We start from the raw sequence: 72,089 nt of genomic DNA, 5'->3' as shown, positions 1-72,089 counted from the left end.
AGAATTGAAAAAATAAGGACCCCCATCCAGAATCCTGTTGCGATCTTCCAAGCAGTTAAAAACGGCAGTAAAAAACCCCTTTGGACCTAGATGCAAAGTGATGTGTCCCTTTGGGTTCCATTTGGTATTTATCCAGCTCCTTAACGCTCTCTCAGTTGGCCATATTCCAATAAACTTGCCAATCAGCGCATGATCCCTCATAAATTGTATTCTGGCATTGATTCGGTGACTGGGAAATTCCACTTTTGGCCTGTGAGTGGCCACCGGTCTGCATGTGGAGGAACTTGCTTTATTTTTGTCTTTCTGATCTTGTTCATTGTCCTGTTGCTTGTTGTTGTTCGTATTGTCCTCATTCTGTCTGTCTTCTTTGTCAATGTCTTCGGTCTGCTGCTTTTGGCTATCCTTTTTTGGGGGAGGCGCATCGCCCTCCCCCTGAGGGGGTTGCATGTTCCTTCGCGCTTATGGCAGGACCACGAAACCTCCGATCCGCCCTGTTTCCGTCAATACTGAGCTATGTCAGTCGAGCCTGCCATAGCAGGGGCTCCAGAAACCCTAGGACGGGTTGCAAAAACCCTAGTTCGCCTCTCTCCCAGTGTCCTGTTGTAGGTCACAATAGTTAAATCACTTATCAACTCTATATTAAGAATTAAATAAATCATAAATAATTTGGTTTTAGTAACTAATTGAAATAGTTTATTTTCAAAAAAAAAAAATTAACGTATCCATTAAATTTTTTATTTTTACTTTTAAAAAGTTGATATTAAACTATATTTATTAACATAAAATTTATATTAACTATATTTATTAACATGGGAATTTAAATATTTTATTTAAATATATTATTAAAATATTAAAAAAAACAAAAAAACAATTACACATTTTTCTTATAATCATTGACATTTTTTACTTTTAATTATTTATTGATATAAAATAATTTTATTTAAAATGTATATTGCAATTTCTTTTTATACAAGACACACTGAAAAAGTTGCAAGAGAAGTATAAGGTCAGGCATGATCAGCACAGAATAAATAAATCGTTCAAGGTGGGAGACAAAGTATACCTACAGTTGAATAAGGAGAGGTTGCAAGGGCCTAGTAAGAAAATAAAGGCTCTAAGCTATGGTCCCTTTGAGATACTGGAAAAGGTGGGTGATAATTCTTATTGACTCAGTTTACCACCGTATATGTGCATTTACTCAGCTGTGAATGTAGAGAAATTGAAACTCTATTAGCCTTCCATGCTAGATCAGGGAGAGCAACAAGTCCTACATTCTGTGGAGGATTTGGCACCAGTTGATCCGGAAGAGTTGACAGAAGACAAAGTTTTGTAGAAGAGGTCCAAAACTACAATATGCGGGTAGCATGACCTTTGGAAGATTGGGTATAAGGGAAAACATCTAGGCAAAGTTAAATGGCACACTAGAGAGAAGGTGGAGGAAAATTTTCCTCACCTCATTCAGTAACATATTTTTGGGACCAAAAGCCTCCCAAAATGGGGACGTGTGATTCAGATTGGGTCATTATATTTTTTATCATCCATGTTGATGCATTTGAAGTGGAAAAAGTGGAGGAATTAGTTCATAGGACCATTTTTACTAGCGGGACCTAGTTTGGAAAAACGGGGTTTGAAACCTTCCAAGAGTGTTTTGAGGCATCAAACGAAATTTTTTGTGGGATAATACTTCTCCACCTTAGCATAACATATTTTCATGCTATTCTACATTCATAGATAGTTCCAACAACGCAAGAAGTGTGTCAATCGAAGTTTGTATGCAAAAGTTATGCCACTCATAGATTAAGCTTCCTATTTTCACACCTATAGTCCGAGAGGATGTCGGTCAACCCTCATTATTCATGGAAATGGGGCTAGCGACATGTTTTTGATGTAAAAATACTGTAGAAGAGTCTATACTGTAACTCTAGTTAAGAGTTGATGTAGTCAAACTTAACCACTAGTAGGTTATTGGGTTGTACCTGCATCCATATTTCCAGACAGAAAGAGAGTGGAGTGATCTCACCTTCCAGCTGGGTTTTCTCCCGAAAGGGTTTCCCAAAGCATATCTAGCATGTTATGTGTGTGTGAGCTTATTTTGTTGTTCTCTACTTTTATGCATAATTTTCATTCACATGCATGTACTAGTTACAGTGAAATTTACATATCTAGAAGTTTAATAAAATTGTAATAGTGTAAAAATTTTAGAATTTTAATATATTGTTATCAAATATGTTGTGACGAACCATTTAGTGGAATATCCACAGAATTTTATAGATCATTCTATTACCTCTTCTTGTGGTTTTCCCTATCAATATTTGTATATCTAACTGTAGTTTAGAAAGATCGTGGTTTTAGTTGGTGTGGAAAACTGTGTAGAGGTGAAGCATGTAGATGTTTGTTGTTTTTTTATTTCAATTTGAGGAAATCCTCTATGTCGGTGACTTCTATAGATTTATCCTTCTGCTTTGGGTGGTATTTTACCCAACGAATATGGTGTGATCAAGTGTAGCAATAGTGGAATCAATGAGCAATGTCTGGTTTTATGACCTGAATCAGAGATCACACACAATTGGAAGAAAATATTATTACATTGATATATGGATTGTTGAAAATAGATTTCGACATGTGCCAATAGGAACCCTAGAATTGTGTTTATTGAGACAATTTTTCTTCTTGTAGCAAACTATGATGCATAATTATAAATAATAAGATATAGTTCCTCAAAGGCAACTTGGATAATAATAGGATGGATGCCATGGTCCAGTGTGAAGCCATTGAACATAGAGTATCGTCTCGGTGTGTTGAATATAACAACAATTTTTTCTCTACTGCGTCTTGGAACACTTTATGGGCCTCAACGAGCATCCACTTCTTCTCATAACACATCCCCAACAAATAGAGAGCCTTAAAGTTTTGCAAATAGAACCCAACAATAGCCTCTAGGCCATGACCTCCCAATAACCACTATGCTTCCATGTCGTTTCATCTTCTCAATGTTCATGACCTCTCTTGTCCTTGCTCTATCTTGGTAATTGACTTTATAACTCACACCCATGGCCTATGATCCTCCATGATGTTTATGGTCGATTACTCAAATTTGACTCGAGAGATTTTTTTGGAGCTATCAAATATGTAACTGAGTTTAATAAAGGAACTTGTGTGCATATTTTCACTTCGAGGTCATTCTCTTCCCAAAGAATTTTATTACCCACCTTTGTAGCGTTGTTAATTGGAACTGGTTATAGAGGGTTCCCCACACTTTAAAATCTAATAGTACTTATAATTCTGGCTCTAAAATAAAAGGGGCAACAATTTTAGATATACCCCTATACCTTCATTCCAATATTTTTTTCCACCACTTGCTATGGAGGGTGTTGACTTTCACATCTGTGTAGCAAGGATTCAAGGACAACTTCATTAAAAAAATTGATGGCATAATTGAATTTGATAAGTTATAAACATTCTTATTCGTACATCCATTGAATTTCTCTCCATGAGTCTCAACCATAGCTCTTTTAGTGAATAAGAAAGTCCCCTTTCAATTTTAAAACTTGCATTTTGCACGCTCAATTTTAAGAAGTAGCTTCAATCGTAATCCATCTTTCAGTTCCAATAGTAGCAATGATATGAGTAACTTCTATAATAATTCTTCATTACTTATGAAAATTTTACAAGGAGACCAAAGTGAGCATTACCTCTTTCTCAATGTTTTCGCAATTGTGACCACTTTGTTAGTGTGTTCCTTGTGGATTTATTCCTTGGGAGATTGGAAGTTCATAAAAGAGATTGAAAAAATTGACATCATCTTTGGTTTTTGAAGGAAAGGTGCATTTTTTGTTGAAGCAAACACCTTTAATTTGTTGAGTTCGTATTGTTGAGAAAATGGGCATGATCTATGAGTTATTAGATTATTAAATATTCCAATACACTCTACTATTGAAAATACAGTCACACTTGACAAAGCCATTCTCGCAAATGTTTGAACCTATTTAAAATATTCACTTAACAAAATTGAGATTCTATACCCTGACTCTCAACTCCAACAAGATAAACTACAACAAAGGAATCAACACTCTGAACTAGTCCTTATTAAAAAAACTCTTTGTTTGAGATTGATTATTATCAGCAACCAACACACGCCAGCATGTCAAGAGCACATTCATACGAAGATGAAGAAGTTCATCTTACACTTCCCAAGCCCATCATCAAACCTTGGGAAATTCATCAACATCAACATAGAACCAGCCTTGGATACAAAAACGAAGTGACATTTAACATTCCATACTACTACAAACCCATTCAGTTTCAAAGTGTTGGATTTATTCAAGACATCTCATCTTTATATGGTCAAAATATTCTTCAGATATCAAATGTTAACATTGTGATCAAGTAGGCCATGTGAAATGTTAGTGTTTCGACCTTCACCCTTGTGAGAATTGTCGGAAAAATACTCATCACTCATACATATTTTCCAGACACAAAACTCCTGCTAGAGAAAATATTCACCTTGTATAGATCCCTTCTTAGTAATTCTATTCAACAACTAAGAAGGTATATCAGTCATACCAAATATTTCATTCTCGAGTATTGAGACATCTTGTAATGGAAAAATTATCAAATTCTCACCTTGTATCTAATAGGGGGGAATTAATGGTCAACTACTAATTTCGAAGTCATATGAAGGAATCCTAAGCCGTAACATGAACCAAATCCTTTAGCTAAAGTTAGCCAGGGCCACAATAAAAGTTGTATCCCAAGAAGACTCATGTTCCATGAGCACAATCTAGTTGGTGGATAGGACAAAAGGCTTCAAAATTTGCTACCGATTTCATCAATTTGTGGTGATCTATAAACCATCATTAGGGAGCATTTCCATTTCACAAAACACTTTAACTTCTATTAAGATTCATAATTTCTCCAGGAGTTTCTTTGAGTCAAGTTCTAGAGTTGGTGATCAACCTTAAACCACCACCAGTAGAAGATTTCACCTTCTGCTACCTCATCTAGTTTGTGGTCTTTCTTAAACCACTAGATTTAGAGAGAACATCTAGCTATTGACTATTATTCACCTTTTTATTTCAGCTCTCTTCTTGGACTCATATGCACCCCTTTGGATTAAACGAGGGGATGTTGGAAACATAATCCTTTAGGGTCATGATAAATTTGGCTTCTACACATGAGAGGAAGGTGGAAAGCCTCAAGTGAATACCAACAATCATGAGAAATATAAGAGACCTCTTGGATATAGTACCAAGGGTTTTAAAAATGTGTATTTATATGTATACCTTATTTCATTCCTTACCTAAATCTATATTTTAATTTCATGAGTCTAGCATCATCTATATAGAGAGAAAGAGCTACTTCTCAATATCAAAATAATATTAATAACAAAAATAAATTTCAATGTCACTAATGTGAGTCATAAAAAATATTCCAATGAAATCTATGTATATATTCTATGAAGCAAATGAAAATAATTTTTTTATGGTCAAAACATTTTATTAGTGTATTTCTCAAAATGAAGGAGATGTGTAATAACATGGAGTGGATGCGGAATAGCATGGAGTTATATTCACATTTTTATGTCAACATAAGTACCCCATTTGTTTTTGAAGGTGCTTTGGACTTGTTCTAGTTGGGGTAATAATATGTGATAGCACCCAAAGAAGCCATCTAGCAATGTAAACTTTTCAAAACTAAACACACATTGGAGAATTTGTTCCATGGAAGGTACATGATAAGTATCCTTATTTGAAGGTTTGTTTAGATTTCGGATGTTTATACGTATTCCAATATCTCAATTCTTCTTCCTAACTCAAACTGAATTTGAAACCCATTGAGATTGTCTAACACGAAATATTATTTTATCCTTCAACAAATTTTGTAATTCCTTTTTAATCTATGGCTCTATGTTTAGATGAATTTTCCTTACTTCTTGTTGAACGAGTTTGACATCATTTTTTGTTGGTATCACATGTTGAATTATCTTAGTATAAAACACTTTAATATCATCATATGTCCATACACAAATATCTTTATATTCTTTAAACAATGTATTGAAAGCAATATGTTCAGAAATAGAAAATTTTTTGCCAAGATTGACATTTTGAGGATTTTGTTCTATTCCAAGATTTATAAACTCGTATTTCCTTGAAGAGATATTGTCTCACTATTAGTACTGCCTTTAAACTTTTCTTTCAAATCATAAATTTTTTCTAGTCTAATCACTGACTTAGAAATCACATTTTCTATGTCATATTGGTTATCTAGAGAATACTCGTGAAGCTTTGCATTATGTGCATCTTCATCAATAATGGAACCTATCAAAGTATCTTCTTATGTAAGGAAATGTATAATATGTTTATCATCATCAAACACCCTCCAATTAGTAACATTATCAAGCACTGAGGGGTTGAAGATTAATTCAATAGAGAATTTGTCTCGAGAAAATTTCTCTAATGGAATTAACTTAGAAGCTAGATTGGTTAATATGTCAACATCTTAGTTATTAAACAATGTACTGAAATGATTTCATTTTTTTCAAAATCATGAACTAAATTCTAGACCTCATTCTAATAAATTTTCAATTAACTTGAGACACAATAAATAGAATTACAAACTTGTTTTATACAGTACTTTCAATTTTTTAACATTTAGATCATTAACCTTTTTAAGTCCCTTTAATGGGATATTCAACTATATTATTTGTACATTCAAATTTTAGTTTGTGATAGCATCAATTTATTACCATGAAGGTCTTTAAATATACATCCAACACTAGCACCCTCACTACTTTTAAAATCATTAAGAGAAAAAGAAAAACCCATAAATCATTATCTACCAAGGATAAACTCAAGATCAAAAACATTTCATGAATTATTTTCTATGCAGTTAGAACTTTCCAATTACAACCCTAAATCTAAATGGTTAACTTGTATTAATAAAATTATCAAAATAAAAATCAAATGAGTAGTGGCCAAGAACCAAATTATTGAACATGATAGGTTCATTAAGATTATTTACATTTACAGTATGTTTCATAGGTCTTTCATGTTCAATGTTAATTTTGTTGGCTACCCATTAAGTCATAACCAAAGATGTGACCATACAATAAAGAAATAATCGTTTAACTTTTTATGACAATCAACACTGAGTAGCAACCATTATGATTCTAGAATGTCAAGTATAGCCATTTCAATGGTTTAAGGAATTTTAGGATTAGAAACTAATCCAATAATTACATTTTTTTACTTCTCTCAAGAGAACTCTTACATTTGGTATGTCCAATTGAATAATTTTAGGAGCATACTTTTATGGTTTGATATTCATTTTTTTTATCAATAAAATAAAGCTATATATACATAGTTGGTATTGGAATATTTTGATCATAATTCATATTACATACATGCAATTAAAATATTTGTTTTGTTATTAATATATCTTTCTCATACACACACTATCAACTCCATATTAAAATGTAAATGAATTATAGATAGCTCTATTTTTTTCAATTGTTTTATATAATTTACACATAATTGGCATTGAAATATTTTGATTGTGATTCATGTTGCATATTAAGATATTTTTCTATTATTAATATATTTTTAATATTAGGAAAAGTTGTTCTCTATATACTCTTATATATATTTGTGTATGTGTTGTGCTATCTCTTTTTACCATTTATATTTTACTTAATGAGCATAATTTTATTATTATTATTACTTATTTTTTAGATGTCACTTATCAATTCTATATTAAGAATTAAATAAATTATAAATAGTTTGTTTTTAGTAACTAATAGAAATAGTTTAATTAGAAAAAAAATTAAGATATCCTTTAAATTTTTTATATTTACTTTTTAAAAGTTGATCTTAAACTATATTTATTAACATAAAGTTGATATTAACTATATTTATTAACATGGACATTTTAAATATTTTATTTAAATATTTTTAAAAATAAAAAAGTTACACATTTTTCTCTTATAATCATTAACATTTATACTTTTAATTATTTATTGATATAAAATTATTTTATTTAAAATGTATATTAAAATATTTTTTATACACATTTTAATATTATTTTCTTAATTTTATATATAAATAAAATTGATATTAAACTCTATTAATTAACATAAACATTTAAATATAAAATTACACATTTTTCTCTTATAATCATTGACATTTTTTACTTTTAATTATTTATTGATATAAAATTATTTTATTTAGAATATAATTTAAAAAAAAAAAATTATACACATTTTAATATTATTTTTTAATTTTATATATAAATAAAATTGATATTAAACTCTATTAATTAACATAAACATTCAACTATTTTATTTAAAAGATGTAATTACATATTTTATTTAAAATATTAATTTTAGAATGGCATGAGTTTACATTATTCCCTGCCAATCTAATTAGGAATGTAATTAGTTTATTATTAACTAATAGGTATTTCTCATGGTTTTCCATAATGATTCCTCATGAATGACATGATCCAAAGGTGTTTACTTATTATTGATAAGCCATTGTGTGGCCCATATTTACTGTAGAAAAACATAATTTAATTATGTGCAAACACATTGAGAGTTGACAAAATGATTTTAATGGCTAGACAACCTCTCCAATGATTTTAATATATTTATGCTATATTAAGTTTATTCTGTTAAGTTTATTATGTGCTAGGAATGTTAAGGCTATGGACTGTTGAAAGTGAGATACGTTTAGTGGTTTGGAATAGGAATTAGAATTAGAGTTATTACCTATGGCTTCAATGGAAGCTCTGAGATTCTCTGCAATGTCCTCCTCCTTCTGTGCAAATTCAATTTCTAAGGAATCTCCCAAACTGTTAAGCGTTCCATTAATGTCATTATGTTATTCCCGAGCTGCTAAATATAATTTTTATCATGCAGCCTTTCATGTTGGCAAGCAGAGCCTGCTACATTACAGTTGCTTTATGAATGCTCCTCTGCTGAAATCTTCAATGGTTGCAGAATCTATAAGGGTGGATTCTGCGACATCGAGCTAAGAGGGAGTGATAATGGAGTTGGAAGAAGAAGAAGCTTAGGAGATTGCAGAATGGACTGGATGTGTGAAGGATCGCACTGGAGGGCGAACTAGGTCAGGAAATTAATCTCACTCCCACTGCAATTTACTGCATTGCCGAGGCCTTTGGAGAAAGGGTGGGCAGCAGGTTGGGGAAGAAGGCCCAGGAGGGGTCCAAGGTTCGAATCTCGTTGGGTCGAGATCCTCGTATCACTGGGCCTTTGTTGGTGGTGGCGGCAGTGGAGGGGCTTATGAATGCCGGGTGTTGTGTGTATGATATGGGACTCGCCACTACTATCGCCTGCTTCATGAGCACTATTCTCCCCGGATTAGGTTATGATGCTTCCATTATGGTATAAGAAAAACTAAGAAACATGAACAAAAATTGGAGTTGTTACAGAAATACAAGGATGTTTCCAAGAGCTTAAAGGGTTACCACTTAAGAGAGAAGTGGAGCATGAGATCCAACTATTACTAGACTCTCCATTGCCAAATATAGAGTTGTACAGGCAATTTGTTATAGAAGCAAGTGAGGTGAAGAAATAGTTGCAGCTGTTGTTGGAGCACGGGGTTGTGCCCTTTTATATATTCATTTTTTATTGTTTATTTGGATGATATAATGGTATATAATGCTACCTAGGAGGAGCATATTTCACATTTGACGTAGGTGCTAGAAACAATGAAGAAGCACCTGCTACTAGCAAATCTCGGGAAGTGTGATTTTTCACAGCAGTCCTTGGTGTATTTTGAGTATGTGATCGGTGGAGGAGAACTAAAGATAGATCCTTCCAAGATGGAGGCCATCATGAAATGGTTGGTTCCTACTAATGTTTCTGAGGTTAGGAGTTTCATTGGGGCAACACGGTACTTGAGGAAATTCATAGCCTCATTTTCAATGATAGTAGCACCACATCCACGCCATAACATCAAGTGGTAAGAGTTCCCAGTGGGGAAAAGGTCAGCAGAAGGCTTTCAAGGAGCTAAATAAGAATATCATTCAAGCACCAGTTATGGCATTACTAGTGTTGCAACAACCCTTTGAAGTGGAGATATATGAGAGTGGGTATGCTATGGGTGTTGTCATGGTGCAAGGATGAAGGCTTGTATTCTACCATTTTGAAGTATTTCAAGGGGAATTTCTCAACTAACCTACCTGTGACACGAAGCTCTATTCCATGGTGTAAGCTATGAAGAATTTGAAGCACTATATGAGGGGAAAGGAGACAATAAGCTACAATAGATGAAGCATTACAAGTGGATGGGGTTTTTACAGCAGTTTCATTTGGTGATGAAGTATACGAAGGGTAACACAAACAAGTTGTCTGGCATGCGTTCAATGCCACCCACATCAAAGATCACATATTTGGGGACTCTCATTCACATAGAGCCATTCACCCATAATGCATACAAAGAGGCACATTCAGAAGATGAGGACTTCAAGGAGGTGTATTAGCAGTTGCAAAGTTAGATTCATGTGCACGATGGTGATAGAACCATTGACTACCATCTCTAGGATGGGTTATTCTATAGGCTGGATGAGTTATGTGTTCCGAAAGGTGAGCGACTGCAGCTACTTAGAGAGGCTCACACCTCCAAGGTTGTAGGGAACTTTAGTATAGGGAAGATTGTGGCTAACTTGCCAAGGTATGTGTATTGGCCCAAGATGCAAGAGCATGTAGCTAGGTTCATAAGAGGATTCATGCCTTGTCTGTACCAGTAAGCCTAACAATAGGAAATAGGGTCTATATCATCCCTTACTTGTACCTACTCATCACCGGGAAAGAATTTGCATGGACTTTATGGGAGGTTTACTAACAACCAAGAAGGAGCATGGCTACCTTTTCATGGTAGTTGACAAGTTAACCAAGATGTGTGTTCCAGTGCCTTGTAAAAATACCATCAGTAGGCAAGAAGTAGCAAAGGTGTTCTTTGGACAAGTATGGGTGCACTTTAATATACCAAGGAGTGTCATTTCAGCTAGGGATAAAATATTTCTCAGTGCATTCTAGACTACATTGTGGGAGAAGATGGACACAAAGTTGAAGAGATCTACAACATTCCATCCATAGAGATATGGGCTCACAGAAGTAGTCAACAAGACTTTGCTGCAACTTCCAATGGGATACAACTAGAAGCATGTGAAGACCTGGGATGAAAATCAGGTATATATATAACATTATTACAATAAAGCACTCCACACTTCTATAAGAAAGTCCCCATTTGAGACTTGTTTTGGTTATTTTCCACCTTCACCTTAGGATATTGCACATTGGAAACAACGAGGAGTGAGGGAAGATCTTACAAGAGATGATTTGAGGGCTAAAAAATTTATAGATAAGACCAGGCATATCCACCTATAGGTACAAGACACACTGCAAAAGTTGCAAGAGAAGTATAAGGTCAGGCATGATTAGCACAGAATAGAGAAATCGCTCAAGGTGGGAGACATAGTATGGCTACAATTGAATAAGGAGAGGTTCCAGGGGCCTAGTAAGAAAATAAAGGCTCTAAGGTATGGTCCCTCTGAGATACTGGAAAAGGTGGGTGATAATTCTATCAACTCAGTTTACCATCGTATATGCACATTTACTCAGTTATGAATGTAGAGAAATTGAAACTCTATGAGCCTTCCATGCTAGATTAGGAAGAGGAACAAATCCTACATCCTGTGTTGGATTTGGCACTAGATGATCAAGAAGACTTGACAGAAGAAAAAATTTTGTAGAAGGGGTACAAAAATACAAGATAGGGGTAGCATGACCTTTATAAGATTGAGTTTAAGGGACAACTTTCAGGCAAAGTTAAATGGTACATTAGAGAGAAGGTGGAGGAAAAATTTCCTCACCTCATTCAGTAAAATATTTTTGGGACCAAAAGCCTTCCAAAATGGGGAGGCATGATTCATATTGGATCATTATATTTTTTATCATCCATCTTGATGCATTCGAAGTGGAAAAAGTGGAGGAATTAGTTCATACGACCATTTTTACTAGCAGGACCTAGTTTGGAAAAACGAGGTTCAAAACCTTCCAGGAGTGTTTTGAGGCATCAAACGAAATTTTTTGTGGGATAATACTTTTCCACTTTATCGTAGCATATTTTCATGTTATTCTACATTCATCTCTATTTCCAACGATGCAAGAAGTGTGTCAATCGGAGTTTGTATGCAAAAGTTATGCCACTCATAAATTAAGCTTCCTTTTTTCGCACCTATAGTTCGAGAGGATGTCGCGTCAACCCCCATTATTCATGGAAATGGGGCTAGCGACATGTTTTTGATGTAAAAATACTCTAGAAGAGTCTATATTGTAACTCTAGTTAAGAGTTGATGTAGTCAAACTTAACCACTGGTAGGTTATTGAGTTATACATGCATCCATATTTCCAGATAGAAAGAGAGTGAAGTGGCCTCACCTTCCAGCCGGGTTTTATCCCGAAAGGGTTTCCCATAGCATATGTGGTGTCGTTCTCTACTTTTATGCATAATTTCCATTCACATGCATGTACTAATTACAGTTAAATTTACAGATCTAGAAGTTTAATAAAATTGTAATAGTGTAAAATTTTCAGAATTTTAATATATTATTATCAAATCTGTTGTGACGAACTATTTGGTGGAATATCCACATTATTTTACAGATCATTCTCTTACCTCTGCTTGTGGTTTTCCCTATCAGTACTTGTATATCTATCTATAGTTTAGAAATATCATGCTTTTAGTTGGTGTGGAAAATTGTGTAGAGGTGAAGCATGTAGATGTTTGTTGTTTTTTTATTTCAATTTGAGGAAATCCTCTATGTTGATGACTTCTAGGTATTTATCCTTCTGCTTTGGGTGGTATTTTACCCAACGCATATGGCGTGATCAAGTGTAGAAATAGTGGAATCAATGAGAAATGTCTAGTTTTATGACCTGAATCAGAGATCACACACAATTGGAAGAAAATATTATTACATTGATATATGGTTTTTTGAAAACAGATTTCGACATTGTGCCAGTAGGAACCCTAGCATTGTGTTTGTTGAGACAATTATGCTTCTTGTAGCGAACTATGATGCATAATTATAAATAATAAGATATAGTTCCTCAAAGGCAACTTGGATAATAGTAGGATGGATGTCATGGTTCAGTGTGAAGCCATTGAACATAGAGTATCATCTTGGTGGGTTGAATAGAACAACAAATTTTGCTCTAGTACATCTTGGAACACTTGATGGGCCTCAACGAGCATCCACTTCTTCTCATAACACATCCCCAATAAATAGAGAGCCTTAAAATTTTGCAAATAGAAATAGCCTCTAGGCCACGAACTCCCGATAACCACTATGCTTCCATGTCATTTCATCTTCTCAACATTCATGACCTCTCTTGTCCTTGCTCTATCTTGGTAATTGAATTTATAACTCACACCCATGGCTTATGATCCTCAATGACGTTTATGGTCAATTGCTCAAATTTTACTCGAGAGATCTTTTTGGAGCTATCAAATATGCAATTGAGTTTAATAAAGGAACTTGTGTGGATATTTTCACTTCGAGGTCATTCTCTTCCCAAAGAATTTTATTACCCACCTTTGTAGCATTGTTAATTGGAATTGGTTATAGAGGGTTCCCCACACTTTAAAATTTGATAGTACTTATATTTTTGGCTCTAAAATAAAAGGGGCAACAATTTTGGAGCTACCCCTATACCTTTGTTCCAATATTTTTGTCCACCACTTGCTACGGAGGGTGTTGAATTTCACATTCATGTAGCAAGGAGTCAAGGACAACTTCATTAAAAAAAATCGATGGCATAATTGAATTTGATGAGTTATAAAAATTCTTATCCATACATCCATTGAATTTTTCTCCATGAGTCTCAACCATAGCTCTTTTAGTGAATAAGAAAGGCCCCTTTCAATTTTAAAACTTGCATTTTGCACGCTCAATTTTAAGAAGTAGCTTCAATCGTAATCCATCTTTCAGTGCCAATAGTAGCAATGATATGAGTAACTTCTATAATAATTCTTCATTACTTATGAAAATTTTACAAGGAGACCAAAGTGGGCATTACCTCTTTCTCAATGTTTTCGTAGTTGTGACCACTTTGTTAGTGTGTTCCTTGTGGGTTTATTCCTTAGGAGATTGAAAGTTCATAAAAGAGAATGAAAGAATTGACATCATCTTTGGTTTTTGAAGGAAAGGTGAATTTTTTGTTGAGGCAAACACCTTTAATTTGTTGAGTTTGTATTGTTGAGAAAATGCGCATGATCTATGAGTTATTAGATTATTAAATATTACAGTAGACTTTACTGTTGAAAATACAGTCACACTTGACAAAGCCATTCTCACAAATGTTTGAACCTATTTAAAATATTCACCTAACAAAATTGAGTTTCTATACCCTGACTCTCAACTCCAACAAGATGAACTACAACAAAGGAATCAGCGCTATGAACTAGTCCTTATTAAAAAAACTCTTTGTTTGAGATTGATTATTATCAGCAACCAACACATGCCAACATGTCAAGAGCACATTCATATGAAGATGAAGAAGTTCATCTTGCACTTCCCAAGCCCAGCATCAAACCTTGGGAATAATTCATCAACATCAACATCAACATAGAACCAACCTTCGATACAAAAACGAAGTGACCAACATTCCATACTACTCCAAACCCATTTAGTTTCAAAGTGTTGAATTTCTTCAAGACGTCTCATCTTTATATGGTCAAAATATTCTTCAAATATCAAATGTTAACATTGTGATCAAGTAGGCCATGTGAAATGTTAGTGTTTTGACCTTCACCCTTGTGAGAATTGTCAGAAAAATACTCGTCACTCATACATATTTTCCAGACACAAAACTCCTGCTAGAGAAAATATTCACCTTGGATAGATCCCTTCTTATTAATTCTATTCAACAACTAAGAAGGTATATCAGTCATACCAAATATTTCATTCTCGAGTATTGAGACATCTTGTAATGGAAAAATTATGAAATTCTCACCTTGTATCTAATAGGGGGGAATTAATGGTCAACTACTAGTTTCGAAGTCATATGAAGGAATCCTAAGCCATAATTTGAGCCAAATCCTTTAGCTAAAGTTAGCCAGGGCCACAATCAAAGTTGTATCCCAAGAAGACTCATGTTCCATGAGCACAATTTGGTTGGTGGCTAGGCTTAAACCACCACTGACAGAAGGCTTCAAAGTTTGCTACCGATTTCATCAATTTGTGGTGATCTATAAACCATCATCAGGGATCACTTCCATTTCAAAAAACACTTCAACTTCTATCAAGATTCATAATTTCTCCAGGAGTTTCTTTGAGTCAAGTTCCAAAGTTGGTGGTCAACCTTAAACCACCACCAATAGACCTTTTGCTATCTCATCTAGTTTGTGGTCTTTCTTAAACCACTAGATTCAGAGAGAACATCTAACCATTGACTATTATGCACCTTTTTATTTTAGCTCTCTTCTTGGACTCATATACACCCCTTTGGATTAAACGGGGGGATGTTGGAAACATAATCCTTTATTGTTATGGTAAATTTGGCTTATACATATGAGAGGAAGGTGAAAAACCTCAAGTGAATGCCAACAATCATGAGAAATATAAGAGACCTCTTGGATACAAAACCAAGGGTTCTAAGAATGTGTATTTATATGTATATCTTGTTAATAATATGTATTTGATTCCTTACCTAAACCCATATTTTAATTTCATGAGTCTAGAATCAATTATATAGAGAGAAAGAGCTACTTCTCAATATCAAAATAATTTAAACAAAAAAAATAAATTTCAATGTCTCTAATGTGAGTCATAAAAAAAATATTCCAATGAAATCTATCTATATATTCTATGAAGCAAATGAAAATAAAAGTTTTATGGTCAAAACATTTTATTAGTGTATTTCTCAAAATGAAGGAGATGTGTAATAACACGGAGTGGATGTGGAATATCATGGAGTTATAATCACATTTTTTTGTCAGCATAAGTACCCCATTTGTTTTCAAAGGTGGTTTGGACTTGGTCTAGTTGGGGTAATAATATTTGATATCCCCCAAAGAAGTCATCTAGCAATGTAAACTTTTCAAAACTAAACACACATTGGACAATTTGTTCCATGGAAGGTACATGATAAGTATCCTTATTTGAAGGTTTGTTTAGATTTCAGAAGCTTATACATATGTCAATATCTCAATTTTTTTTCCTAACTCAAACTAAATTTGAAACCCATTGTGAGTGTCTAACATGAAATATTATTTTATCCTTCAACAATTTTTTTAATTCCTTTTTAATCTAAGGCTCTATGTTTAGATGAATTTTCCTTAGTTCTTGTTGAACGAGTTTGACATCATTTTTAGTTGGTATCACATGTTGAATTATCTTAGTATCAAACACTTTAATATCATCATATGTCCATAGACAAATATCTTTATATTCTTTAAACAATCGTATGAAAGCAATATGTTCAGAAATAGAACAATTTTTGCCAATATTGACATTTTGACAATTTTTTTCTATTCCCGGATTTATAAACTCATATTTCCATTAAGAGCTATTGTATCACTATTAGTACTGCCTTTAAACTTGTCTTTCAAATCGTAAATTGTTTCTAGTCTAATCACTGACTTAGGAATTACATTTTCTATGGCATATTGGTTATCTAGATAATACTCTTGAAGCTTTACATTATGCTCAAGTTCATCAATAATGGAACCTATCAAAGTATCTTCTTATGTAAGGAAATATTTAATATGTTTATCATCATCAAACACCCTCCACTTCGTAACATTCTCAAGCACTGAGCGATTGAAGATTAATTCAATAGAGAATTTATCTCGAGAGAATTTCTCTACTGGAATTAACTTAGAAGCTAGATTGGTAAATATGTCAACATCTTAGTTTTGAAAACAAGGTACTGAAATGATTTCAATTTTTTCAAAATCATGAACTAAATTCTAGACCTCATTCTAATAACTTTTCAATTAACTTGAGACACAATAAATAGAATTACAAACTTGTTTTGCAATAATTTTGGAATCAACAAGTACTTTCAATTTTTTAACATTTAGATCAATATCCTTTTTAAGTCCCTTTAATGGGATATTCAACTATATTATTCCTATGTTCAAATTCTAGTTTGTGATAGCATCAATTTGTTACCATGAAGATCTTTAAATATACATCTAACACTAGCACCTTCACTGTGTTTAAAATCATTAAGAGAAAAAGAAAAAGAAAAAAACCATAAATCATTATGTACCAAGAATAAATTCAAGATAAAAAAATGTTTAATGAACTATTTTCTATGCAGTTAGAATTTTCCAATTACAACCCTGAATCTATAAATTGTGAACTTGTATTAATAAAATTATCAAAATAAAAAATCAAATGAGTAGTGTCCGAGAATCAAATTATTGAACATGATAGGTTCATTAGGATTATTTAAGTTTACAGTATGTTTCATAGGTCTTTCATGTTCAATATTAATTTTTTTGGCTACACAGTAACCAAAGATGTGACCATACAATAGAGAAATAACCGTTTAACTTTTTATGACAATCTCTACTCAGTAGCAATCCATATGATTCTAGAATGTCAAGTATAGCAATTTCAATGGTTTAAGGAATTTTAGGATTAGAGACTAATCCAATAATTACATTTTTTACTTCTCTCAAAAGAACTCTTACATTTGATATGTCCAATTGAACAATTTGAGGAGCATACTTTTATGGTTAGATATTCATTTTTTATCAATAAAATAAAATAAAATAATATATATATATATATATATCAAATTAATTTATATTAATATATATATATATTAATATATACTATTAAACTATATTTATTAACATAAAGTTAATATTAATTATATTTATTAACATGGACATTTAAATATTTTATTAAAATATATTATTAAAATATCTTTAAAAATAAAAAAAATACACATTTTTCTCTTATAACCATTGAAATTTCTTTTACTTTTAATTATTTATTGATATAAAATTATTTTATTTGAAATATATATTAAAATATTTTTTTATACACATTTTAATATTATTTTCTTAATTTTATATATAAATAAAATTGATATTCAACTCTATTAATTAACATAAACATTCAAATATTTTATTTAAAACATGTAATTACATATTTTATTTAAAATATTAATTTTAGAATGGCATGAGTTTACATCTAATTAGGAATATAATTAGTTTATTATTAAGTAATCAGAATTCGATATCACCATCGTCATAGTTGTTGTTTTTCATAAGGTATTTCTCATGGTTTTCCTTAATGATTCCTCATGAATCGCGTGATCGAGAGGTGTTTACTTATTATTGATAAGCCATTGTGTGACCCATATTTACTATACAAAAACATAATTTAATTCTGTGCAAACACCTTCAGAGTTGACAAAATGATTTTAATGGCTAGACAACCTCTCCCTCCTCAGCTATATATATTCATGTAATGTTAAGTTTATTCTGTTAAGTTTAATATCTGCTAGGAACGCTGAGGCTGTAGACTGTTGAAAGTGAGATACGTTTAATGGTTGGGAATAGGAATTAGAATTAGAGTTATTAACTATGGCTTCAATGGAAGCTCTGAGATTCTCTGCAATGTCCTCCTCCTTCTGCGCAAATTCAATTTCTAAGGAATCTTCCAAACTGTTAAGCGTTCCATTAATGTCATTATGTTATTCTCGAGCTGTTAAACATAATATTCATCACGCAGCCTTTCATGTTGAGAAGCAGAGACTGCAGCATTACAGTGGCCTTATGTATGCTCCTCTGCTGAAATCTTCAATGGTTGCAGAATCTGCAAGGGTGGATTCTGCGACATCGAGCGAAGAGGGAGTGATAACGGAGTTGGAAGAAGAAGAAGCTGCTGGGAAGATTAGGAGATTGCAGAACGGGCCGGACGTGCGAGGGATCGCGCTGGAGGGCGAACCAGGCCGGGAAATTAATCTCACTCCCGCTGCAGTTTACTGCATTGCCGAGGCCTTTGGAGAATGGGTGGGCAGCAGGTTGGGGAAGAAGGCCCAGGAGGGGTCCAGGGTTCGAATCTCCTTGGGTCGAGATCCTCGTATCACTGGGCCTTCGTTGGCGGCGGCGGCGGCGGCTGGGCTTATGAATGCCGGGTGTTGTGTGTACGACATGGGACTCGCCACTACTCCCGCCTGCTTCATGAGCACCATTCTCCCTGGATTCGGTTATGATGCTTCCATTATGGTATAAAAAAAAACTACTCTTTTTTTCCTTTTCACTCCTCTTGTTTTTTTTTTTTAAATTCAGAATTGTTTCAGGTATTGGGGTTGGTCTTTATCTAGATTTGGTTTGGTTTCCAGAAAGAAAGAAAAAGGAAAATAGAAAATCAAATAGATAGGCATATGGCACAGTGAAAGTTTTCTTTAATGAGAATTTCCAGATCGTATGGTTTTTTTGAATAATAGTGGTCATGTCAGTTTATATTTTGGAATAATAGCTAGTGATGATTGTCCTGCAGCTGGTTTGATAATTGAGTTAGGACAAATTTTTAGAAGTTTTAAGAAAATTTTAACATGATTATAGACAAAATATTTTTTTAATTTCTCATAATAATTGAGTTAGGACAAATTTTTAGAAGTTTTAAGAAAATTTTAACATGATTATAGACAAAATATTTTTTTAATTTCTCATAAAATTTTACTAATCATTCAAATTTTGAGAAAACAAATCTTTAAATTTTTATAGCATTGAATTTCAAGGAGTGAAAATGACTTTGATGAAATTCTTCGGAATCATACTCAATAATTTTAGGTCAACCTTTAGAAGGGACTAGTTTGGTTCATCATCAAGACGATGAATTACACTAGATAGTTCGAAACATCCCCAAAATTGTTCAATAGGATTAATTTATCCATAAAAATTTCTTCAAAATTTATAAATCACTCCCAGCAGTAGCGAAAAAAACATTTGCCAAAACAAATTCTGAACATTTTCTCGAAAAATATATCAAATTTCTGAAACTCTACACAGTTTATATGCAGCAGAATTGCATAACAACCAGAACTGACAATTGTGTAACTGTTTTCTTTCTGTTTGGCGCAGTTGACAGCATCCCACTTGCCTTACACAAGGAACGGGATGAAGTTTATGACAAAAGACGGAGGTCTCGACTCAGTGGACGTGGAGAGCATATGCAACGTGGCCGCCTCTAAGTTCGTTAAGAAACAAAGCAATTTTATGTTCGATTGTCTAGGCACAGAGAAAGTGGATTTCATGCCAGTTTACGCAGAGCACCTGCGAAACATCATCAAGACGCAGGTCAACCATCCCTCTAATTATGAGAAGCCTCTGCAAGGATTCAAGGTCGGTGGATTTTTCATTTTTTTTATCTAAAATTTTCTGGTTGCTTAATAGATATTCCACGGAAGTTTTAGTATTTTTTCTTAATTTTATTTTTCACTCAGTTTTAAATTTTGTTATCTTTTAAAAGTAAATATTTTAATAGGAACTAGCAATTTCCTCATATATATTTAGAATTGATAGTTTAATTTAGAACAGAAACATCCAGAGACCATGGTACTGAAGTTATGATTTTAAACTCCAAAGATCCAGATCATGGCACTGAAGCTGTGATCTTAAACTCCAACAGAGAATCTTATTCCTCCAACTTTACTATGAGCCTGGATCTCAGCCTCTAACAAAACCCTATCCTTCCAGCCTTACTATGATATTTTTATATATCACGCTATCCTTCAGCCTTACTGATATCTCTATATCACGCTATCCCTCCAGACGACCTTATATCACACCAGAACAAACCCATTCAATTGCTAATTCCATCCCCCATCTATACATACATATATATATATATTCCAAAAATAAACGGATACGAGAGACTGATAATTCTGCTCCTGAAATATAGAAAATGTGAGGTTGACCATTAAAATGGGGAGATAAACGTTTTATTTGGTTGGCCTGGATTCGAGGTTGCGCTTTTGTTTGTTTGGGTAGGAATATCCATGAATATCCCTCACATGATAATATAAATGTTTTGACTTAACCACAATTCAGGTTCCCTGACTACACCGAATAATAATTTAAATATTTGACTTAACCACAATTCAGGGCATTTTTTTTTGGTTTCCTAATATTTCCCAAGTTAGGAGGGTGGGAAAAGTCATGGGTGCAAAGGACATTTTATCATGCCATTACAGAGATATTAAATAGGTTATATTGTATTAAATATTATGGAAAAAATATGATTTATTAAAAATTGATATATAAGAATCGGATGGTGGGAAAAGTCATGGTACAAAATCATATTTAAAAGACATTTTATTAGGTCATTATCGAGATATTAAATATTAAATAGGTTATATTGTATTAAATATTATGGAAAAAAAAAATGACTTATCAAAATTTAATGTTTAAGAATAGGAGGGTGGAAAAAGTTATGGGTGCAAAATCATATTTAAAAGACATTTTATTATGTTATCAAGATACAAAATATTAAATAAGTTATATTGTATTAAATACTATAAAAAAATATGGCTTATTAATAATAAATTTAATGTTGAATTTTTAAATGGTTAATGGTAAATTTATTAATTTTTATATCAAAATGGTTTTGGAGTTAAATTTAATATAAGATATCTCCTTTAAATTTTATTTGGAGTTTTACTTGACTAAATTTTGGGTAGTAAACAACTTTAATTTGGCTAAAATTCTCATTCTAACTTATGTAGTTATTATTTTCATGCTAGAGCTTTTACTTTTTCATGTGCATGGTAAATTCTCATTCCAGTGCCTATACCAACTAACTCTTCATCTTTCTTCATCTTCTTCTACAGTACCAATAGAAATAAAATGCTAGACAAAATAATGCCAATACCAACTGAATTTTCATCTTTCTTCATCTTCTTCTACAATACCAATAGAAATAAAATGCCAGAGAAAATAATCAATAATCGACCATAATAAAACATAGAGTAACAAAACACCATGATTATCCTAAAATATGTCAAAAAGTATCTTAGAATTGAGTTATCAAGACATTACATAGGGTATATTACATAAATACTAGCACAACCACATTAATAAAGAGGTTGATGTACTCCAATCAACTTCATTTTCCACTTTTCATAAGCCAATTGGCAACTTTAATTTCAAAATGTGGAAAAATGACACCAATCAACTTATATCAACCACTTTATTAATATGGTTGCTTGTTGAGGGTTGTTGATGATTTATTATGTTTTACTAGTTTGACCATGGTTGACCTTTGTTCACAAGGTTGACTATGGTTGAAGAGGGTTGACCATGTTTAATTAAGGTTGGCCATGTTTGACCATTAATTCAACAATGTATATATGTTACATTAACATTGAGAACTATTACATTAATGTTTGTCAACCATGGTTAATGTTACATTAGTGTTAATGTTATTGTTACATTAATGGTTGAAGACTATTGACAATGTTGACTATGATTGACCAGAGTCAACCATTAATATAATAATGTATTTATGTTACATTGTTGAAACAAGGTTGACTATGATTAAATTCGGCAACCATGTTTGATTATGAGAAAAACCATGAGTTACCAAAACCTTGGGTTTATAGATGGCTAACTTCATGTCGGAAGTCTTAGATTGACCAAACAAGTTGACCATCCATAACCCACCTTAAAGAGCACATAGTGAATACCAAGCATCACCAAGTGTGGAGGTCTACCATCATCATGCACTCCTTCAATACCAAGCACCTTATTTGCTTTGACTAGTCTAAAATCCTAGCTTATGTCTCATTTTATAATTCTTGAATGATTAGGGAAGCTCTCCAGATCAAAAAGCACCCCAATAACTTCAAGAGGGAAAATGGTTGTAAACTTAGCTCATCCTAGAAACCAATAATCCATCAACTTACTCTATATTTCCCCCTCTTAAACCTCCCCTCACACTCATTTCCTTTATTTCCTTCCTCGTTGCATTTGTCATTTCAATTTCTCCTCTCCATCCTCCTCCTTCTCCTCTCTATCCCCCTCCTTGTTGGGTCCCTTTCTAATACATTGTATTAATCTTTAACTTTATTCTCTCTTTACTAATTATTCAAAAAAAATCTTAGCTTCTTTTTCATGGTGTGTATATATATATATATATATATATATATATATAGTCCCCCCTCTCTTTCTATTTAAACCCCTTCATTCCCCCCTCCTCCCCCCACCTTTATTGTCTCCCTCCCTTTTTTTTTCATGATTACTTTTTTTTCCCACTTATTAACTTATTTAATAACTTATTTTTTGACCATTAATCTAATTTTTTTGCTAATTATTGATTTCCTTTAACATTACCTAGTAACTCTTCTCTATTAAAGGACCTATAAGCATTCATTCTTAACATCTTTTAGTTTTCTGATCCATGATTATAGGTGGAGTGTCTACCGAAAACATCCAATAGGCTTAATCCTCTAAGCAATTTGCTTCCCGAAATTTTAAAAATAAGAAAAAACAATTACAATTGTACCTCTAGTAATTTTAATAGTTATATTAGGAAAAAATCAATAAGAAAAAAAATATAATTTTAATAAAGATTAAAATTAAAAGGGAGCTTATAGTTAAATGTATCCAATATTTTTAAGTATAGAATATATTATTGATATAATTACAATTACACAATAATATGAAGACACTAATCAATTATTAAAATATGGAACAATAACAAAGAAAAATTTTATTTTAATAAATAATAGACATAAAAGGGAACTTATAATTAAATGTTTCCAATATTTTTAAGTATAAAATATATTATTAATATAATTACAATTACACAATGGTATGAAGACATACTAATCAATTATTAAAATATGAAGCAATAAGAAAGAAAGATTATAATTTTAATAAAGGGAACTTATAATTAAATTTATTGAATATTTTTAAGTACAATTACAATTACAAAATGGTATAATTATTAAAATATGGAGCAATAAGAAAGAAAAATTACAATTTTAATAAAGAATAAACATAAAAGAGAATTTATAATTAAATGTATCGAATATTTTTAAGTATAAAATATAATATTGATATAATTTACACAATAATAATAAAACACTCTAATCAATTATTAAAATATGTAGCAATAAGAAAGAAATAAAAAATATACATAAAAAGAGCTTATAAGTAAAGATATCGAATATTTTTAAATATAAAATATATTATTAATGTAATTACAATTACACAACAATAGTATGAAGACACTCTAATCAATTATTAAAATATGTCATTAACACCGCCCCACATGTACCTATGTGACCCTTTCCACTCAATTTCCCCTCCTTAAAGCATGAGACCTTGATTTCTTATGTTCTCCTATACTTTAGCTCATGTGGCACCTTGGGAATTCCAATAAGATGAATTCAACATGTTATTTTTTTGTTCTCAACTATTCAAATGGGTCACATCGAAATTGTTCCCCAAAAGAAAACATTTTCAAATTTATATGATATTCTTTAATAGTTTCAACCTTTTTCATATTCAATATTGATATTAAAATTGATAAATTCCTTATCCTAGATAATTGTGAATCCCATATTTTCATGTATAGTTCTTCCTATCATATTTTGGGTAATTTGTCTTCACTCTTTCATTAGGATGGATCTCATTTTTCCCATAAATTTTATTTCATTTTTTTCATCATATTCCATATACAATACAAATGATTATCCATATTTAATAAGTGTATTCCTTTGAGCTTTCTCAATAATCATTTATCTAGTTATTCAAAGGCATTCTCCTGACTTGGTCTTGGATCATTATCCCTTTAGATAGAGTTATTAGAAGAATGGACTAAACCTATTTATTAAATGACAATTAAGAAAACATGCTTAAAATTCTTCTCATCCACTAAATCATCCACTAAATAAGCTTATGATGTGAGGAATCTTTAAAATTAAAAATGACAATTTTCATAATCTCCTAAATGAATGAATTCTGTTATATATATACCCAACCTTAATAATATAATTTCTTTATTTAATAATCTCTAATATCAATTGACTAAGTATCATCATGTCGCCAGGCCCTTCTACGTAAAACTCTGTAGTTTTATATAGATAAGTAAAATGCAAAGCCTCATCTTGTGCACAACCAAAATAATAATTATGGAATATGAATTGTTTCGAATAACACCTGTGGATTTAGAGAAGATTCCCCTCCATGAATTTGTTTATAAGTGTTATATTTCTTCATGTGTAATCTTTAGCTTATTTTTAGATAGATTTTGCTCTACATTTTTGGATAATTTTTTTTAGATATGATACTTAAGAAACATTGGGTTTTCTATTTAATATGAATATGCTACTTACTAGAAAGTTAGAAAGTTAAATGTAGGCTAAATGTGTTTCGGAGCGCGTGAGAATTAAATTATAAATTTATATAATACACCAAATTATTAGCAATGTTTTGACAATAATGACACTAATCAATTGAGTTAATTTTTAAGGTTTATTTTTGAACATCTTGTTTTATCATTATGCATTTTAATGTGAGTGAAATTGTTAGTGCCTTGCCAAGCTCAATCAATCCACAAGGAGAAAGCATGTCATGAAAGAGATTTGAACTTAGTTGAGGAGAATAACAACTTCTCTTGTTAATCACTTAAGGTGAACACAATTAACTACTCTTGGAAGAGAAATTGTCTTAAGACTCATTTTAGCTCTTTGTGAAGTGTATAATTAAAAATAAAGTTACTAACTTAACAAGAGCTATGACCTCAAAATGAGAACTCTAGCCCTAGAAACCCATATTTTTGTGTAAAAAACATGAAAGAAGTCCCCTAAATCAAAAAGTTACCACTCATTTATTTGGGGTTAAAATTACCACAATTTTCAACCATAACATTAAAAACCAATAGAAGACCAATATCATTATTACAAAAAACCTTAAAAATCAACACCTAAATTAGATAATGGTTATGCTAAGAGTAGTTTTTCTTTCTTTCTTTCTAATAGCTCATTTTAAATTTTAACCTAAAACAACTGGTACCATTGTAACCAATACTTAAAACCCAACCATCAAATTGAAATGCATTATTAATAGTATAAAATCAATAACATCACCTTTTCTTTTCTTTTTGTATGTTAGGTAATGTGAGCCCTCACATGATTGGCATGCTTAAACTGTGGCTTGAGTAATCGCAACATAGGGGCATCTAAGCCATCAAAATCACTAGGGGATTGCACCTAGCCTAGGCCACACTAACCCTTAGCATGACTGTCACCATCTATCCTACACCTCATGGACAATAGCATCCCCTTTTTAATAAGACATTAAGATTGTAATATTTTTTAATTGTTATTTAGAAAATTATCACTAATTTAAACAAATTCATAGAAAACATAGGAAACTCTAGTAGTGAAGTATTCATGGGGCTAGGGCACATGAAAAATAACCAAGAAAAAGAATACACACTTCTTCAAGGCATCTAGATGACGTGAGAAAACTAAGCATCCTTGTTAACTATTTCGGGAGACTCTTTACTCCATATCCAACATTTAGTACAAGGCTATCTCCAAAGGAAGCATCTTGAGAAGAATAAGGAAGATTGAAAAGGCATCCCATTCATAGAATATTATCAAGTCCTCAGGGACCTTAACATAAAAGTGAATAGTTGCACCAATAAAGGTTGCAAGCTAAGCCTCGGGAATTTAAGCGTACATGGTCTTCATGGACCTTTTAGCATTCCGTACTCATGATGAGTATTGGTGGTTTTGTTCTTTCTAAGATTTTGTAAATAATCTGTAAACTCTGATGTGTAAATTTTTCCTTTTGGAAGGCCAGTATGGTACGCTTTGTATATCTAAAATATCCCAAATTTTGTTTTAAAATATAATCTCTATCGAAAACCTCAAAGCCTTCACAAGTAAAAAAGTTCATAAAAAAAATATGGAAAACACACTTATGTAATTCTTGATATATCTAGTATAATCCAAACTTACAACCATACAAAATTCTTATTTACATTTTAAAAACAATATAATACAAATATTTAAATTTTTTAAATTAAAAAAAAAAAATTTAATAAAAAAAAATAATAATAATAATTATATTTTTTTTAATAAAATATAAATTAAAACCAATTAAATAATATAAATGTATAATTCAATAGTAAAAAAAATTCTAAATAAATAAATAAAATTTAATTAAAAAAAAAATAAATAAAAATAAAATTACTTCTGCGACTTACACGCTGATGACCTCAGCCAAGTTCCATATAAAATCAAACTCCCGATTCTTACAAGAGAATATTTAAGCTTCGCCAGAGAATCTGTAATCGATGGACGAGTCCTCATTCCAATTGGGTGGGCCTCTGGAAAAATCCGATAGGCGTGACGTACATGCTTATGGATAAATTCGATATGGGCTGATGTACCTGCTTTGTTTTTAAGTTATTTTTATTTATTTTATTTTTATTTTTTTAATAAAAAGATAAAGGTTTTTCATTAATTAAGATTAAAGAATTTTAATTAATAAACAAATAGTTGAATTGAAGTTTTTGTGAATTATAATAGTTGAAAGAATAATTTCGGCGTAAATCACATGTAGATAAACATTTGTTGACGGTTTCGAATCAATTAGTGTGGTTCATCGTCAAGACAAGTTGAAGAAACAGATCCATGTTAAATAGTATGAACAGAGTCTCCAATGGCTGAATTGACTAACGACGAATCAATTAGTGTGGTTCATCGTCAAGACAAATTGAAGAAACAGATCCAGCTTAGCATGTTAAATAGTATGAGCAGAGTCTCCAATGGCTGAATTGACTAACGACTAATTTTGACCTTAGGACCCAGATCAAATTACGGATAAATTGACTAACGGCTAATTTTGACCTTAACACCCAGATCAAATTATTATTTATTAATTTGATATTATTATTATTTTTATTATTATTATTTATGGAAATAAGTTAAATTAGGTAAAAATACATAAATAAATAAAATAATTTTAATGGTTGGTTTAAAAAAAGATTTATTTATTTATTTAAATTAATTAATCATATATATAGATAGATTAATTAAAGTTATAATATTAGGTATTAAGATAAAAGTTAGGATTAATAAATAAAATAATTTCAATGGTTAGTTTAAAAAGATAATTTATTTATTTAAATTATTTAATAATTATTATTATATTATATATATATATATATATATATAACTTTCTGCCCTTTGGATCAGAGCAACGTTATTCCTTAGGATCTCTCCTCCTACTAAAACCCAAAGACAAGTAGAGAGAGGAAGAGATCCCAAGGGCGTTGAAATGACTTGAAACATTGAGCACATGTGGGGTTTATGTGGTTGTTGGCCGATCTTGACGAATTATCTTATAATGCAAATAAATTCATAACTCCATGAATACTTATCGGAATTGGATGATATTTAGATCAATCGTACACCTCTCGATGAGAGGGATCCAAGAAAAATATAAGCTGCCATAAATAAGATGACCCACATGGAGTTTGGCCCTAGTTGCCAACTTTAACACATTGATTAGAATGGCTTGGGATCCTGGTATCGAGGGATTCCTTCATGTCGGGATGAGATTGGGGACGAATCAATGGTATATTTGGGACTTTGGTATTACTGGTGGTTATAGTGGTGATCAACAGTCAGAGAGGGCAGGGAGGACTGTAATGTCCCCAATTAATAAATTTTCTAAGGGAAATTCTCAATTTTTCCATTTTGGAAAATAATAAATATTTTTAGATAAATAAAATTAGGAGAAATAAGTTGTGGAGGTTACCAAAAATATACTTGGAAAATGATAAAAATGTGAAGTAATTGGTTGGGAAGATAACAAACATTTTACCCAACTACCTGAGATAACCTCAATTGACAAAGATGTCAATTTTCCTTTTTTTCCCTATTTAAAAAATAAATAAAAGTCAAATCCTTTTTATTTATGAACATAGGTTGATCTTAAGTCTGGATCAATTATGTTAAATTATTAGGATTTCTTTTTTTTTGGGCTTGACCCATGGGAGATTTGAACATTGATTCTCATGATTTAGATAATGCTTCAAAACATGTCAATTGCCAATTAATATATATGTATAAATTGACTTTTTTTATTATTAATATATATTTTTTTAAATGTTACATGTCAACTCCATAGTTACACATCTCTGTGCTACTACCAAGTTCAATTAATGAATTACACACTTCACTTGTAATAAAAAGCGGAAAACACTTATGGAAGAAACTATAAATTTTTGGAGTTGTCTATGTGGACTTTTTGGAGTTTCGGTGGTGGAAAAATTTGAGGTGAAATCTTGATTTGTGTTATTTAAACTAGTTTATTCACTATATATATGGATTCAGCGCCATGAAAAACCCCTAGGGCACTTCTATTGTGCAGGGTTTACCCATCAATCTTGTAATTTCAAAGAATTCATACTGGATTTTAGAGAAATTAGACAGGAAAAATCCACCAGAAAAGCTTCCAAAAAAATCTTTAATATCAGGTACTTTATTTCTCTATTTATAAAACTAATATAAAGTTATGTTATTTAAGATGTGCATTAAAGTAATTACACATCTAACTCATACTAAAGCTATGTATACCCTTTAAATATAAAGTTAGGAGTAAATTTCATCTTATTAAGCTGTCCGGTATCACTCTTCCTAAGTCGATGGGCCGTTGGGGTTTAACCAATTTGAGAATCTTTGGTAGAGCTCTCCTGTGCAAGTCTTTTTGGAGAGCAATTCAAGGTGTAGGCCCATGGAGTCATATGATACGATCGAAGTATCTTGCTAAGAAGAATTTCCTTTTCTGGTACCGTAGAGGCTCTATTGGTGCAGCATATGGATCCCCCATATGGCTTAGTTTTCGAAGGATTGAGGCGCTCTGCTTGAAGCATTTGATCTGGCGCTTTCAATCGGGGAATAACATCATTATTGGCAGTGACCGTTTCAAATGCGGGGCTGATGAAATTGATATTCCAGATTCCCTTCTTCATCATTTCCACAGAAGCGGATACTTTTATTGGGATAAATTGATTGCAGAATGGAATGGCCCCATTCCACGGTGGAAAGATGCAGTCGAATTGAACATTCCCCATGAGATTGCGCAGCAGTGGAATAGCATAAGGTTGAGGCTACAGAATGGAGGTTTTTTCAGAACAAGAGATTCGGATTTCCTATCTTGGAACATCCCGAATGAGGCGGAGGATATATCAGTTAAGGGAATTTATCAGCAGTTGATCGGAGAGCAATCTATTGGATCCCCTATTTTCCCACAAATCTTCTGGAAAGATGGTTGCCCTATGAAGATGATTCTCTTTTCATGGCTTGCATTTCAAAATCGAAATCTCACCTGGGAGAACTTAATGAATAGGGGATGGAATGGACCTAACATCTATTCTTTATGCAGAGAGGACGAGGAGTCAAACTTGCATATATTTCTTAAATGCAAGCAGTCTTATCTTATTTGGCAGGAATTAGATAGAGTTTATGGCTTTAAGCTGGAAATGCAGGATTCGATCCAGAAATGGTTCATAAAATGCAGTGAGCGTCGTATCCTATGGTGTAGAATTTTTATTTTAACCATGTGGTATATTTGGAAATGGCGCAACCATTGCGTCTTCGAGAGCTCGAAAATTTCATTTGCTAAAACTTTGGATTCTATCTCTGTTTGTTTGGAATCTCTTCCTCAGAAGAAAATCAAGTACCAGAACAATTGCCCAGACAGGTCATCTTCTGTACAGCTTTCTCAGCCGACCGCATACTTCGACGGGGCCGCACAAAAGGGACAATGTGGTTGTGGTTTCCACATCAAGATAAATGAATCTTCTCAATTTTCTTCATTCTGGCACGGAGGTCATGGCTCCAACAATTTGGCTGAAGCCTTAGCTCTCTCAGGGCTTTTAAAATTTTGTATTTTGCTAGACATACAGCAGGTGGCTATCTATGGAGATTCGAAGTTATTGGTTGATTCGGTAAACAGGAGAAATACCATTTTGGCGTAGCCCCTGACCGGTTGGAGAGACAGGATCAACTACTACTGGAGCCGCATGGTGAATAGCACTATTTAGCACATCAGCGGGGACAAAAATTCTACAATCGATGCACTTTCGAAAATGGGTCTTTCCTCCTCACCTGGATTCTGGCATCTTGAGATAGTTTCGGATGGATCCACTTTTCAGATCCAAGATTTTGTTTTACCAGACTTTTAGTGCTCTGTTTTGGAATTTAGCCACACCAGATGATATGTTCTCTCTATAATCATGTTTCTCTCTGTACTTTTACATAGATTTGATAGCAGATAGTTTTTATGGCTACTTAGATATTATGTTTTCTCTATAGAACATAGGAATTTTTGAGTCTACGCGGCAAACAGATCAGATTTAGAACTATTGGATGTATTTCAGCAAATTTTGGACTTTTATATTCCTCATATAATATATTAAGCTTTTTTTCTCTCCCAAAAAAATATATATATAAAGTTTTTCCAATACAAATTTAAATGTTAAGAACATGATTTTTTTCCCAATATAATTTATTAAATTTAATTAATTACAAATAAATATAATAAAATCAAAAAAATTTGGTTAGACGTATCCCACATATTACATAATGCTATTTTTGGTATGTTGAAATTAATTTTGATTTACCATTTTAAAATCTTTTATATTTTGGTATCCTGAAATTAATTTTGAACTGATGGTCTCAATCTTCTATGTTTGGTGTTTTTTTGGCAGATTGTAGTGAATGCAGGCAATGGGTCTGGTGGGTTTTTCGCATGGGATGTACTGGAAAAGCTTGGAGCAGATGTAAGTGGCAGCCTCCACCTCGAACCAGACGGCATGTTTCCAAACCACATTTCCAAACCCTGAAGACAAAGTGGCCATGGCTGTTTCATCTGCTGCTGTGTTGAAACACAAAGCACAACTGGGTATTGTATTTGACACAGATGTTGATAGAAGTGGGGTGGTCGACCAAAATGGAAAGCCCATCAATGGCGACAGGCTGATTGCACTCATGGCTGCAATCATTCTGAAGGAGCATCCGGGATCAGCAATTGTAACAGACGCGAGGACAAGTGAAGGCCTCACTCAATTCATCACTCGCAGGGGTGGGCAGCATTGCCTGTACAGAGTGGGATACAGGAATGTGATCCAGAAAGGAATTAATCTCAATCAACAAGGCGTTGAAACACATCTCATGATGGAGACCACTGGACATGGAGCTGTACAGGAGAACCATTTTCTGGATGATGGTCAGGCCTCCTCCTCACTTTTGCTTTCACTGTTGTGTTTCATGAATTCTTTTTAGTAAATCGTGTTCAATTCAGAACACACAGCACTAAATTATTTTTTTTGGTTAAGTAAATCATGTTCAATTCAGAATATAGAGCATTCACTTTTATTGAAAAATTATCATCTAATAAAATTAGCTCCTATAAATTACTTTTAGTTTGGGACATTAAAATATTATTTTATTTCTTTTTTTATTTAGAAGAATTAGACTCAATTGGTCGCTCATTCTCTCTTCTTTAACATTATTCCTTAAATTATATTCTTTATTTAATTTAATTATTATTTTCAATTAATAGATATTATTTATTATTAATTTTTATTTTTATTTTGAATGCCTTTTCAATTAATCACATCATTAAATTGAAGTCGAGTTCTGAAACTATTTAATATGGTTCATGTTAAAGATTTAAAAAAAACAAATATTAACCAAATTACCATTTCATTTTTTTATTCTGTTTTATACTTTTAATTATTTAATTTTTAATTAATTCTTATTTTAAATCATTAATTTTCAAATTTAATCTATTTACTAATTTTCAAATTTAATCTATTTGCTAATTTTTATATTATTTTGTTAATTAAATTATTAAAAATAAATAAATGAAATTTCAATTAATTCTTATTTTATTTTATTTTTAATTTTAATAATTAATTATTATTAAATTTCTTTTTTCAATTCTTAATTCTTATTTTATTTTAATTTATTATTACTTGAATTAATTTTGTTTTTATTGTTGATTTTCATTCATTTTTATTTTCCATTAATATATATAATTATTAATATTTTTTAGTTTGGACTAATTCATTTTTAATTAATTATTATTTTATGTTTATTATTCAATTTTTAATTGGGAATTTGATCCAATACAAATTATTATTATTATTATTATTTTATTTTTAATTAATTTAATTTGACTTAAATTCCTTAAATATCAATTTAGTCAAATCTAGGGTTTCACTTACCAATAAATTTAATAATTTGACCTTGACCAAATTTATTCTCTGTAAGTTAACCTAACACATATTTTTGTTCCTTTTATCCTATAAAAAAGTTCCTTAATACTAATTTATTCACAAAAACTCTTTTGAATGGATAAAAAGCATTACATAGTTCACTTCCAAAAATCTCCAACAACAAACACTGTAATAACTACAAAAATATCTGATCACTTACTCATGGGATTTTTGAGTTAGACTCTGAAGCTTTGACTCTAGATTTACAAATCTTGTGAGTGAACCAAATTTTAACCTATCTAACCAAATGAAAAATCTAACACAAAATATAAACCATATACTCAACCCATTACACATTCAGAAGAGTCTAGACTATAGTCTACTACAAAAATAATATGAATTTAAAAACTTTAAAGTTTAAACTTTAGTTCACAAACCTACCAACTTAATCGTGCTCAATCATTATGGCATTTGGTTTCTAAGTCCTTTCTCAACATATTCTCCGGTAAATCATCACTTTCGAGCTTTGTTGAAGCTTGTATGTAATTAGAGGTAGATTAGTAAAGCCATCTCGTTATTATTATAATAAAAAAGCATTGTTATGGTTAATATTTAATTTTTTTTTCCTGATTACTTATATTACAAAATTTATTTTGAATAAAAATAATATTTTCTAATTAATTTTTTTTTTAATAAAAGAATAAAAAATATCAAAGTACTTGTGATTCAATAAATAAATAAAAAATATTTAAAAAAGAACTTTTCTTACATTTTTATGAGAAATAAAAAATATTTTTAAAGACTTTTTTTTATATCTATAACTATTGCGATGTCTCGTATCTCAAGAATTGTACCCAACCTCCATAAATATGCATCCTTGCTACCATGCAAAGTATTTAACACAAATATATATTTAAAAATAAAAGTAAAAAATATTTACAAAAACTTTTCTCATACCTACGACTATTGAGAGATGTCCTATATCCAAAGAGCTGTACCCAACCTCCATTACTGCTATGCAAAATACTTGACACAAATATATATTTAAAAAAAATGGGAACTTTCAAATAAAATGCTAATACAGCTTATTTATTAATTGATTTCGGTATTCACATTAATATATCAACGTAAGAAAAGTTTTTAGTCTTCAAAATATATACATCTAATTATGACCATGTTGTTCTACTGAGCAGGGGCATATTCGGCTGTGAAAATCGTCATAGAGATGGTTCGCATGACACTGAGAGGATCAAGTGGAGACATTGGTTCACTAATAAAGATCTGGAGGAACCTAAGGAAAACATTGAGATGAGAGTGAACATTCTCTCAAAACCAAAAGATGCAAAGCAACGTGGTTTAGAGACCGTAGAAGCTTTTAGAAAGTCTATATTGGTAAGTTGAAATTTAGATTATCCATAATAATTAGACATTTGGAATATATATCTTATTGCTTGAAAATGAACACAAGTTGTATTTTGCTAACAACTTACTTTGTGTGTAGGATGGCCACATTCCGGGATGGAAATTGGACTCATGTGGAGAAAATTGTTGGATCACCGATGGTTGTCTTGTGGATTTTGATGACACATCAGCTCTAGGATGGAGCCAAAATGAGATATATGGGGCCCCACCCGAAATTGATGCTCATATGTATAGGTAATTATCATCATCTTTACCTTATTTTACTAATAAGATGGAAAAAATGAATGCTAAGAAGATTGTGACGCATTAAAATATTCCATATCAAAATAATAATTCACAAAAGCATGTTAAAAAAGTTAATAATTAATAAAATTATATTGATGATTCAATAAATAAATGATTTGAAAACTTTAAAATTAGTTAGTATGTTATATATTAAAAGTTATTTTATATAACACTTTCTCTTTTTTTTTTTTGGTATTATTTTGCATTGGAAGGTGTTATTTATTGTTTTAATCCAATTTTTAAGGTCTATTATCAAGATGGGGTTACAATTTTTTTTTTCCAATTTTATCGAAACTCAAAACAAATACTACTATTGTGTTCAAATCGTCGATACTTTTTTAGGAATATAAATTTTGTTTCAATCCGACTCTCATATTGAAATGTATGTCCATTAGAAGTTTGACTAATTATATTACGCCACATTAGCAAAGGACCTTCATGTGTGTCTACGTGGCTCTACCACATCAACCCAAATAGTCCCACATGATTTGTTGACCCAACATGGCATCCACATTGCCAAAGTCATGTCTTTATCGTGCTTTCCACCTCAACCCAAACTTGCAGGTCCCACCAGGCCCAATACCTTCGTGTTATGTGGCAACTCCACATTATGTCTAGCTCAAAGGAGATTTGGGGCACATCTTACTACCATTGTTGACATGCCCAACTCTCTCGAATACATTGATCCAGGTGGATGTTGGTGGCCACCCACTTATCCCACTTGGACCCCCACAATTGTCTCTTTCAATTTTTCAGTTTCCATAATTGTAGCAAAATTTACTATTTTTAGCAATTTTTCGGGTCCTAAACTTCTAGAGCCATTTTGAGGCCCTAAACGACATTTTTTTGGAAAACTAAGAGCCATTTGAAGGCCCCAATGTTATAGTCCTCGGATAGATCTTTCTAACGAGCTACTGTAAGCGCCAAAAAAAGATCGGGTGCCAAATTTACGACCCCGGGAAGTTGATGTACCAACTTACCCAAAACGGGGCTCACAATTTGGCGTTTCATCTTCTAGGGTTAGGTTTTGGGATGTTAAGGGTTTTCCATTGTTTCTCAACAATAAATAGGCCTTCGAGCCTCATTGCAACACAGTTCAGAGACATGTAGCCACCACATCTCTTCTCAGAGATAAGCTACCATCGCCCTAGTTGTTTATTTCCATTTTTTGTTTGTAAGCATATCTCATTATTTTACATTAATGAAATGAAGTATTATTTCCGCTGCATCTTTGTGTTTGTGGTTATCTATATAATTTGTTGTGTTCCTGTTTAAATTCGGATCATACTTGAATCACTTGTCTACCTCGTGGAAAATTTGTCTCAGCAAACATCCATGGCCCCACAAGGGTGTGCATCACTTGCCACCCCTAGACCTTGGATTCCCTAGATCACACTCAAGCTTAATGGAAAATTCGGTTTTGGCCCCATCCAAGACATTTCTTGTGTTCACAACTCCACTGCCATCAGATGCTTCAAATTCCATATGTAGCTTCTACTTACAGTGAAATTTTGCCTTGTACAAGTGTTCCACCCATGTTGGGCCCACACTGAATCTCCAACTCCTCCAAAACTTAATCTGGCCCTGGATGCATCTGGGCCTTCCCATTTACTCTTTCCTTGCTAACCTCTAAACCTCCCATATCCTAGATTAAAACAAACGTAAAGTAGTGTGCATCCCACATGAGGTGGTCCCCATGCAAAAATGAAAAGGGAAGTTATCTGGCCAAAAGGATATACATGTTTCCTAGGGATTGGACAACCCTTGCCACCCCCGGATGTCTTGACCCCAAAATTCCAGGCAAAATATTTTTCAAGAGACTTTGAACCACTTGCAAGAGATTATTGTCTTGACCACTCGAATACCCAAATATGGTTCATGCTTTGAGAAAGGTATCTAGCACAGATACAAACTACGCTTGAGAAGGAAATCCTCTCGGATATGAAGGCAATTGAGAAGTAAATCTGGTCCCGAATGTGATATGTTAGAAAAGGCCAATATGGTCTAGAAGAGACCTGGATTTATGTTGAAGCTTTGCAAGAAAGGAAATTTAATGGAAGCCTAGGGAATTACAGGAGTCCCATTATACTAAGGGAAACTGCCCAAAACTCCATATTTTTAAAGGAGATGGCCAAGTCCTGAGAAACAAGCCATCAAAGATACTAGACTGTGCCCAGAAGAGCTCAAGGTACCAACAGATCTTATCTTCCATAGATTCTAAGAAAAATGAAGGAAATTCCTCCAAAGGCCAAATTGCATAAGAAAGCTACCAATTATGCTTTGGTTAGTGAATGTCAAGATATCACAACAATGTATGAGTGTGCATAAACCATAGAATCATTACATCCCTCTTTAACCAAGTAATCATCAGCAATAGTTGAATCCTCACTTATCATACAACACATAGTTACCTTCTTATCATGTGAGATAGGATTCCTTCGTTCATTAGCAAGAAGACATATATGTTTATATGATTACTCAAGAGCACTATAGGCCATGTTTGTAATAGCATGAATCTCATGCCATGAGGATGATTATAATTATTAGTTACATCAATATATATAAGTATGCATAAACTCATAGAATTCATCACAAAATTCATAAACTAAGTGACCCTAAACTCTAGCCAGACATTCATCTAACACACAACATATAACTTGAACTCCTAATAAGTAACATAACTTGCAATCATGGTTATGCTAGTGAGCTACCTAGACTTATAAACATATTATATAAATAATAACTTATGAGATAACAAGTTAGTCCTAAGTGATTTTCGAACCACCACTCATAAGCATATTAGACATCCTGCAATTCACTAAGAAGGAAGTAACCACATAACTCAAGTAACTCATTATCACCATAGATATACAAGCTATCTAGTCAACCATGAATAGATAGTGAAGAAAGCATTCTTTCATAGATGATACAAGATTAATGATTAATCATAAGCATAATAAGGGATATCATAGGCTATAGTCGAACATGCATAACCAAGTATACTTATTTTTGTGTGTTAACTTGACCAACAACTAAAGGATGGACTTCCACTCTCCTCTTAACCATAGGTCAACTACATTACAACTAACCACAACCGAACTAGATCTAGGGTCTAAGGAAATGCTTACACAAGGGGTATTTTCACACCAATGGTTTGGGAATGTTCTCAGGAGATGGATTCCATTGTTTCAGTGATTCACTAGCTCAATAGAAAACACTTAGTAGTTCATTCATTGACTGAGTTTCACCCTAGCCATCCAAGCTTAGACAAGGAATTTAGTAGTTATAAACAAAGCCACATAGATTATCACCTAAGGTCACAAAGTGCAAGTGATCAATTTAATGGAAAATATCAAAATACAAAGGAATACGAGTCAACCATGGACGACCACTTGAATCTCAGAGCATCGAGTGCACTGCTTCCTCCTTCTCCCCCATTATGTGTGTAAACCTATCATTCTCTACATCCGCTCATGTATTTTGGAGAGTTTGAATTGGATCTTTAGTGTATTGTATCCTCCATCATTGAGAGGGAGAGGGAAATGGGCATTTACCACCCTTCCATTGCCCCAATCCAATCTCATCAAGATTGTCAGTGAAACTCTACCAACTTCATTAAGTCCCGATCATATCACATTAAACCTGTTAGGAAAAATGACTCCCCGAGTATGCAAGCAACATCATAATTTAATTTGACTGGGTATGGGTTGTGACTTTTCAAGCTAGGCAGGAAAGAAAGTGACTTCAAGCATTAAAGGAGCTTTAGGAAAAATAGGTGAACAAGCAAGATTCCCATAGAACAAGGATTCATAAGGTTGTCCTTCCTTCAGTTGTTTAAATTAATTAATTTTAATAATAATTATCAAATATTTAATCAAATCTTTGGCTAGTCATGGATTTCCCCCACATTGGTATGAAAATCACATTTATTATTACAAAGAGTAGGGGTAAAAATAGGTGATGTTACAAACCATACCCCCTTGAAGGAGCATCTTCCTCCATGTTCTATAATAGAGAATAGAAATAAAAATTGAGCTTTATATCCATAGCGTTCATATCAGTGACATTTTCCATGTCCTAAACTATCATATCTGACCATGTTGTCCATTATCTTTAATGCTTTCTCAGGGAATATATTTAGCTCATTTATTCCTGGCACACACCCAATGCATTTCTAACCCCAATTAGTATGCACATGACTCATTGAAAACCAATTTACTTAGGTTTCCTCTACCTTGCAATCACACACCTTCCAAGTTTAGGTATCCCTTTCTCTGCCTCCCCAATCCCTCGGGAAGCCCATTCCTTAGCAAGGCTTCCTCCCACAAGAAGAGTCTTGATGGAGTCCCATAGCCAAGGCGTCCCTCTCGCTTTCTCTAATACACAACACATTTATTATATAATATATCATGGGAATCAATGTGTATCATAATGTTCCAGTGTCACCATAATGGCCTTGTTCCTAAGGTCTTCAGTTCCATTATGCTTTCGCTACATCACTTTGATATTACCTCGTTGATATTGTTATGATATTGCTTGTGATCAACATCATATATCTATGTTGGATAATTCAACAACTCACCTATATCATAAGCATGCAATTCTTATGAGATTAAGCATAAAAAAATTAAATCAAATTAAACCACAATTTGCAATAACAAGTTCTTTAAATTGGTACTTATATTTATGGTTATTCTTCTCGTTCTTATCTTCATAAGTAATAAGTCCATCTTTGTATTCAATAAACAATTCCATATTCACTCCAACTCCATATTTATCGAATAATCACCCCAATGCTCACATCCCAGTGACTGTGGGGAATATTTCTTCTCCCACCAGTTACTCACCCCTCCAAGCCTAGGCAACCCCCATTCTAGGCAATCTACCTGTCCAGGGGTTTTCCTTGCATGGAATCCCATCAGCTCCTCACCTTTACAAGCCTAGGAAACTCCCATTTCAGGCAATCTACATGTCCAAAATTTTTCCTGCATGGCCCCCCATCAGCTACTCACCTTTAGGGGCTCAAGAAACCCCCATTATAGGTAGTCTACCTATCCATAGGTGTTCTTTCATGGGTCCCCATCATCTATTCACCCTTACGGGCCCAGGAAACCCCCCATTTTGGGTAGTCTACCTATACAATTTATTGCGTGGGGTAATCATTAGAGTCTTACAGCCAAGTGTCAGCCTGACATGCTCTAATGTAATGTACATGGAGCCTTATGGTCAAGTAACGGTATGGTGTGCTCCACTACACTACTCATAAAGTTTTATAGTCAAGGTATTGGTTATGAATTTCTCCCATGAGATAAACAAAGTGACACATGGCTACAATTCCATCATGAAAATATTCTTCCTAAACTCCATGCTCCATCATTTCACCTGTGTCACAACATTTAGTTTTCCATGAGATATACTAAAAAAAAATCAAATTAGAAATTTCAATTTCCTAACTTTGCTTCATTCAGAAGAAAAATATCATAATTATGAGACTTCTAGTCATGCTATTGGTTTCCTTGCAGACAGTGTTATTCTATCATGATGGATTTTATATCACACCCTATTCCATAATTTTTTCTGAAATTCAGTCTTTTAATTAGCCAAAAAATTGTTAGTACTCATGCATACGATCTTTTTATTGTAAGATTTACATCACTTTGATGTGATCTTAGAATTATTTCATCTATAAAAATTCTATTAGTCAATCCAATTTCAATTAGATTGAAATGAATCTATCACATCATCATATGTGTGCATCACACATTAATTCCAAGCATTTCATAATGTAGTCAAACACTTATTCCAACAAACCAATGAGTCAAAAATGAGAAGCGAATATCTTAAATTAATGACTAATTTAGTTATCCATTTCATTTAGCATTCATTACAAAATTCATTGCAATATTTTCACGGTGAAGGCTTCCTGCCTTAACTAGACCCCTTCTTGGGCGTCCATGCAATACATGCATTAAATTTGAAAGAAAAGATATAAATCTCTACAGAAAGGAACTCTTATCCAACTCCTTTCCTTTACTTTTTTACCTTGGCTTACTACTTGCCTCACTCACTTGATTACCATTACAAACACTTTAAGCTAAAGCCTTTTTAAGGAGTGTAGTTGGGTTGTAGCATTCTTGTTGTTGCAATATTCAACAACCCCGGAAATGTCATTAGCCTCAAATTTTAGCCATAAGTCTATCCATTCAACTAATTTCAAGTTTCAATGATATTCCATAAAGTCTTTGCATTACATATCCAATTCATGTCTTCATCCATGCACCAAAATCTGTGCATATTCATTTTGAAAAGCATGTGTCATACATGCACACATTCCATGCTATTCAGATGTTATTATTTTTAGAGTCAACTTTCAATATCTATTATTTTCAAATATTCATTTACCTGACCAAGCTCATAAGACCAAGCATATCATATACATTCTACTAGTGGTAGTTAACAAGAAGAGACCATTTTTGCACCCTTATTCAATGGATATTCCAAATGATATGACATCCATTAATTAACTTCACTATGTTACCCAAAACATGACAAGTATAATTTTTTGTTTTCATACCATTTACACAATAATAATATTTTAAGAGTTAAATAAATTATCTTCCTACTATGATAGTTCTCAACAAATGACCTTTCAAATGTAATGGCATCGCAACACCTTTATCTCATTTTCTGATTTTTCACATTCTCATAAATATAAAATATATTTTAGCTAAGAACAATTTTAGTTAAGGGAACTTCCTTCTTATAACATTTTTACAACTATGGAATTTCTTTCCAATCCGTCCATGTGAACCCAGTGATGCCTTCTTGATTGATCCTTTATCCTCTTCTTCCCTCTAATGTAGATTATCACATGCAGAAAATATAATCAAGAGTATTGAACTTCTAGTTGGGTTTTATTCAACTCTTCTACATGAGCTTCTTTCCTTCCCTTTCCCACACTTAACAAACAAAACCAAGACCAAATGAAGAAGGAAAGAAAAATGAAAAACAAAGAAAAACAACGGCAACACATGATAGGCAACAAAAAGGTCCATGGCCATGTTCAAAGTCAACAAAACAAAAATAGTAGCCAATTACACATGAGGAATTGCAAAACATCTCAATTCACAACACATCTAACATTCTATATTTACTTCAACAAGAACACTTAGTACATGCACAAAATTTTAATCAAAGTCTTCCCAAACAACTTCAAGATCCCAACAATGTTATAAACAATTCAAGAGGACTTTTCAATATTTCACAGAGCTTGAGGGGATGCCCCTTCATCTATCTTCCTCTTTGAGTTACTTCCTTCAATATTGTTCGTTGTTTGTTCATGTCTCTAGAGATTACATGGGTTATCCTTCTTTTGTTCTTTGTAAGGGCATGCATAGATTATATGTTCTCCTCCATAACCCCAACATGTCAATTTCCATATTTTCTCCCCAACCTCAAGAGGTTTCTTTCTATTCTTATCAATATGGCACTCTTCTACATATCAAGAGGTTGATCCATGTTGCAACGAACCTTGCATGTATGGTAGATGTTCTAGTAGCATTTTGTTTAGATTTTCTTGTTCTTCTTTTTTTCTAATGAGTATTTTATTCTCTACTTTGCAACTCTTCAATTTAGTTCTCAAGCTCCTAAGGATATTGTATGCATTAGGGTAACCTTCCTCTTCTTTCTCGGGGTGGATTTTCCCCATACCGTGCTACACCATACTATTTTCCATTCCTATATTTCTTGTTGCAAGTTGCATCTTTATATGTGTTGTCACTCACACACAATTGTTATTTATGTTAAGCATAATCATATTAATTCATTACCTTTTTATGCTAACACTAAACATGATGATCTAAAGTATGTTGACCTGATGTTGTTCACACATATAAAACACATGTCAACCACATATTCCAAGAAGCCAAATGACATATTAGCATGCTAGTAACCATGTCAATATCAAGTTTAAAATCATATTTTCATCAATGTTATCAATCACATTAGTTGTAAATCAAAAGAAAATTAATACATGAATTCATAAAATTGTATTAAATTTTGCCCATGAGCCTTCTCAGATCTAGTGTTGAACCTTTGCTCAATATAGTGTATTTTTGGCCCTCCAAGCCTAGCATTTGAACCTACACTCTAATACCACATTATAACACTCCATCCCACCCCCTTGTAGTATCTAAGGTTGCAAGAGGTGTTACTTAATTCTCTAATCCAACCTCCAAGGTTGTTTATGAAGATGGGTTTACAAGAATCATGTTTCTCCAACTTCATCAAAACTCATAGAAAATACTATCATCATGTTAAGCTAGTTGAGAGATTTCTGGAAACATAAATTTTGTCTCAATTTGACTCTCGGATTGAAAGTTATGCCAATTCGAAGTTTGACTAATTATATTGTGCCACATTAGCAAGGGGCCTTCACGTGTGTCCCATGTGGCTCTGCCATATCACCCTGAATAGTCCACATCACTTGTGGACCCTACGTGGCATCCATATGGTCCATGTAGTGTCTCTTTGATGCTTTCCACCTCAACCCAAACTCACAAGTCCCACCAGGTCCAACCCCTTCATATTATGTGACAACTCTATGTTATATCTAGCTCCAAGGAGATCCAAGGTGCATGTTCTACTACCATCATCAACATGCCTTAGTTTCCCTGATACTTGGATCTCTTTTCTACTTGATGCAATATCCAACCCAATGAACATTTGGGCCTCCACAAGGGTGTGCATCACTTGCCATCCTTGGATCCTGAATTCCTTGGACCATATTCAAGCACAATGGAAAATATGTTTCTATCCCCATCCACCATCATCAGATGCTCCAAATTCCAGATGCAACTTCTACTGACAGAAAAATATGGCCTCATGCAAGTGTTCCACCCATGCATGACCCCCAATGGATTTCCATCACCTCCAAAATTCAATCTAACCCCAAATTCATTTGGGCTTTCTCGTTTACTCTTTCCTCGTTCAACCTTGAATCTTTGGGATGCAAATTAAAATGAATGTAAATCATTGTGGGTCCCACGTGAGGTGGTCCCCACAAGATAGGGAAAAAGGAATTTATCTGGTCATAAGGATATCTAGGTTTCTTGGGGGTTCGACAACCCTTACCGCACTCGAATGTCCTGAGCCTTAGATTCCACACAAAATCCAATCCAAGAGATTTTGGACCACTTGTAAGAGATTATTTTTTTGACCGCTTGGTTTCCTGGATACAATTCTCTCTTTGAGAAAGGTATCTAGCTCAGATACAAATTGCACTTGAGAAGGCAATATGCCTAAATATGAAGATAATTGAGAAGGAAATTCGGTCCCAGATGTGATCTGCTAAAAAAATTCAATCCAGTCCGAAAGAGACTTATATTTCTGATAAATCTTTGTAAAACAAGAAATTCAATTGTAGTCTGTGGAATTATAGGAGTCCCATAATACTAAGAGAAACTTCCCAGAACTCCAGATTTGCAAATCCAATTTCCAATTCCTAAGAAAAAAACCATCATAGATATTATACTATGCCTAGAAGAGGTCAAAGGTACTAATAGAGCTTATTTTCCATAGATTCTAAGCAAAGGAAAGTAAATGGATCCAAAGGTGAGATTGCACAAGAAATCTACAGACTACCCTTTGGTCAGTGAATATCAAGATATTACAACAACGTACAAGTGTGCACAAACAATAGAATCATTACATCCCTCTTTAACCAAGTAGCCATCAACAATAGTTGAATCCTCACTTATCATGCACCATGTTGTTACCTTCTTATCATGTGAGATAAGATTCATTCATTCATTAGCAATAAGACATACATGTTTATATGATTACTCAGGAGGACTAGAGGCCATGTTTGTAATAGCATGTATCTCATACCATTAGGCTTATTACAATTCTTAGTTACATCAATATATTTATAAGTATGCATAAACTCATAGAATTGATCACAACATTCATAAACCAATTTATCCTCAACTCTAACTAGAAATTCATCTAACACACAACATATAACTTGAACTCCTAATAAGTAAGATAAATCACAAACATGGTTATGGAAGTGAACTACCCAGACTCATAAACATATATGATAACTAAGAACATATGAGATAACAGGTTAGTCCTGAGTGATTTTCAGACCACCAATCATAAGCATATCAACAACTTGCATTTCACTAAGAATGAAGTAACCACATTACTCAAGCAGCTCATTATCACCATAGATATACAAGCTAGCTGGTCAAACACGAATATATATTGAATCATGCATTCTTTCGTAGATGATATAGGATTAATCATTAGCACAATAGGGGATATCATAGCCTACAGTCCAATATGCATAACCAAGTATACTTATATGTTTGTATTAATTTTACCAACAACTAAAGGAAGGTCTTTCACTTTCCACCCAACCAGAGGATAGTTACGTTACAACCTTTCTTGTAGCTAACCTCCCTTTAGTTGGATCTAGGGTTTTAGTAAATTCTGCATAGGGGGGAGCTTCACACCAATGGATTGGATATGTTCTCAGGATATTAGCGGTCCATTCATTCACTGAGTTTCACCTAGGCCCCCAAGCCTAGACAAGGAATTCATTGGTTATAAACACAACCACACATATTATCACCCAGGGTCACATAGTGTAAGCAATAAGTTCAATGGAAAATATCATAAAACAGAGGAATATGTGCCATCCAAGATCAACTGCTCAAAATCTTATTGAAACTAACGCGTCGCTTCCTCCTTCTCCCCCACTGAGCGTGTATACCTATCATGCTCTATGTCTATTCATGTAGCTAGGAGAGCTTGACTTGGGTCTTCAATGCATTTCCTTCTTGATCAATGAGATCAAGAGAGAAATACGCATCACCTACCCTTCCACCTCCCTAGTATAATATCATCAAGTATTTTAGTGAAAATCTGCCAGAATTATTTAGTCCTAAGCGCATCATATTAAATATGTCAGAAAAATGACTCCCTGAGTATACAAGCAACCTCATCATTTAGTTTGGCTAGGTATGGGTCATGGATTTTCAATGTAGGAGAGAAAAAATGCGGCTTCATGCATTAAAGTGCTTCAAGAAAAACAAGTGAGCAAGCAAGCTTCCCTTAGACCAAGGATTCATAAGGTTGTCCTTTCTTTAGTTGATGGACCATAGAAGCCTCAGTAATTAATTTTAATTAACAAATATTAGATATTTAATCAGAGGTTCGATGAGTCATGGTTTTCTCCGGTATAGCAGTAATAATTATTATTACAAATAAAATGGGTAGAACAAGCTATGTTACATTTTTAAGGGATTTTATAGTTTAGAATCACTACATTGAAATTCAAAAAAATTGACTTGAAATCTATGATTTGTTAAGAATTCATTTTTTATACTGATTAAAATTCAATAATTATAAAATTGACATGAGTGTAGAGACATAAAATCATGCATATATCATCATAGAATTAATTGTGTAGTATCACTAAGGTCTATAACACTCGTCATGCCCTTCAAGGGTCTCTCCCATAATGATTTTCCATCACCATCGATGGATCATGAGGTCGATGGTTAATGGATAGTGCCCATAATCACCTTCCATCACCATTGATGTGTATGATAAAGGGTGAATTTCCTTATCAACCTACCCTAATTGTTATTGGGCAAGTTTGAGGGGAAACATAGTGAAATATCTAAACATTTGGTGCAAAAAATACTATGCACACCTATCTCCTAGTGTCATGTACTGAATTCTAAATTCATATGCAACCGTTGCAACATTGTTTGCACTTGAATAGAACTAGGAATGTTAATTATTTCCTAAACCTATTATGTAAACCTATACATGTTTGTAATAAAGTTTTGGCACAATGCTTGGAAAAATGCTAATTGTTTCCTATACTATTATGGAAAAGAAAATTACCATATGATTTATTCTTGGCACATTTGTATAAATATTTGTACATTTGTTAGGTTAGATTTTTTATATCTTTAGTTACTTGCAAATAATCTTATGCCCCATAGTCCTTAAAAGTATGGCATGATGAATTTCTCCATATCCCCATCCTTGTTGGTTGTACTATCATGTATTTTCCTTATTTTGATGATAAATGGAAAAGCTTCAATGCTATGTCTCTAATGGGCCTTGGAATAGCAACAATTATATTATTTTTCTTAGCTCAATACTTTAAATGTCAAACTTTGGTTCATACAAACTTGACAGGTACTAGGCACTATATATGTACATCCCACACATCCATATATCTACAAGTAGAGGCTCTTTTATCCAATGACCACTTTAAATTCTTAAACAGTAAGGGACAGTGAAAGCTAACAACTACTAAATCAATCACAAAAACAAAACATGAGATTCGAGTGCAAGAAAAGTTGTGAAAGGAAAGGACTACAACACAAATTCAAAGGACCAAGAAACTCAGTGACCAATCCATGTGCATCCTATTAGTGTAAAACTACAATACAAGAAGCAGAATGCAAAGCTACAAAACTAGGTGAGTTTAAATGAGTCATTGGGTCAAAATCAAGAGATAATCATGCTAAAAGGTAAAGTTGCAATTACCTATGAGAACTAAAGGAAAACAAGCAAATCATACTTGTAATATATTATATTGCAAAAGTTGAAATGAAGTGTAGGGAAGTAAGTTAATCCCTTATGAAATGAAAATGAAGTCATTTGTTGTCCAATACACTCCTTTAATGCTTATAAAAGGTTACAAATTAAGTAAGGTAAATTTGGAAACAATGCCACAAGAAACTATGTGTTGTTGTAGGAAATTATATAGGCATGCAAAAATTGCTACATGAAACTTATAGAAATTATGGCATAGATTTGCAACTGCTCATGAAGTTTTAATAAAAATCACAAGACACAAACCTACTCTACTGCTCTGGGGAAGTTAATTCACAATTTAGAATAAAAGGCTCAGACATACAATAAGAAATAACACACAAGCACACAATAGTTTTCCTAGGGAAAGCAATCTGCTAAAAAAATCCCAATGCCTGCTTTCATTAATATGATGAATAGAGATGTATTACAATTGCTTTGCTCAATTGAGCACAACCTACAAGTGAATAACCTATCTCTCTACTCACTGAGAAGCTCTAACCCAAACTTAGTCAATTTTTACCTATGCTTGAGCCCTTATTTCCTTGCGCAATTCTTGAAAAATTAGGCCCCTATTATTCAGGAATTTCTCCAAAATGGATTGTGTAATTCCCAAAGTTTATTATCTAACTACATGCAACACTTTTACACTCAAGACTAGTCTACAAATGATCTTACACTACCTTGGAATCTCCACCACAACTGGGGAAATTTAATTCTGTGCATACACTATTTATTTTGGGTTGATTGATTAGTTAACTGGATGATCACTGACATTGACTAAAGTCCCACTGCACAACTAACCTTCCACTAGTTCCTCCAACAATTCGAACTTGTTTAACCAAAAACAACTTGCGATAACCGACTTTGATTGCTAAAAATTATCAATCACACATGATTAACTGAACTCTAACTCCTCCAACTCGAATTTACTAAGTAAACTAGGTGACACAAGCCATGTCACATAAGTTAACTACATCCAATTTGTCTGTTGATGTGGAAATTCGAATTTTCTTAATTTAATCAAGGAAAAATCAAATTGAGAATTTCTTTCTGCATTTTCTAGCACTCCCTCTCAACAAGAAAGGGATTATAAACCACCCCTATCCTTCACATGTGGAACTCAAACTTCCCTCTTGAAAAATCATTTGTCAAAATATCAACATCTTGTTCCTTTGTCGGAATGTACATAAGTAACATTATTCACCTCTGCACATAATCCCATAAATGATGATGCCAAATATCTATATGTTTGGATTGATAGTGAAAAACATGATTCTCAAAGAGCTTGATGCAAGTCTGATTATCACAATAGATCACAGTTGGATCCATCATCTGACCATATAGTCCAACAAGTATCTTTCTCATCTAGATCACCTCACATGTTGCTTGACTTGCAGCCATGTATTCTTCTTATGTCAAGCTAAGTGCCACAAATCTTTACTTCTTTCTGTACTAGGAAATAGATATGGACCCAACACTGAAAATTCCACCTGATGTACTCTTTTAGTTTGATGAACTCCCCACCCAATCTACATCTGTGAAGCCACACAAATTCTCTCCCTTTGTCTGTCTATACCATAGCCCAAACTGAGTAGTGCCTCTAAGGTGCCATAAAACATGCTTTGTTTCCTTCCAAAATAATTTGGTTGGCCTACCCATAGCTTGGCTCAGCTGGTTGACTGCATAGCACATATATGGTCATGCATTCACAAGATACATGAGTGAACCCACTAGCTGTCGATAAATGGTAGCATCCACTTCTTCAACTGAAGTGGCATCCTCATTCCTCCAGTTGGTTGCTAGAGGTGTCTCCATGGGCTTGCAACTACCATGTGGAATCTATGAAGTATCTCGTTGGCATGCTTACCTTGAGAGACAAACAGTTCCCCATCGCCTTTCCATACTTCCACCCTGAGGAAGTAGTGCATGTGACCCATGTATTTCATTTCAAACTCCCTTGCAAGGTCCTCCTTGTAAGATCTTATCAGTTGCTCATCACTAGTTAAAATTAAAGCATCAACATATAATACAATAATAATAAATTTACCTTCTACCAAGATGTGATAAAGGGTTGCATCCACTGCACTTTTGATGAAGCCTAAACCAGTGAGATAGTTATGATCTTGGTGTACCAAGCATGTCGTGCTTGTTTGAGACATATAACATTCACTTTAGTCTGCACACATGTGACTCCCGATAAAATGTCTCAAAGCCTTATGGTTGCTTGATTTACACCTCCTCCTCAATAACCCCATTGATAAATGTTGTTTTACATCTATCTGGTGGATCTTCCTCCCCATCTACACAACCAAAGAAAGAATTCATCTAATGGATGAGTACCTTGCTATAGTAGAGAAGGTCTCTCATAGTCAATTCTCTCAACTTGAGAGTACCCCTTGGCCACAAATTTGGGCTTATGCTTCTCTATGCTTTTGTCTACTGCCTGCTTCACCTTAAATATTCATCTCGAACCCACAACCAATTTATTTGCTGGTCTTGGGACCACTTTCCAAAGACTATTATTTACAATGGATGTGTATTCCTCCACCATTGCATCAATCCATACAATTTTCTCTATTGCTTCCTCGAAAGAGGATGGACCAATCTCTACAAACTCAGTCATTAGATGCATGTAGCCAATGTACCGATTATGTGACCTTCTCTACCTGCGCTGATTTGAAGTAGCACCCACATTCTCCCTTGCATCCTGCACATGTCTCACAGCTTCCCTGGTCCTTTTAATACCTTCTCTATACTTTTTTCTTGAGTTGTTGTCTCCACTCTCTGCTCCTTAATTCGTGGCTGCTCCACAACTTCTTGAGGCTCCTCCTTTGGATCTAAAAGCTCCTCTTTTGGTAGGATCTGAAGTTCCCTCTCAAGAGAGCACCGCATCGCTTTCTCCTCATCAAACTTTACATCCCTTCACACAATTGTCATTATGAGGGATGACAAGTACACACGGTAGTTTTGGGGAGTTTCTATGTAACCCATAAATACCTCCAATTATGTTGTCGACTCAAGCTTCTTCCTTGATTCTTTAGATACATGGCAATAAACAAAGGCTCCAAAAATCCTGAAGTGCGACATATTCGAATTTCTCCCCAAGAAATCCTCCTTCGGTGTAATCATGCCAAGAATATGATGAGGACTCTAGTTATGCAAATAAACTATTTTGTTGCATGCCTCAACCCAAAAATTTATAGGTAGGCCCTGGTCATGCAACATCGCCCTCACTTCTCCCACAATGCTACGGTTCTTTATCTCATCCACCCCATTCTGTTGTGGGTTGTTGGGTGTTTTCAAATCTCGTTGAATGCCTTGCTTTGCACTAAAGTTTTTAAATTCATTCGACACATACTAACCTCAATTATCGCTCCAGATATCCTTCACCTTCTTGTTGGTTTCTTTCTCAACCAATGCCTTCAATTCTATGAACTTGGAGAGTGTCTCGTATTTCTTCTACATGAAGAAGATCGAACACTTCCGTGAGAAGTCATCAATAAAAATGACAAAATATTTGTGGTTGTAAGTAGCGGCTGTCGAAAGCTCCATAGACATCAGAGTGGATCCTTTCTAGGATTGCATGTGCTTAGTTGCCCCAATCATGGAATGTAGATTTTGTGTGCTTCCCCAAGGTACATCCTTTGCAGACATCTTGCTACTTAAGTGCTCATTTGGGGAGGCCTATGGTTATTTTTTTCATAATCTTCAAGGCGCCACGATGCAAATGGCCAAGTCTTATGTGACAAAGCTCACTGACATCGCAACCCTACACTTTCTATACCTTAGTGCTTAATGCAACACAATCTTCCACATCTATATTATATAGGTTTGTCACCCGACCCTCGATCTGCTTTAACTATCCTATGTCTATGTGTCTCAAGAATGTCTTTCCTTTACTGAAGATTGCATCATAACCACGGTCTTCCAAAACTGCAAGAGAGATGAGATTTTTCTTTAGGTCTGGAACAAACATGACATCCTTGAGGTTATGATGGGAGCTTGACTCCCTCTGAAAGGTGACTATACCAATCCCGGTCACAATGTACCTTCCATCATACCATAGCTCGATGTGCATCTGGAGATATTTCTCCTTTAGGTCACTGAAAAGGTCTCTACACCTTGTCATGTGGAGCGATGCACCTAAGTCCAAGTACCACATGTTCCCCATTATTACGGTTGTCATGCATGTGATAAGAGTAAATTCAAGCTTGAACTATGAAGCCAAGGCTTCACCAATTCCTCCTCCAAGGTCTTCTTGCTTTCCTTTTTATGTGAACACTTCATGGCATAGTGCCCGAATTCATGACAATGGAAGCATTTAATTTTGGACAAATCTTTCTTTTTACCCCCTTAGCTGGATTCTGGTTTGGATTGATATTTCTTCCCTTTTCCCTTCTTTCCTCTTCCAACCAATGAAAATTTTTCTTCATCCTTGCCCTTCAATGAAGTCCCATATCTGGTATTCCACCTTATTTCCTCCTATACCAAATCAGGCCATAAGCTTTCCCAATTTGGTAATTTCTCCCTCTCATTCACTGAATCTTGATAATTATGCTAGCTCTTGGTAAGGCTTAGAAGGGCTAGGCTTACCAAGTCCTCTTCAACAACATTTACACTAACCCCACCAAGTTCATCACGACATTGTGTGAACCTTATCAGATACTATGAAATAGTATCATTCTTATGCATCTTGATACTTCAAAGTTTATCCTTGAGTGCCAGCTTCTTGTGGTCACTACTACTCTCGAAAAATTTGTCAATGCTTTCCACATTGTGAATGGAGTTTCTTTCCCATGGAGCTTTGAGACAATGCGATCTGGTACTCCCTCCAAGATTATTCTCCTCATCTTGGTTGCATCTTTCTTCCATTCAGCAAGGTTTTGGGCATCAGATGCTTATGATTTTGCAACATTTGTCTTGATGTATTCTAGAAATCCATTGTCATCCAATACCACAATCCTTCCATGCGATGAAATTAGAGGTTCCTTCCAAGGCATACTTTAGCCTCAACCCATTGAAGGTCATCTTCTTAGCTCTGAAGAGATCCTGCTGCACTGAACTTAAAATTCGATCCTCTTGAGAAACAAATTCGAAATTCCTACTCTAATGTGAATCTTGCTCTGATACCATTTAGAAATTATGGTGTATATTTGCAACTACTCATGAAATTTTAATCAAAATCACAAGACACAAGCCTAGTCTACCACTCTGCACAAGTAAATTGACAATTCAGAACAAAAGTATCATACATGCAATAAGAAATAACACACATGCACATAGTAGTTTTCCTGGAGAAAGAAATCTGCTAAAAACCCCAATTCCTGCTTGCATTAATATGGTGAATAGAAATGTATTACAATTGCTTTGCTCAATTGAGCACAACTTGCAAGTGAATAACCTATCTCTCTTCTCACTGAGAAGCATTGACCCAGACTTAATCAATTTCTACCTCTACTTGAGCCCTTATTTCCATGCACAATTCTTAATAAATTAAGCCCCTATTATTTAGTAATTTCTCCAAAATGAATTGTGTAATTCCCAAGTTTGATCATCTGACTACGTGCAACACCTGTACACTCAAGACTAATCTACAACTGATGATACACTGCCATGGAATCTCCACCACAATTGGGGAACTCGAATTCAATGCATGCACTATATATTTTGGGATGATTGATCAATTGACTAGATGATCACTGAGTTTGACTGAAGTCTCACTGCACAACTGACCTTCCACTAGTTCCTCCAACAGTTGAAACTAGTTTAACTGAAAACAACATGAGATAACTGACTTTGATTGCTACAAATTAGCAATCACAAATGCTTAACTGAACTCTAACTCCTCCAACTCAAATTTAATGTGTAAACTAGTTGACATAAGCCATGTCGCACAAGTTCACTGCATCCAAGTTGTTTGTTGATGTGGAATTTCGAATTTTCTCAATTTAATCAAGGCAAAATCAAATTGAGAATTTATTGCTGCATTTTTCAACAAAACTATATAGGAATTTAAAAATTATTACAAAATATGTATAGTGCCATAGTAAGCATCTGTTGTAAGTAAAATTTACTAAATGATGCTAAATATATAGAGTTCATAACATAAGAGGAAACAAACACGCCATGAAATACTACTTGTAGGTGTTATAAGTAATAGATTGTTGGTAAACTATCCATGCATCGACTATTGTATAAGAAAGGAAATTGAAAATTATAGCAAGAAATTACATAAAGTTACAAAAGGACCTCGTAGAAATATTTAGTAAGCCCTACCCAAGGTGCCCACAAGGAACCTAAAAGAAACTAACATAGTTGGAAGATGAAAACTTGTTATTATCATATCATCTAAAAGAAATAATTACAAAATGAAAATATTCGAGTCTTTGAGCACTCCTATAATAACCTATGAATGCATAACAAGATTAATTGAACCGGCTCAAGCTTGATCCTTGAGCTCTTCTTATACTAGGAGTTGTATCATATTAGCCCTTATATCACTCCTTGATTTAAGGGATATGAACGAGTATCTACACTTGAAATTTGACAAAATCTGTAAGGAGATAAGCCAAAAATACAGTTAAAAAAATAGTTTTTATTCTTTTCCCTCCAAAATATTTATATGTACCTATTTTTAAAATTAAAAGATTTTAATTGGTTTACATATTATGACATGGAAATTACGTGAAAATTTCATGGGCACTTTTAGGCTAAAATTTCCTCTAATGAATGACTTTGAAAAAACTTAATTTTTAATTGACAAGACCCACATTGATCAAGAATGCAGATACATTAAAAAAGTGTGGTGAACACACTTTTTTAATGTATATGCAATTTTTAACAATGTGGGTCTTGCTCAAAAGTATGCATAATGGGTACCTCCATGATTTTTATTCATTATTTGAAAAATTGTAGTTTTGATAATGAAAGCAATTATTGGTAGCATTTTCAATATTGTTAAGAGTAAGATCTTATCCAAGGTATCATTAGAAAATCTTAGAAATATAGGCATCAAATCCAAAGAAAAAATACATAAACAGAAATGCATTCATGATATTAGATAACAAAAAGTAAATATTCATGTATTACAACATAAAATTAAGAAGGGAGCAATACAACTTATATTTCTATCAACACTCTTAAGCATCATTAATAATATATTAATACAAATAAGTACATAAATGATAGATTTACATATTGGTTCTTGCCCAATCACCCCCAGTCAATGCACCTACTAACTAGAAATCAATTTATACACTTGTGTGTGTGTGTTAATGCCAATTTAATTTGTGTACTACTATTGCAAAATACTAAACGGCCCCAAAATAGTCTAACATTCAAGGGAAAATGAGAATACCACTATAGTAAGATCGTATGGACATGCACACATCTAAATCTACAAAACGGAGCATTTACATAGTGAAATAATTTTAATTTATTTATATCTATTTAGGGTCATAACTTCGTCAAATTTTATCATCCCATGTTGATCATCATTGTATCCTGATTATTTAGAAAGTTATCATATTTAGTTGTCTCAAAATGTTAGGCCATAAGCTAGTGTCCAAGGCATGTGAATTTGTCTATATGTATGCAATGCTTCCTTTATTTTTTAGTTAGAAATGTAGTTTAAAAATTGAATTCTTATAAAAACATATAAACTACTAACAATCCTTAAAAAATATGAAATTAAATTAAATATATATAAAACAATTCTTCAAATATAAATTAAAAGGACTGAGCAAAAATTAATAAAAATGAAAAAATACTATCTAAAATATTTTAAGACTTGTTCAAAATACTGTGATAAAAAATTGGTATTGAGATTTAATTTATTACTGGCCTTAGTGCTTTTCAAATGAAACCAAGTAAGGTTTACAATAAACCCAAATATTTGAAAAATTAAAAGTAAAATTAACATAATAAACACTTTCATGTATTAATTTAATATTGTTGTTATTTATTATTTTAATTGCAGATATTTATATTTATACATATAATTTAGTTTGATGAATTCATTATCTCTATACAAAGTACTGATTACTCAAATCTTAAATTTAGCAAATTCTTTTAAAGAAATGTAAATATATAATCAATATTGTGATATCTTATCATTTAAAATTTGGTTTTATTGGAATTTTATAGATTAATTTGTTACTCAAGTTGTGAAAACACTTTATTTTATATGTAACTAAATTGTCTAAATAATTTATAACTTAATTTCTTTCCCTGGATAATTAAATTAATGAATCTTTTGAAGTAATTCATTTTTCCTATTTAAATTATGTATCAGGAAAATTTGATGGACTGTTTTTCCATATATAGTTTTTATATTATTTTTTTAACCATAAACCAATATTGATATCATTATCTTTCACAATGTTAGTATAGTAATTTATGCTGATATAAATTATTGTCGTTAATAATCTAGATATATAATTTAATACTTAATCTTTTCTAAATTATTTTAATATTTTTTAATTATACATTGCACAGGGTCAATTATTATTTTTATTTGTATAATTTTTTATTACAGTTTTTAACAATAAACCGATGCTGATATAACCATATTTGAAAACTTATTTTAGTAACTTGTATGGCTATAAATTATTGTCATTAGTAGAATGGAAATAAGTTTCTCTACTTATTACGTTTTTAAGATAACAATGGAGTTTGATTAGATCATAACATTGGAGTTTCCTAAATAGCATGATGTCATGTTCTCACTTTTGGCTTAAATTATTTATGTAGGGCCAAGTTGGTGGATGAGAAAAGTGGTGCAAGTGGTTGGGTGCATATGAGGCAAAGTGTTCACAATCCAAACGTTGCCATAAACATGCAATCTTCAGTGGTGGGAGGATGTCGTTCCATGGCAGAAGCTCTTCTTCAGAGGTATGTTTTGAAATATAATATTAGGTTTTATATTTTTCATCATTCCAATATAATATTAAGTTTTATATTTGGCAGCATTCCCTTAATACTCTTTGTCCTTCTATGTTTTAGGTTTTTTCAAAAGGGAAGGCATGCTCATGAATTAGACATCACCGAAGTGGAGAGACTAGCAAGTGAAGGAATAAAATAATAAACAATGTTTTTTGGGTACCATTCAAAAGCCTTTATGTGCCCAACTCAAGAGTAAAGGCCCACTTTACAACATTCAAAGCCTATATATCATCCATATGGATGTGGATTTTGACTAATAAAATGGAGGATTATTGTTAATAATAAATTTATAATTATTTTGTAAAGTTTTATTTTCAAGTAATTTTATTGTTATTAAAATTATTTATATATATGAATTGAATTTCAAAATATCAAATATTAAATTGCATAGAATATTTATTTTTCAATTAATTTTTTCATTTAAAAAAGTATATATTTATATTATATTGAAGTTTTATTTTTTTCTAAAATTATATTCAAGATTCAATAGAGTGAGACTATTAAGTAGGGGTATAATGAATAATTTTAAATTTCTAGAAATGCAAAGTGATTAATAAATAAATTAGCATAATAATTTATTTTTCAATTCTTAGAATTCATATTGGTGAGTAATAGGTGCTCATAGTATTTGAAACCAAGTATTTTCATGATAAACATTTTTAACATATCAATTAACCAATATTCATTGGATTGATAAAATCAAGGCTAAGAAAAGGTGGAATTTTATTTTTTAATAACTTCTTTCTATTTCTAGTAAATGTATACAATGACCTTAGTTATACCCATAAGACGAGAGTATTTTGTAAGAAGGGTTCTTTGGTCCTATACTTTTTGGTTTTGTATAAGGACCTTTGGATACAAAGTTCCAAAAACTTTATTTATGCTTTGTTATTTTTCTTTAAATACTAAATTATTCTATTTGACTATTTATGTAACACCCCTTGTGTTAGTCTTTGACTTTGTAATTATACAATAAAATAAAGTCTTAATCGATTTCCTTGAGGTGTGGGACCTACGGCTCCACGATTTGAGGGAGAATTGTGACTGGTGTTGGTTGGCGTAGCTAAAATTACCCCACCAAATAGATGGAAAGTAATGATGAGGAAGAGGATATGCCCATGTTCTTCCTTGCTTCCACGACGTGAAGGTGAGGGAAAGAAAACAGTCACATGGGGGTACCATGAAGATCCGAGAGGAAAAAGAAAGAAAGACAAGAAAAATAGCATAATGTTGGATAGACAAAGTGAGAAAACTCTGGTGAAAATACAAGGCCAAGTGCAAAAGAAAGGAGTTGTGTGCTTCAGAAATTATGCTCATGCTGATGGGATGTGATTTCGAGTTTCAATGCATGGAAATTGTTGGACTATGGTTTCCAAGCATGAAATTTCAGTGGGAGGCTCAGAGGAGAAATTTAGTGATGAGTGCTTGTTGAAAATGGCTGATAAACCACTAAGTTCTTACTAAGAAGGCTAATAAACCACTTATTGCTTACCAAGAAGGTTGATAAACCACTAAGTGCTTGCTGAGAAGGCTGATAAACCACTTAGTGCTTGCCAAGAAGGCTTATAAACCACTAATTTCTTTTTGAGGAGGCTAATAAGCCACTGAACGCTTGCCAAGTAAGTTGATAAATCACCCAGATAATGAGCTACAGGTTCCTACAATGCTTGCCTTGAAGAAATAATTTATAAGCCATCTATAAAGTAAACCCATAGCTCTGAAGCTAAGAATTTCCCCAGTTGAGCTTGATTGAAATCCTTGAGAAAGAAATCCCTCAGATCGTGGATCCAGATTAGGGGTGGAAAACTTCAAGAAAGACTGTGGTGCAGTTGGCCTATGGTTGGGTCGAGAGTTGAAGTCTCACCTTCAGTTTCTAATGATCTCTTGTCATTCAGATAAGTTCCATTCAGATAGATCTTATTGGAGGACCCCTAATGTGCATCCTTTGTGTTTAGATGTGACTGATAGAGGGCATGACATTGAGTTTGGTGTCCATGGATGGATAATTTTCCATCTGCACCTTCTATTTAGAATCGAGTTCTTTAGCAACACTCTGAGATATGGGAGTGGACTAACGGAGGCACCAGACTGGGAAATCCCTTGGCAATTAACATGAAATTAATCATCGTGTCATAAATGCTTGAACTGGAACATTCTTAGAAGTGTGGCAGGAAGGTGTGATGGTGCAATGACATAGTGGGTGTCACGTTGGACAACGAGTGTTGTGGTAGCACCATGTAGACCACTCAGGTTACCACACGACAGATCCTTGTTGATGTGGAAAGAGTTATGGTGCCCAAATTTCAAATGGGTATAAGCTTCAATTTAGAGGTTAGATTAAGATTAAAATTATATCACTGAAAAAAACTCGATGAGCCAAACATGACGGTGGCATTCTTTAACTTGGAAAATAGGATTTTTGTGATCTTGTCTTCATACTAAACCTTGAAGATCAGATAAATTTTGATGCAACAACTTTTGCATCCCAAGAAATACCCAAGGGGGTGGGAGAATGTGTTCCAAAGTTCCTTCAAAGCATGGTTCAACACTTGGATTGGATGGGTGCAAGAACAAATGAAATGAAAAACAAAGGTTCTCCACTAGACCTTTGGAGATAAAATTTGGCACTCTGTTATAAAGTGTGGTATTTAAAGGATGATTGTTTGTTGTGTGCAAATGTGTGCTAACTGTAGAATTGGCTGGTGATTGTATGATGTATGAATGTGTTGATATCATATTTGTGAAAGGATAGGAATGGCAGATTATGATATCTTAGTTGTTCTCTAATTGGCATACTAAATTGTAGGTGTCATGGTTGTTAGCCTTGGTAAAAGGTTGATTTCAAACTTAGTTATGATATGGTTGTCAACATTCCGATATGCAATTTTTTATTGTTGGGATATGTGACTAACATGAGTTATATTAGATATGTGAACAACAAGAAGTTAGCATGCTTCAAATCAACATGTTTGGTGTTGGCATGGGAAGATAACAAGTCAATTTTTTTCATGTTGATATAACTAAAAGTTATGTGTGTGGGAGCACATAAGAAGGTCCATTTTCAACAAGAAATAAAAGGATGGACAATAGTATGGTACAACATAGCATGACCGAGTCCATCATGAGTGATAAAGGGAAATTTCCCCTAAGAGAGAAAAAATATTTAGGAGCTTGAAAGTTGAGCTGAAGAGTTGCAAGGAAGAAAATAAAAGGCTCATTAGAAAGAAAAAATAGCAGACAATGTTGTTATAGAGTTTGTCATACATGCAAGGATTGTTGCAATATGCATCAAGCTCTCAAGATATATAAGAATTTCATGTTAAAAAGGCTAGATAGAAACATTTAAAGGTTGTAGAGAAACTTGAATTACCAAAGAAAACTCATGAAATTTTTTGGCCAGTTCAATTGGCCACAGGGACGAAGAGGCGGGTGATAAACATAGTGGAGTCATGCCCTGTGGAGATTAGTTTATAACCACCACAATTTCTCTCAATTTATTACCATTGTCATCATATGATGTTTTAATCAGAGTGGACTGGTTAGTAGCCCAAAAAACCAAGATTGATTGTTATAGCAAAGTGTTGGAATGCCTTAGCGATGCTAGTGATAATTTAATGTTGCAGGGGATAAAGAAATCGATCACGCTCAGGAAAATAATCGTGCTTCAAGTAAAGCAATGCATTATAAATGGTTGTGTGTTTTATGCTATCCACATGACTAAGGAGTTAGAAGGAAACACGTACTAATTGGAAATTCACCTAGTGTTAAATAAATTTAGTGATGTATTCCCAGAAGAAATCTTAGGATTACCACCCTGAAGAGATATAGACTTGACCATTGAGTTAATTCTAGGAACAGTTCCAAAAACAAAAGCTCCATATCGCATAAGTATGCCCGAACTTGTGTAATTGAGGATATAACTAAAAGAGATGTTGGAAAAAATGTACATTTGACCCATCGTATCACCCTAGGGAGCCCCAACACTATTTGTCAGAAAGAAGGATGACTTGTTGTAGTTGTGTAGAGGCTATCATCAGATAGACAAAGCTACAATGAATAACAAGCACCCACCACCATAATTATTGACTTATTTGACCAACTAAGAGGGGTTGCAGTGTTTTCCAAAATAGAATTGAGGTATGGATACCATCAGGTCAGTATTAAAGATGAAGATATCCATAAAACATTTTTTAGGACAAGATATGGGCACTACAAATTTGTTCGGACAAATTTGTATTGATCCTTTTAGATGATATCCTAGTATATTAAAAAATAAAAGAATAATATGAAGACCACTTGGGAGAAATATTACAATTACTGAGGGAGCATAAGTTGTAAGAAAAATTATACAAGTGTAAAATTTTCCAAACCCAGGTTCATTACTTGGGGCATGTCATTTCAAAACAAGTAGTTGTAGATCCAAAAAGTATCAAGGCTATAATGGAGTAGCCCACTCCCCGAAATGTCATAGAGGTTAGATCTTTCATTGGGTTAGCTGGATATTACCAAAGGTTCATTTGGGACTTCTCAAAGATCGAGCATCCAACCACTGCGTTTCAAAGGAAAGGAGTAAAATTTCATTGGACACCAGATTGTGTAGCTAGTTTTGAGCAGCTTAAGAAATTACTCACATGTGCACATATCTTAAGAATATAAGTTCTAGAGAAGGAATTTGTCGTTTTCACAGATGCTTGCAAGGAAGGACATGGTGGAGTATTGATGCAAGGACATGCAGTTTGATATGAATTAAGGAAATTAAATGAACATGAGAATAATTATGTTATCCACAATTTAGAGCTAGCGACAATAATGCACACTTTTAAAATGTGGCAGCATTATGTATTGGGGAGAAGGTTTTTATTTATGACATACCATGGGGGACTAAGATATTTATTAGACCAGCCTCAATTAAAATCTAGAAAAATAATATGGTTAGCTTTGATTAGTGAAATTGATTTTGAGATAAATCATGTCAAGGGAAATAAAATAAGGTAGAAAATGCACTTAGTAGGAGTCTACAAGAGGCTCATTTGGAATTCTTGAGTACTTGCATAGTTGACATCAAGGAAAGGATTAAAGAGGCATTTTCTCATGATGAACACTACTAGTATGTAAAGAAATATTGGAATAAGGAACCAGAGAGACCTATGAGCAAGAACTACAAGCTCACTGATGATGGTATGTTATTGTTCAAAAATAGAAAATATGTGCATGATGTAGTTGATCTAAGAAGGCTTGTCATGGATGAATTCCATAAAATACCTTACTCAAGTCATAATTTTTATCAAAGATGGTAATGAACATAAAGAAAATATATTATTGGCCAAGATTGAAGAAGGAAGTTGTTGAATATATTTCCAAGTGTCTCGGGTGATAACAAGTAAAAGTAGAATGTAGGAACCAAGCAATATTGTTGCAACAAATCCCAATTCTTGAGTGAAAGTGGAAGTCATATCCATGGAATTCATTATGGGATTACCAAGAATTTCCAAACAACGTGATGCCATTATGGTGGTGACAGAAAATTTGAGTAAGGAATCTCACTTCATTAGTGTCAAGTCCACTCATAAAGCTATTGATGTAGCAGAAATATTCATGAAGGAAATATTCATTCTGCATAATGTTCCTAAGAAGAATATATTAGATGGGGATGCTAAGTTCACTTCCAATATTTGGAAGGTGTTGTTTTTTGGTTTTGGAACATAGCTGGATTTTAGTACTGCTTATCATCCCCATAAATATGGCTGCACAGAAAGAGTGAATATAATTTTGAAAGACATGCTGAGAATGTATGCAATACATCAACCAAAGAATTGGAAGATTTATTACCATTGGTGGAGTTTGCATGCAATAATGGATATCAAGAGTCATTAGGAATGAGTCCTTTTGAGGCATTGTATGGCCATAAATGAAACACTCCTATTAGTTGGGATTACGTAGTAAACATTGTATATCTTTGACCTGATATGCCACCTAGGATATGGTAGAGAAGCACTTTGGACCCATTGAACCCACCTAGGATATGGTAGAGAAAATTAGGGCGCTATATGTTGGAGAATCTAGTAGGGAAACTATTTAAACCAATTCTCCTTAACCTTAATAATTTCTTGTGAACTATAGTTATCTTCTTATGTTTCTTTATTATATATTTTCATCAAACAATTATCAAGAGAAAAAACAATAAAGACAATAGACACAAGAATTAGGCTCCACACCAGGGGAAAACCCAGAAACAATCTCTTTTCTTCTTATAGAATCCGCTTCAAATGAGAAAAACAAGACCCAAACTACTATAGCAAGTCCTTCTCCAAGCACCAAGTCATCCCTCCAAGAACCTCTTTCAAACAAGTCAACATTAGACCAAGTCAACAAAATTCAAACTTCTTCCAATCTCCTCCAATTCAGAACTTCAACCATCTACTTTAGATGTGAAACTTCAACCTTCAGTAACAATAGAATCCCTAGCCTTCTTACATGTGTCATCCTTCCAAGAGATCTTCCTTCAAACAAATCAAGGTATCCAAATTCTACGAGAGTCAAACTCGATCAAATTAGAGTCTCGACACATTACCCAATTCTTCAAGCCAACCTACAACTTTTTGATATTTCAACTTGCCCAAAAAACCTTAATTTTCGCACATGTGAGCAGATATAGTCCCAATTTGAGGTATTCCAACCTCACTCTATACTTGTCCTTCTTCCCTTGTCTTTCGCTCTAGAAATTCTTCTTGTTCCACTGCATATCAAACTTGTTATGATTGCAGATTGAATGTGCCTCAAATGAGGTTGAAATTGCTTGTATATATATGCCTTTCATGATATCGAATAGCCTCTTCTAAGATGACTTCTTGTTGGTAGGGAAAACTTGTGCTTGGAGGCTCATATTGAATTTCTAGACTCAAAACAATATATTTAACATGTTACAACTTGCCCAATAGGGTCTTATACAAATGATAAAGACTCTTTTGACTCAAGAAAATATTCTTTTGACTTGACAAACCCTAAGAGAATGAAATGCATGCCTGACCTAGTTGACCAATACAAATAGAGCATGAAACCTATGCTTGATATTTTTCTTTCTTATTTTACTTGTAACATAAGATATATATAATGACATGAGTACAATGACAATTATGAAGACCGAAACTAATTACATTTTCCAACACTACACCTTTTTTTAATGAATAAGTGGATGTAGGAATTGTTATATGAAGCTCAATTTTTGTCCTTTTGCTTTCTAATTACATAAAACACCAAGACAATGCTCTTTTAAGGGTGGGGTTTGTAACACCCCTTATTTTAGCCCCTAATTTTGTAATTATACAATAAAATAAAGTCTTAACTAGCTGGCATGAAGTGTGGGACACATGGATCCACAATATGATGGAGAATTGTGAGCGATGTTGGTTGGTGTAGTTAAACATATACCACCAAATAGTTGGCAAGCAATGGCAGGGAAAAGGAGATACCCATGTTCTTCCCTATTTCCATGACATGAAGGGGAGGGGAAGTGAACAATTCCATGGGGTAACCACGGAGATCCTAGAGGAAAAAGAAAGAACAAAAAGAAAAATAGCAAAATGTTGGACAAATAGAGTGAGAAAAATCTGGAGAAAAGACAAAGCTGAGTGTAGGAGAAAGGATTTGTGTGAATAAGAAATTCTCCTCAATGTGATGGGATGTGATTCCTAGTTTCAATGCATGGAAATTGTTGGACGGTGGTATCTAAGCATGAAATTTCAGTGGGAGGCTCAAGGAGAAATTGGGTGATGAGTGCTCGCTAAAAAGGTTTGATAAATCACTAAGTGCTTGTTGAAAGGTTTATATACCACTTAGTGCTTTAAGGAAGGTTGATAAACCATTAATTTTCTACTAAGAAGGTTGATAAACCACTTAGTGCTTTCCAAGAAGGCTGATAAATCGACACTAGGCAAGGTAGAAATCTAATAGGGTGCTTGTTGAAAAAGGTTTATGAACCACTAGTTGCTTGATGAGGAGGTCAATAAACCACTTAGTGTTTTCCATGTAAGTTGGTAAACCACCCACAAAGTGACCAATGAGTTCCTACAATGTTTTCCTTGAAGACACAGTTGATAAACCACCTGAGTTGAACTCGGAGTTGAGCATTGCCCCAGCTGAGCCTAGTTGAAATCCCTGAGAAAGAAATCCCTCGAGTCATGGACCTTGCTCGAGGGTGGAAAACTGCAGGAAAGGCTATGGCGCAGATGGCCTATGGTTGGGTGGATAGTTGAAGTATCGCCTTTAGTCTTCAACCATCTCTATTCATTGAGATAAGTGCCATAATCTATATATATATACTTGAATATGAATTATTACCATGTCTGGTATGTTATTAGTTAATGTATGTCTCTGTAATGTTCCCAAATGGTCCTTTAAAATTGTTGCACGTCCTTGATGGGAAATATGCAATGGATATTATTTTTTGCTAAGTTGGAATACTAGCTTTATGTGGATGATATGAATGTTTCTTGATGTTATATGCAAATGTGACTGGTTGTAAGATGACTTGTAGTTAATTATCATTACCAACAATTCGATGGTTTTCATGCTTATGGATCGAAAGGCTATGTTTGATACCGTAAGATGTTATGTTTATGAAGTAGATTTTTATGCTCTATGTGTTGCATAAGGATATTGCAGAGATATGGAGCTCTGAGTTAAAATTGATGCAATGGCATACACCATTAACTCTTTAGAGTTGGTAATCTTGTGTGATTCCAATGAAAAAGTTGGCCTGGGAACCCCTGGATCTTCTATGCCTATGTATTACAAGCTACACACTTGAATTCGACTGAATAAGCCTTTTAATTAATGTATATAAAATATTTGTAAATTTGGGTGCCATAGCCGAAGCGCATGGGATGGGAATATCCCTTTCATCCGACGTAAATATTCATGTCGCGTCGCGCCTCCCTTGCTGAGTTGAATGCGTTAATTGCTCGGGAACGAGCACTGTAACAAAGGGCAGGGTGAAGATTTCCCCTTCATATGAAATGAATGTTCACGTCGTGCCACACCCCCTTGCCAAGCGGGCCAAGCTGTATAATTGGGAACCGTTTTGGAAAGGGTCGTTGTTGACGAAGGGAACAAGATGAAGTTTTCCCCCCTGTCACTTAACGATATTATTTTCATCGCACCGTGCTTGGTTGGAATGAGGCCTGGTTGTATCTTGGCGTTATGGTGCATTGGAGAGACGGTAATATATGCATCTTTGGGAACGACGATAGGGAATGGCATTAAATGGATTAATCGTGTCATCAACCTCAAATCTCATATAATGTAAAATCTCATTTGTGCACTAAGGGCTCAGCCCTGTGGAAACCCTGGTGCAGGCTGAGGTGGAAGGTGCCACATACGTTGAAAAGGCTATATGGATGCCATGTGAATGGTGGTGGGGACATATTGCTTATGTGGCACCTACCTGGCATGACACATGGCAGGTAGAATCGACCCTATTAAATGGCTAAGAATTCCATTTTTGAATGACATGTGGCAGGTGACATCACCCTAATGTCAACAGGTCACGAAAGATACGGGTGACCTGGAGGTGTATGACATGGATTTTGCAGGGTATGTGGATGCCAGATGGAGCTATGATTCATTCCACTTCGTCTCGGAATAGCTCTTATCAGAGGACCCCTAATGTGCATCCTTTATGTTTGGAGGGTGTGACGTTAAGTTTGGCATTGATGGAGGGATAATTTTACGTTCACACCTTCGTTTTAGCACCAATTTCTTTGACAACACTTCGGGATATGGGCGCAAACTAACGAAGGAACTAGATGGGAAGACCCCTGGGCAATTAATGTGAAATTAGTTGTCACATCACGGATGTTTGAACTGGAATGTTCTTAGAAGTGTGGTGCAAAGTCGTGATGGCGTGATGATGCAATGGTGTCATGCTAGATGATAAGTGATGTGGTAGTTCCATGTAGGCCACTTAAGTTACCACATGGAAAATCCTTACTGATGTAGCAAGGGTTAAGGGCGAAATTTGAAATGGCATAGTTTTAAATATAGAGGTCACAAGTGAGATAAAAATTATATTATCTAAAAGTTCTGGATGAGCCAAATGTGATGGTGGCATATGCTTTGAGTTCTAATGAGGTTTGAAAAAAGAGGATTTTTGTGACCCCATACCTTAAATATCAATTAAATTTTGATGTAACACCTTCTATAGCTCGAGAAATACACAAAATGATAAGAGGGTGTGTTAAAATTTAGTTTCATATTTTTCCAACAACTACATGGGAACTAATAGCTGATTTGCATATGAAATTTGTGGTATTTGAGTTCCTTTCATAAGGGTAAAAACTATTTGTTCAAGGTTCCATTATTAGGTTTTCTTATCTACTCCCTAGAGGGATAAGTTCTTCCCCGCCGCCATGTTATTCCTAGATGGAGAAATTATGATTTCACTTCCTATTGTGTGTCTTCCATCACTATTAAGTGTTCAAATTTTTCGAATTTTCTCTTCAAGTTTCATGTGCTCATCTTTTCCAACAATTACACCTCTACAAATTAACGCATCTGTGACAAGTTACAACCTTTAGCAATGTCCTTTTAGTGATGACCAAATGGATATAGACCCCAAATAGTGATTGTTGTCAACGATGAGGTTGCAATAAAAAATGATTTTAAGATATGGTCACTCATTATTGCCAATAATCGGAAACAACAGTGGTTAGTCATTATTGTCAATCCACTCTAACAAAAAGGGGGTTGTGAATGGTAGTTCATCATCACCAAAAAGTCAAAATACTTGTAGCTTTTGACAACAATCATTTAAAGACCATCATGAATACTATTGGTGATAATCATTAGCCATCACTAATAAGCGATGTTTGTAAAGAAAAATAGCAATGGTTATCGACTCTCAAAAGGAAATTTTCATTTTTTACAAAGACCATTTAATCATCGGTGACAATAAATCTATTATATGTTGATATTTACTATTGATATTTACCTTATAAAGTCTTATATATTACATTAATTAAATTAAAGTTTTAGGGACCCCTACTTTAAGGTGTTTGGTAATGAAATTAGGCCAATATGACTTCATGTAGAGAACTAGATATTGAAGTATTGTTAATATTTTAGTTGACTTAACTATTTTTCAACATTTTAGTATTATGTGAAACCAAACATTGTCTTAGTTACTTAGATGAAAGGTTGTCAACTGTTGTTAATGCTATCAAATATAAGTTAATCCATATGAGGATCATCATACCAAACCTACACACATAAGCCATGCAACTAATCCATCTACATGAGTAACACACATTAGTGACACAATGAAACATATAATCTATGCATCTAACTTATCTACTTACTCACATACCCATGCACATAAGTGACATACCTATCATAGGTGGTTCCCTTAACCTATGCATATACCCAGATATGTACCCCATGCAACTAACCACACACATAAATGATATATACAAGAGATGCATGCACATATACATAACTAACACAGTGCACCCACCCATGCACCTAACTTGTGCATCTAAACTATGCACCCAAACCACACTGTAGTGCCTCGCTCTAGTCTACTAACAATGATATGACATTAACATTTATTTAGCCCTAAGGCCCACACTTTATTCTTTGAGGACCTTAGGTTGAGGATTAAGACACATGACTCTATTATTAGTGGTTGTGATGTTTATGTATGTTCTCCATTGATATTATGATGAAGATATTGCTAATGGTTATGTATGTTATCTATTGGTATTATGATGATTGTAGCATTAATGATTATGCATGTTATCTATTGGTATTATTATGATTGTAGCATTAATGGTTATGCATGTTCTCTATTATTACTATGATGATTGTAGCATAAATGTTTATGTTTGGTCTCTATTGAATTTATGATAATGATAGCAGTAAAGGATACGTATGCTCTCTATTGATATCATGGTGATGATAGCTTTGATGGATAGGTATGTTTTCTATTAATGTTACGATGTTGATAGCTTTGATGGATATGTATGTTTCCATTGATGTTATGATGATGATAGCCATGGTAGATGTGTCCCCTATGTTACCTACTTGCATTAGTTCTGGTTCACAATGAACTATGATGCGAATGAGTAGGTGATGTTAATGATGCTATTATGACAATGACTAACACTAAGAAACCTTGTTACTGATGATTATTGAGTATGGCATGAAACCACCAGAGGTACTTGCATATGATGAATTGATGATTCCTGGTGTTAGAGTCAGTCCTTTTGCCTTCCTTCAGTGATCAAAATGGGCCTCTTATTATGTCTATTTTGTTAGATGTTTTGCACATGATCTTCAGTGCAAAACATGTCATAAGCATGTTCATCAGGAGCAGCTCGGAAAAATATTTCCAATGGTATATCACACTCCAAAAACCGGCTCCCGGATCAAAAGATATGACTGAATGAATAAATGACTCAAAGATCTCTCGTGCAACAGTTCATGTATTCAATGATCCAGAGGAAGCTAGGAGATGTCAGTGGCTAGTTTTGTGGCTGGATTGTGATAGAGAAGGAGAGAACATAGCATTTGAGGTCTATTACCGTGCTGCTAATCCTCATCTCAACATATGGCGAGCTCGTTTCTTTGCTTTGATTGAAAGAGATATCCTGTGTAGAGGGCACTGTACATTGTTGACAGGGATATTGCTGGTGAAAGGTTTACAACTGCTGGTCTCATGGTTCTTAAGAGGAATTACTTGGAGAATTATAAGTATGAATCTTGGGGAGGTTGCAATTGATGAGGAGGTAGATGTCATTATCTTTCCAGTGTTCCAAGATCAAAGTCCACTCACAAAAGGTTGTAGCTACTCAGGAGGAAAAATATCTGGTAGAAGCTATGAAAGGCAAACTTGCAGTAGAGTTAATGTTATCAGTGTTAGCGCTTGAAATTTCACCTCAGGCTGAGAAAGGTAAACCTCAAGGCAACATCAAACCACTTAGCCTCGTAGCTAGCCCTACGGGGCAGGAGAGGGCTCTCTCCGGTCTATCTCGATAAAGATCTTCAAATGGGGAGATGACCAATAGGGTAACACTGATTTTAGGCTAGTAAATTGATCAAAGGGTTGATTTTGGAATTTTTAAAGTTTTGGGTGGCAAATTGAGGAAATGGCAATTTTGGTTGCGGGGATTGGACACAGTTTCTGCAGGGGGTTCTTTGGGGCGAGATAGGAGACAGTATTGATGCCTTAAACTGAGGTGAATGGATGAGAAAGACAGGTGAGGAGCTAAGGAGGGCAAACAATAACTTTGAATCCTCCTTAAACAGTAGAAAACATTGAAATTAAACAAACTTAAAAGCAGAGCATGACAGTCATGAATTCTACTTTAACACTTCATTTGTTTAATGTGCAGAAGGAAAAGAAAGGAAATGATTCACATAACACACTTACAGGTACATAGAGAAACACACCATCAATACATGTAACCACAAGAATCCCAAAAAGGACTGCAAAACCCTGGTCTTCCTTAGCCAAAGTTGCAGAGATACAGTGAATAATACAATGATAGCTTATCCCTCAAGAGTCCAACCATGAAAATGAGCAAGAAAGTACATAATATAGATCATCTAACCTCTTTCCCTGCCTCCATGGGTCGAGCTCACTATCCTAGGAGCTGTTTCAACCACTTCTAAACTAAGCACTACAAACTAGGCAGTCAAAACAACTTGCCTCTATAAGTTAGGAAACCAATTCATTCATTTAATTTTCACCTTTTTCATGAATGAATCTTCTAGAAGAGGTACATAAGTGTAAAAGTATCAAAAAAATACATTAATTACATCAAAGGGGATAATAATCCACCCCAAAAAGTCAAACAGGGTCAAACTGCGTTTTTCTGAGCTGTACACTGAAATTTGAAGAAATTTGCCTGACGGGTAGCGCCTCTGCCTGACGGGTCGTGCGCCTTTGGGACCACTTTTGGGGCACTTCCAGGTGTCAAAATTGAGCAAGAGTAGGCTTGTTGGAAAGGTCTGTGAGTCTACTTTCCAATCCAACTAGAATTTCTGAATTTGGTGGTCATTTGCCCCTCCAAAATTGCAATCTCCCAAGACTGCTTTCTGTGTCTCAAAAATGTGGCAGAAAGTCATTTTTTGCTTGTTTTTTGACTTTCTGGAGGCCCAAAAATTCATAAAATCTCTAGTCCATTGATGAGCATGTGTAACTTTGCATGAAAAATCTGGAAATGCTGAGTTTTCGCAAAATGGACTTGCCATGATGAAGGGTCCCGCGGGGGGTGAGACCCGTTAATGGAGAAAACCTGTAAATTGCCTGAAAAAACCAAAATTTACCCAAAATGCTCAAAATTTCTTGGGATTTGTGCTGTGGCTAGGCTATTTAGTGCCTTGGTCCTTCAGTGAAGCCTCGGCCAAGATGTGGAGGGGATCGGGCCTCTTTCTCCTTTTTTGTGCCTTGGCCAACCGCCTTTGGAACATCTTCATCTTTGCCTTGCACATGTGCATCCTCGCCCAATAATGGTTTTTCATGTTTCTCAACAATTTCTTGTCTTGGTTGGCCTTAGCCAACAGCCTCTCCAAGTGAGCATTGAGCTGGATAAGGATGGACTCTCGCTCAGCGGGCAATAGATCACCGGCTCTTCTTCTATTCAAGTTGCGGTCACTACGGATCCTCCACAACTCATCAAGAGCTTGCTCATCCTCCAACTGCTTATTGCGCTGCTCTAGATATGAAATGGTCCATTGTGCCCCCTCTAATCTCCTCTGCAATGCATCATTTTCAGCTCTAAGGTGCTAAATGATCTCCTTTGATTCTCGGCTAGGAGAACTGACATCAAGATCAATAAGCTCTATATCCGGAACACCTGATGGTCCCTCATCAATCTTGGGCTGTTTTCCCCTCCCTGGTACCTGTGCTGCTGAAGAAAGTGAGGCCCCTTCCACCTGATGTGGAGATAACACTCGCTGAGCTGATGAAGAAGGCGAGACCCCTTCCACATGCTGTGGAGAAAGTACTCGCCAAGCTGCTGCAAATAAGGCCCTCTGGCCTCTCTGATAAGTAACCAAAGGTGAGGAGCTGACATGTCTAGTGACGGGAATGTCATACTGCTGTGATGGTCCTCCCTCCTCGTGAATAACCTCAGGATGTGGTGGAGGTGGTACTGTGAAAAGCTCACGAGAGATGAACTCCTCCCATGAGATGCCCTGCTGAGTCAACTGATGTAATACTACAAGCTGAATCAAACCATAATGGTAAAGGCTCCTATACTGCTGTGCTGGGCTCTTCCTCTGCATCATGGACACCATCCTCTCAATGTTCTGATAGAAGAAAACAGGGATGTTCATCATCCGTACCCGTGTGAAGTGCATCAATAGGCGAATATGGTACGAATATACTTGTGAAAATCTGCCCTCATAGGTAAAATAGAGCATGATGAGCATCATCATGGGAGCATACTCACTCCTGAGAAATCTGAAGGGAAACACTCCTGTCAAGTGTCTCATGAGTGCTGGTCTAACGAAAGGCT

At 34.0% G+C, this 72,089-nt stretch overlaps 2 protein-coding genes across 2 annotated transcripts in view; one reads left to right on the top strand and one right to left on the bottom strand.

The window, feature by feature from the left end:
• The window catches only part of LOC149168984 (uncharacterized), a 5,162-nt gene extending 4,715 nt beyond the window's left edge, over positions 1-447 (bottom strand). Inside the window, exon 1 of the mRNA XM_089425036.1 lies at positions 1-447. This exon is cut by the window's left edge and continues 1,027 nt beyond it. Within this exon, the coding sequence (XP_089281162.1) occupies positions 1-447 (447 nt within the window).
• A 17,976-nt stretch (positions 448-18,423) lies between these two features.
• LOC149168983 (phosphoglucomutase, putative / glucose phosphomutase) lies at positions 18,424-56,835 on the top strand. The gene is given in 9 exon segments (XM_089427000.1): positions 18,424-19,274; positions 20,133-20,393; positions 31,786-31,908; positions 31,910-32,303; positions 34,491-34,568; positions 34,571-34,689; positions 34,799-34,953; positions 56,380-56,520; positions 56,632-56,835. Coding segments are annotated over 9 exon segments (1,995 nt in total). The 5' UTR covers positions 18,424-18,629; the 3' UTR covers positions 56,711-56,835.
• Positions 56,836-72,089: the final 15,254 nt, after the last annotated feature.

This window comes from Pinus tabuliformis, chromosome 4_2, assembly GCF_031772625.1.
Source record: "Pinus tabuliformis cultivar Carrire ecotype Pingquan chromosome 4_2, CPIR1, whole genome shotgun sequence".
Classification (NCBI taxonomy): domain Eukaryota; kingdom Viridiplantae; phylum Streptophyta; class Pinopsida; order Pinales; family Pinaceae; genus Pinus; species Pinus tabuliformis.
The sequence above is the reverse complement of the archived record's forward strand: the minus strand, read 5'-3'. Positions and strand labels throughout refer to the sequence as shown.